The sequence below is a fragment of the Alnus glutinosa genome, chromosome 12 (assembly GCF_958979055.1).
Source record: "Alnus glutinosa chromosome 12, dhAlnGlut1.1, whole genome shotgun sequence".
Taxonomy (NCBI): domain Eukaryota; kingdom Viridiplantae; phylum Streptophyta; class Magnoliopsida; order Fagales; family Betulaceae; genus Alnus; species Alnus glutinosa.
This window is the reverse complement of record NC_084897.1, coordinates 18073922-18137452: the sequence shown is the minus strand read 5'-3', so window position 1 is coordinate 18137452 and position 63531 is coordinate 18073922. Positions and strand designations below refer to the sequence as shown.

The following is a 63531-nucleotide window of genomic DNA, read 5'->3' as shown; positions in this document are numbered from 1 at the left end:
GGGCCTAATTTTTTAAATTGGTAAAATTAAATACTTTCAATAACAATTGGTCTTATTTTTCAACATTTGCATTTTGCCAACAGGCCCAACACCACCACAAGTCATTGGCCCATTCAAATCAAATAAATCAATTATAAAGAATAATATTTGTTTATTCTCTTTTTTACATATTTATTATTTACAATCTTTAATCGAATTTTCATACATTTAAATATTTAATTTTTTAAATGAGATAATTAAATCTCTATCACAATAGCAAATTTGATGTTAATTTCAATTGATTGTAGCCTGTAGGATACCAATAACAATAAAAAAAAAATTAAAAATTAAAAAAAATCAGTAGGTTCCAGCATTGCTGCCATGTGCAAAATAGTGTATGAAAATAAAAAAATTTCAATTGATTGTAGCCTGTAGGATACCAATAACAATAAAAAAATATAAAAAAAATAAAAAAAATCAGTAGGTTCCAGCATTGCTGCCATGTGCAAAATAGTGTTCCTTGATGTATCCATATCATTTGGCAAAATGATATCATGTGCAAAATATCATGTGCAAAATATTTGTGGATAATTGCTATGTAAAAAATCCTTGAGACCATGCTGTGAAGCCTGTGATTGCTGGCAGTACTGCAGTAGGCCAGTACTCAGTAGCAACTACCAATTAGCAAATAACAAATAATAAAAGAAAAATGTAAAAAATAATAAAAGAAACTACACGGCTACACCTAAATGAAACATAACCACAAGTCCACAACTGAATCTGTGAATCAAACACACCAACCAGTCAGTCCAGTCACAAGCCTAAACACCAAGTCACCAACAAACAAACTGCAACCTATAAAAAGGAGCCAAAAACTACACCTAAATGAAACATAACCACAAGTCCACAACTGAATCTGTGAATCAAACACACCAACCAGTCAGTCTCCTTAGGCCACAAACAAGTTACAAGCCTAAACACCAAGTCACCAACAAACAAACTACAACCTATAAAAAGGAGCCAAAAACAAAGCCAAACAGGCCAAAAACCAACACACAACCAAGAGCCCAAGTCTCTGCAGAAAAACAAAGCACTAGAACACTCAACACCTACTGCAAACAGCAACTCAAATACTCAACAACTTAAAAACAGCAACACAAAACACATTACATCAAGGCTATTGAAATGCCCTTTAGCCAAGACTTCCCATTTTATATCGGCCAGAATTGATTCTTTCGTACGTGGGACGACCTTCAATTTGCTTCCTTCAAGGCTTCAAATTTTCAATGATAAAATCAAAAAACACAAGTTATAAATTGATCAATAAAAAAGAGTAAAAGACCACAAACAAGTAAATGAGCATATGTCAAGTAAGGAAAATTAGAAAATAATAAGATTATTAAGATGAATTGATGAAAAACCCTACCACTTACTTTCAAGTTTCAACGCAATAAAGTACTTCCCTCAAGCCTTAATCATTGTCAATTGTCAAATGTGATGGAGTCAGACATAATTTCTAAACAATGAAATTTTAAAAGAATTAGTAAAAAATCAATTGAATCAAATAATTGGAACAATGAACAAATATGATTAACATTACCTAAGTCAAGCTTGTAGCTATCTTCATCTTCAAGAGTAGTTTGATGTAACTCATCATGCTCACTGACCCAAGAAGATCTCAACCAATTTTGAGTGCATATAAGAGCCTCCACTGTTTTCGGAGCTAAAGAACTCCGAAAAGGATCAATGACGTGACCTCCAGTGCTAAATGCTGACTCAGAAGCAACAGTGGTAATCGGAATTGCCAAGACATCTCGTGCTACCTCAGATAGAACCGGAAACTTTCCTGAATTTATCTTCCACCACATCAAAGCATCAAAAGTATCACAAGGTGGCTCAACATCTTCTGCAAAATATCGTTCTATCTCTGTTTGACACAACAACAAATTTTTGGACGCCCGAAATGAATGGAAGTCTTTTAAAGCATCTTTCCTATTTCTACCCGCATGGGCCGCACGGGCTGCATCCAGTGGCATTGAGGCTGAACTTCCACAACTCTGCTCTTCATTTGACAACCCGTCTCTACTTCCTCCTACTCCAACATTTTTATCATAGTGATCATACAACTGCTCCAAAGCATTCTTCAATTTGGTGGTAATCTTCTTTGCTTTTTCTTCACCTACATTACTCGTGAACCAAAATTCTAAAATGACCATCTTGTAACGTGGATCAAGCACAGAAGCAACAAACAACAGGGGGTTAATTTTTTCAAAGTCTCCCCAATACTTGTCATATTTTATTTTCATCTTGATCGCCATGGAGCTCAACAAATAATCATCACTATCACTATCACAATACTCCATCAAACAATTATAAACTTTTTGGAGTATGTTGAAATAAATGTTAGAAGTCGAGTATAATGAACCCGATATCTCAACTGTCACCTCATAAAACACTTGCAGAAATTTAGAAAAGTTTCTAATATTTTTCCAATCATCTTCAAGCGGAGGCCCCAACCCCTTTCTCCCTCCACCATCCTCACACAAGTAGTTTGCAAAATTCAAATCTTCATCTAACATTAGTTCAAATGCCATTTCATATTTCTCCGCCACATCCAACATCATATAAGTAGAATTCCATCGAGTGGGAACATCAAGAGTCAATGAAGCATGATACCCACTTGTTTTCCTTTCCGCACAAGACTTAAAGATGGCCAATCTTTGAGGGGACCCCTTTATATATTTCACCATATTCCGAACCCTTACGATTGAATCATCTACATCCTTCAATCCCTCATGCACAATTAGATTGATAATATGTGCACAACACCTTACATGAATAAATTGATTGCGACAAATAACATCTTTATTGGCCATAGTTCGCTTTTTGAAACAATCAACTGCAGTCTCATTAGCACTTGCATTGTCAAGTGATATTGTCAATATCCCTCTAATACCCCATTCCTCCAAGCATTGCTCCAATTCCCTTGCAATCGTTAGCCCCTTGTGATCTGACACTTGGCGAAATGCCAATATTCTTTTCTGATATTTCCAACTAGGATCAATGAAGTGTCCAGTGATGCACATGTAATTCATATTTTGAACCGAAGTCCATGTGTCAGTGGTCAAACAAACCCTTTGACCAGTTTTCGAAAACTTGATCTTCATTGTGTCCTTAGTCTGCATATACAACTTGACACAGTCCTTCATCAATGTATAGCGAGAAGGAAGCTTAAATCGAGGCTCAAGAACCTTGCACAATTTCTTAAACCCCATCCTACCCACAGTTGAAAATGGCATTTCATCCACAATAATCATCTCACAAAGAGTCTCCCTAATGATTTTTTCAGAGTACTTTGTAATCATTAGATTCTTACAACTACCACCATCACCCTGATTTTGCACACACTCAAAAGTGAACTTAGATTGAGATATATCTTGATTAGCTAGTATGTTCTTGTACTGTTGGCATGCTTTGACATGGTACAACATGTTAGAGGTGCCATTGTTCTTTCCATGACATTTATACTCAAGCCCACAATAATTACAATGTGCCACAGGTTTATCTTGAGGACAATTTGGATCCCTAGTAAAATGATTCCATACTACAGATGTTTTCCTAACATTTCTTCTTCTTTTGTTCCTAGGGAGTGGTGGTCGTCCACCACCACCAGCACTTCTAATATCTTGGGCATCCGTCCCCAACTCATCAGAATCATCATCAACATCAATGCTTTCTTCAATATCTATTGAATTATCAACAAGAGGAGATGGATAACAAGAAGCAGCTACTGATGATGTAGGTGCAGGTGTAGGTGCTGGTGCATCCATCTAGATTATGAAATTAATATGGTAAATTTCCAAGAAGTTTGTAAATAATTTATAAATGGTATATTAGGTACCCCTAACAAATCTCTTTTTTATGAATTTGATGTAAAAAGTTTTGTATCCCTAATCATTAGTAAACTAATATTTTTTTTCATAATGAAAGGCAAAGCAATTAAGCAACCCCCCCCCCCCCCCCCCCCCCCCCCCCGAAAAAAAAATTAACACAAATATGATCAAACCTAGAGCAATCTAAAGTGATGGATGGATGGTCTTCATGTGACATGTGTTATGATTGCACATTAAAGGTATGATAATCATTAATCAAGACCAGATTTTAAGGTACAAACTGGTTACTACAGAGAAAAATTCCAAAAACTTGCATGTCAAATTGTCAATACAAACAACAATCCAAATTATGAATTATCCAATATGTGCTATTGTTCTGAACAGCAGCACAGTCCACAGACCACAGGTCCACAGCCCTTAAAACCAAAGCCCTTAAACAGTTAAACCCAAAATCAACAAAGAACACTCAACACAATTACACAAGTATTCAATTACACAAAACACATACACATAAGAGTTCAGAAATAATATACCTGAGGCTGAGGTTGGATCGTTGGCCTTCTAGCTTCTTCTTCAGTTGTTCTGCTTCAGTGCTTCTTGTTAAAGTATGAATGGCTGTTTCAAAAAAAAAATTAAAAAATGGTTCATTAATCATTAATCAAAAAACTTTATAAAACCAAACACCAAAGAATCACACCTAAAGGTACAAGCTAATCACAGGGCAAAAGGATCAAACAACCCATAATCCCTACCACAATCTAACAAACTACACAACAGACAAAGAACACGCCCAAAACCATCAGAGTTGTTTAAGGAGTTGTTTTCTCTGTTTTTACCTAAACCATTCGGTTATTGATATTTAGCAATTAGTATGAAGCCATGAAGGCCTGAGACAGTGAGACTAAATGAGTAAATGCAATTATGCAATTGGCTAAGACACTAGACAGTAAGTTAGTACTTAGTAACTACTAACTAAGACTAAAAGAGAGAGAGAGAGAGAGAGAGAGAGAGAGAGAGAGAGAGAGAGAGAGAGAGAGAGAGAGAGAGAGAGAGCTACCGGACAGGCGGACAGAAGGGGACAGACGGACAATTTCCGACCGAGTGGGAGCCTGGGAGGGGACGGCAGCGGTCCACGGCAAACGTCGAGTCTTCCGGTTCCGGAGTCCGAACTTCCAGGCCTTAGGGTTTGGTTAGCTGAGGTCTGAGGATTGAGGAGAGGGCCCAGAGGGGTAGGACCGTAGGGGAGGCCGGGAGGCAACAGCAGGCCTCCGCTGCGTCGGCCGTCGGTGGAGTCGGCCGGTTAGGGTTCGGAAAGAGGAGGGGAATCAGAGGATGGGTTACGGCCTTACGGGTAGGTCCGTAGGTGGGGAGGCCGGAGGCGGTTGGGGTGGCCGGGTGGGGTGGGCAGTGCCGCAATGGGCTGGTCCGGCTAGAACTGGAGGCCTGGAGCCTGGACTCCGGTCTCTGGAGGCTGGAATTTTGCGGGTTGCGGCAATTGCCGTGACGCCGTCTGCCGATTGCCGATTTGCCGTTTGCAGTTTCTGCCGATTTGCACTTTGAAGGCTTTGCACTTTCTGCCGATTTGCACTTTGCCGAATAACCTAGGTCTTGAAGGCTTCACGTTGAAGGCTTGAAGCGAATAGGTGGAACCGCGGAAATGTGGAATAGCGATGAATATATAGTCTCAGAAAACGGCGTCGTTTCAAGTGTGATAAAACGACGCCGTTTTGATTTTTTAATAATAATAAAAAAAAAGATCTACTAAAACGACGTCGTTTCGTTTCAACGGTTCGGTTAAAACGGTCGGTTAATTTTCGGTTCGGTTCGGTTCGGTAAGTCGGTTAACAGTGCAACCGAACCGTCTACCGAACCGAACCGACTTTCGGTTAAAAAATCTCTACCGACTACCGAACCGAATTTTGTCGGTAGAGTCGGTAGGCGGTTAATGTCGGTTCGGTTGCAGTTCGGTATGCGGTCGGTAGGCGGTAGGCGGATAATTTGCCCACCCCTGAAAATATCTTTCAGTGCAATGTTTAAAAATAGGCAAATGCTACACTCACTTTTCCAACCCTCCGCCAAGTGGTATGATATTATATATTGGGTAAAAAATTTAGTTATAACTCTCCATCATTCACCACTTTTTAAAGTATTAATTCAATATATTTATTTTTTATTTCAACTCTTTTATCAAAAATTTTAAAAATATTACTGTGTTTATTTTTTTAAAAAAAAAATTTAAATTTTTTTTCAAAGATTCAGGTATAGGTATTTTTGTTTAATATTATATTTTTAGTCACGGATAGGTTTTTGTTGGCCTTGGGAGGCGAGATTTGACGGAATTACATGTCGTCAAGTGGTTCTCCTTTATGATGGTTGTGACTTGTGAGTGGGAAAATGAGGGAGGATAACAGAGAGCAACGTTACAAGAATGAACGTTAATTAAGATCCTGAAGTACGCATTATTGGCGCAAAAGAACGGTGTTATCCTAATTTTTGTTAAGTTTAACAGAAAAGATACCGTTTGGTTACAGGAGTAGGGGCATTTCGCCTTTCGCTAGTGTTTCCCCTTTCATTAAATTAGAGGTCCCACATCGATTAATTAAGCCAACGATTAATTAAGCCAAGCACCATAATCGCATCATACTTATACTTATTATCTACTGGCTTTATTATCTTTTAATTCGGCCCAAGCTTTCAATTTTTACGCTCTTAATTACTTTTGATAATAGCTTTTATATATATATATATATATATATATATATATATATATATATATAAGTTGAGTTCTTCTTTAGAATGACATAGAATAGTGACATGTGGCATGAACCCATATTTTTTAGTTACTAAACCGGTCATTTAAGTACCGGTCTTTTAAATAAAATTGTACCGGTCGATTTAATCTCTCTCCCTATTAATGATACACAAGTAGCCTCTCTCTATCGATTAATGATATAAGTATGACTCTTTGGTATTTTTATATTTTTAGTTTAAATCTAAATATGTTTCCATTTTGTTTGTGAAATTTGTGGTTGAACAATTTTTTATTTGAATGTTTATGAGATTTTTTTTTTTTTTTTTTGTTCATTTGCTTTTTCGAATGTTCATAATTATATAGGATTGAAATATAATAGGTATTACATCGATATTAAAAAAAATTCCTGCTAATTTTTTATTTTTTATTTTGATAATCAAAATCGTGGTTTTCTTCTTGCTATTTTTCTTCTTCATACTTATTTTCATTCTAAACTACGCCTATGGGAACAAAGATTTTAACATGTTTTAATTTATATGAATTAAACTAAAAATAAGGGTCTTATGTTTTAATTCATTTAAATATTTTATGGGATATTTGTTTTTCTTTTATGTAATTTTTACGATTTTCACTTATTTTTTGTAAGTGTTATTCTGCTTTTTAAAGCTAAAAAAAGCAAAAATTTTATTTGATTATTGTGCACAAAAGGAATATAAATGTTTTTAAAACACTAAAGAATTAATTAAGCATTAAATTTGATTTTTTTTTAATGTTCAAAATTATATGGATTTTATTTTTATTGAAACATATCATATATCATATATATATAAGCCAAGTTCCAACTTAGAGTTGGCCTAGAATTAGGACACGTGCTATGAATCCATACTTTTTAAACATTGAACCGGTCATTTGGGTAAAAAACTAATAATGTAAGTAAAACTAAAGCAGTCTATGTATTTTAAGTAAAATAAACGATGCATTTAATATGACTAATTAACTCTCTTATATTGAATAAAAAATGAATAGAAACCTCAATTTTTTTTTTTGTCATTAAATTCTCACTAATTTCTACCGTTCTATTTGATTATTGTGCACAAAATGAATATAAATGTTTTTAAAACACAAAAAATTAATTAAGCATTAAATTTGAAATGCTTTTTTTTTTTTTTTTTTTTTTTTAATGTTCAAAATTATATAGATTTTATTTTTATTGAAACATATCATATATCATATATATATATAAGACAAGTTCCAACTTAGAGTTGGCCTAGAATTAGGACACACGGCATTAATCCGTACTTTTTAAATATTGAACCGGTCATTTGAGTAAAAAACTGATAATTTAAGTAAAACTAAACCAGTCTATGTGTTTCAAGTAAAATAAACGGTGTATTTAATATGACTAATTAACTCTCTTATATTGAATAAAAAATGAATAGAAACGTCAATTTTTTTTTTTTTTGTCATTAAATTCTCACTAATTTCTAACTCTTTCTCTTCCTTCAAGTAAAACTGAAAAAAAAAAAAAATAAAAAAAAAAAATAAAAAAAATGTAAAATTGAACTGCTCCATGTATTTCAAGTGAAATAAATGGTGCGTTTAATATTCCTAATCAAATCTCTTTCATTGAATAGAAAATGAATAAAAACATCTAATTTTGTTATCATTAAATTCTCAAACACCGCTTCCACTCCCACTAAATGTCTGTTACAAACTAAACTTCAAAGAGTCAAATGTCAGTTTTTTTTCTTTAGGAAATGTCAAAAGTCACTACAATATCTCTCGCTTTCTCAAATAAATATATGGAAAAGTAATGGTTTGTGGTTATGCAAAACTGCAATGTTGTTTACATTACCGGAGAGTAGTGCTCAAAGCAAAGAGAACAAAGTTTTTGCTATTGTTATAACCTTTTATGTTTGTAATACTGCTATATCCTTTGTTTTTTTAGTTTGCCTTTTATGTTTGTCGAGGCTGTGTTCATTAGAATTGTAAATAATATGTTTGTATTTATTTTATATGCTTCTGTCTTTCTGATTTGATTTTCTATTCTTATTTTTGCAATGATAATTTATATTATTTTTTTATTTATGTTGAAAAAGTAGTTTCTTTTAGGCTATATATAAGTATGATGGTCAAATTAAAAAATATCTATTTGGCCGTAGTTTCTTTCATACCTATAAATTTCTTTGGAATTGGAAAACGTATATAAAAAAAAAAAATAGTTATTTTCTATTATATTAGTGGTTATCTTTTTACATTTTTTTTTTTTTACTTTATTTTCTATGATTTTGTTCTTTCTTTACATTTTTTTTGTCCCTATTTCCTAATTTATATTATTTTTTTTGTTCAAATTGCTTTTTTTTTTTTTTTTTTTTTTTTTTTTTTTTTTTCCTAAATTTTACATTGAATTCAAGGAAACCATAAAAAAAAAGTTTACATTAATTGTTGTTTTGGTACAAGGCATGACGATTTTTCAATTTACATTGTTCATTGATTTTTTTTTCCCTATATAATGCACATTGTTAACGTGCTTAATTGATAGAAAATATTGATTTTCAAGGTTTCATATGAACCGGAAAAGTATATGGAAAAGAAAACTCTATTCTATTCTATTAGTATTTTTCATTTTTCATTTTTTGTCTATATTTTATATGGTTCTCTTATTTCGTTTTCTCTTATTCTTTTTTTCCCCTATTTTTTATGTAATTAATATATTATTTTACATTCAAATTGCTTATTTTATCTTTTATAAATTTTACACTAAATTCAAGAAAATAATGATGAGAGAGAGTTTCCTATGGTTGTTTTTTGTACGGGGTATGATATTTTTTAGTATATTATGTTTATTGAGTAGTTTTTTATTACTCTGTGTAGTACAGAAAAGATAACACTATTATATTATATTAGTATTTTTCAGTTTTCATTTTTTATTTATATTTTCTATGCTTCTCTTCTTCCATTTTTTTTTTATTTTTTATTATGAAATTAAATTATAAGGAAGAATCCCGCGCATAGCACGGGTTATGAGCTTGTTATCATAATTTGTTTGCATTAATTCTTGCATTTTATAATTAGTTTTGGAATATATTAGTATTGAGCTTAGAATGATTAAAAGATAAAACCACTGAGATGCTTTGTAACTCTCCCTTTTCTGTGTTATTATCAACGGTGCACAAAACAATTTATACACAAGGCACTTGTGACTTTAAAAGACAATTCCCTACATTGTGGAATTGTTTTAATTACAAATATGATAGACTTGATTGTTATTCCTTATGTAATCTGCATAATATAAGGTTGCAGAATCTTCTCTTGCTGGTGATAATGTAGGATCTTTTCTTGTTGAGTGTCAATTGTGAGTTGGCTCCTTAGCTCTCATTACCTAGCTTGTTTATATGATATGATATGGTCTCAATAATGATATATTAATGCAATAAAGCACCTTTTTTGTAGAAATTGGTAGTGAAAGATCGGGTTATGACCTCAAGGCACAATGAAACGTAATTATGCAGGAAAATAGAAACAAAAATTCTGCAATAGTAATTTATACAAAACCCAAAGATAAACAATCACCAGCCGATTGACGTACATTAAAATTTGTTAGCAAAGGGAAAACTTTTGATTAACACATTAAAGTTAAAATTAGTCTAGAAATTAATTAGAATAGTCAAATTCAGAAAATCAATAAATGAATATGCAATATATATGCATAGTACATGTACTTACAACCTTTTATAACAATTAATTAAGACAATCTATATACAGATATATAAGCTTCTTATTCGCCTTAAAGGATTTGTTATCACGACGCTTGTTAAAAAATAAAAAAAATACATTCATAGTGAAACAAAAGAGTGTTGTGATAGTGGTAGGTCATATATATAGAAGCCATCATTGGATTGGGCCAGTAAAGCTTTCAACAAATCCAAGGGAGTCTTTGCACTTATCTATTTCCACTTTCTACACGTTCTAGGCCAGGAAACTATAGTTACGTACTTTTCAATAACTTGGCATATCATGAAGAAGCTTTGGATCTGACCCGACTGACCGTATTTGCTTCTCAGCATGATTCAGGTCTGCCTTTTGATAAGTTGCCTGTTCAGGCATATGCAGATTACTGCTGCTATGTATATATGACATATAGATCGATAAACTTCTCCTTTTCTCAAGACTAGATTCAGACCATAAGAAATAAGAAATTTGATAAAGATAGCATAATGACAATCCCAATCCACTTGCCAATCGAATTTTTACTAATATTTGAGCTACACAAGTCCTTAATTAGCTATATTTTGGCTAGCAGGATGTACGTAGAGCTCTTTTGAAATTTTTGTTCCTTTTAACTATTTTGACTAGTCCAACGTGAGTGCTCTCCCATTAGAAAAAGAAAAAGAAAAAGAAAGTCCTTTGTTCGTGAACAAATTGAAAAATTCTCCCCGGGGGATCGATCCTTCGATGGGTGAGGTTAGCTAGGGCTGTTTTACTTGCCATTAAATACGCATGCAGTGAAGGAGGCGCTTAGCAATATGTCAATATTATTGCTGTAACAACCTGGTCCCATATTATGAAGATGAATAGTTCACATAAAGTGAGTGAGTTATAAAAATATTCGTAGGTGTTAAGACTTACATTGTTTAGTTACTAGGTGAAACTAAATTTTATAAAGGATTTAAGGAAAGTTCAAAATTGACTAATCTTTTTTAAGGTGATAGTGCAGATGTGGCTAGCACTTTTTCCTGGATTGATACAATTGTAGAGATAGGGTGACTTGCAAATTGTAGTTAATTTATGCCTTCCTCAACCCCCATGTATGAATTGGCAATCGGATCCCTTCATTTCCAGAGCTTTAAACCTCATTCCAGTTTGTTCTATTCATTAAGTTTTTCGCACAATCTTATTAGATGGACGTCTCTATTGGCTTTCATGAAAGCATTCCGATTTTGTCTCTCCCCTACAGTTGCTATCCCTACTAGTGATTTAAATCCCCCTAGTTTTCTCTTTTATTATTTTTTATTACTTGTAGTTTTTTATCAAAAAAAAAAAAAAAAAAAAACCTGGTGTATGGAAGAGAAAAATGTCCTATATATATATCTGCAACTTGTTCATGAAAAGGCAGGCCTGTTAGAAAATAATTAAACACAAATTATTTTCACCTAACATGCGCAGCGGAAATAATAAGAACATAGAAGAGTTTTAGGCATACCTCCGGCCATTGTTGCTCAAGCACTTCTTCAGAACTTCTAGGAACAAAATATGAGTGTCTTCTAACCTATGCCTATTGCTTGATGGCTGTACTGATGGTGTACACAGGCACTCTATTTATAAGCTAGGTTAGGGACCCTCAAAAATGGTAAACACCGTATTTGTTTCCTTCCATCAAGGAAACAATATCGTTAATTGATTTTAAAATCAATTAACCGATTCCATATTTACGGTAATCTAAATTAATAGAAATAACCATAATACTGATTCCATATTTACGATAATCTAAATTAATAGAAATATCCATAATACCGTATATGTTTATTATTAAAATAATAAACATAGTAAACACCGTAAATGTGATATAAAGGCCACAACCAAAAAGGAATAATATATATTACATTCTCCCACTTGGACTTTATAACACATGACCATATGGTATTAGGTTCTTTAGTTTTGGCCAATCTTTTATGGAATCCTCCAACTCAGTTAAAAAGTGTTTCACACGAATCATGGCGGTAAAACCATTATAAAATTAGGTCGTCCCTTCCATGTATCACAATGTAAAACACTCCTTACATGAGTACCTTATGGATAATCAAGCTTTATGAATGAACTTCCTATAAGTCATTCGGGTCCAACTTTATTTATCCTCATGGATAAAAATAACAAATGTGCACAATAAACTTTATTACATTAACTTTATGTCTATAGATCAAAAGAGAGTACAAAGTGAATCAACAAGTCTCATATGGTCCACATGACCTTTAAACTGTTTTACCGGTAAACCTTTTGTCATGGGGTCCACAACCATTGATTCTGTACTAATATGCTCAATAGAAACTTCACGTCTCTTAATGTTATCCCTAACACTAAGATACTTGATGTCGATGTGCTTACTTCTGCTTCCACTTTTGTTATTCTTAGAGAAGAAAACTGCAGCAGAATTATCGCAAAAGATCTTAATGGGTCTTGCTATTGAATCGACAATCTTTAGTCCACCAATGAAGTTTCTCAACCACAGTGCCTGTGTAGTGGCTTCATAGCATGCAATGAACTCTGCCTCCATGGTAGATGTAGCAACTATAGTCTGCTTGCTGCTTTTCCAAGATATAGCCCCTCCAGCTAGAAGAAAGATATATCCTGAAGTAGACTTTCTGCTATCTACACATCCAGCAAAGTCTGAATCTGTATACCCAAAGACCTCCAAACTATCAGCTTGTTTGAAAGTCAAATTGTAACCCTTGGTTCCTTGCAAGTATCTCATGACCCTCTTGGCAGCTTTCCAATGCTCTAATCCCGGATTACTTTGGTACCGTCCCAGTATTCCAACCGCTAATGCAATATCAGGTCTGGTGCAGACTTGAGCATACATCAGGCTTTCCACTGCAGATGCATATGGGATACTTTTCATCTGCTGTTGTTCCAACTCATTTTTGGGACACTGGTCTTTACTGAATCTTTCTCCTTTAGAAATAGGTGCCACACTAGACTTACAGTCACTCATCTTGAATCTCTCTAAAACTTTTTCAATGTAGGCCCTCTGAGACAGTCTTAATATTTTCTGTTGTCTGTCTCTGTGAATCTCTATGCCAATGACATAAGAGGCTTCACCCAAATCCTTCATTTCAAAGCTTTGAGAGAGTAACTGTTAGTTTCATGTAGCAAACCTAAATCATTGCTTGCAAGTAAAATATCATCTACATACAGGACTAGAAATATCACTTTACTCCCACTGACCTTAAGTTATATACATTGATCAACAAGGTTCTCAGTAAATCCAAATGAGGTAATAACCTTGTGAAACTTAATATACCATTGACGGGAGGCCTGTTTTAGTCCATATATAGATTTCTTCAACTTGCAAGCTCTCTTGCTATCATCATCAAAGCCTTCGGGTTGTTTCATATAAACCTCTTCATCAAGATCCCCATTCAGAAATGCTGTTTTCACATCCATCTGGTGTAACTCTAAGTCAAAATGAGCTACTAATGCCATGATTATCCTAAATGAATCCTTCTTTGATACTGGAGAGAAGGTTTCGTGATAATCAATGCCTTCCTTTTGAGTGAAACCCTTGGCCACAAGTCTAGCCTTATATCGTTCAACATTACCAGAAGCATCCATTTTGGTTTTGTAAACCCATTTGCAGCCTATGGCTTTAGCTCCCTTTGGTAAGTCAACGAGATCCCAGACTTGGTTTTTGGCCATGGATTCCATCTCTTCCTTCATGGCATGGTACCATAGTGTGGAGTTATCCCCACTCATGGCTTGTGAAAACACACTTGGATCAACCTTAGGTCCAACATCAAAGTCAGACTCTTGGAGGTATACAACATAATCTGTAGAGATTGCTGGTCTCCTTATTCTAGAGGACTTTCTTAATTCTACTTCCTCTGTATTTCTGGCATTCTTTCTTCATGTGCCCCTCCTTCTTGCAAAAGAAACAAGCATCCTTATTGCCTTTGAGTGACATCTTGTTTCCTTTCTTGGAGTGGTGGGCAGCCTTGCCTTTCTTAGTCTTTGCTTTAGTACGAGTAACCAAGTGAACACTTTCTGGTTTCTCGTGTTTCAATTTCTCTTCCTCTTGAACACACATGGTCAAGAGTTCATTAATTGACCAGTTATCCTTATGTGTGTTGTATGAAATCTTAAAGGGACCATACTGAGGAGGCAGATAGTTGAGAACCAAATGGACCAAGAAGGATTCGGAAATCTCAACCTCATGGGACTTTAATTGAGCTGCTATATCCCTCATTTCCATGATGTGCTCACGCACACCTTTGGAACTGTCGAAGGCTTGACTTGATAGTCTCTTCATTAGAGTGCTGGCCATGGCTTTAGTTGAACTCACAAACTGTGCTTCAACGACTTTCAAAAAATCCTTAGCCTTAGAACATTCAGGGATAGAACCCCTAATGCCTTTGGCAATGTGAGATTGCATAAACATTAAGCTGAGGCGATTGGATCGCTCCCACCTTTCATGTTTAGCCATCTCTAGTGCAGTACTGGTATCCGTTAAAGTGGGTGGTTCATCCGTCCGGAGTGCCATGTCTAATTCCAAACACCGTAATGTAAAGAGCAAGTTCTCTTTCCATTCAGTAAAATTATTACCATTAAGTTTCGGAACATGAAAAGTACCATCAAATAATTCAGCAGGTATAGCTGCAAGAACCAAGGGAAAAACAAAACTACTTAAGTGCTATGAAGTGACTTTAATTTAAATCAGTCAATGCTAATTTAAATAGTAAATTTCAACCTACCTTTGGGCAAAGGTTGCATCACGCATGAAATTTACTCCTTATTAATAAGACCAATAAATTTAAATATTAATAAATAAAAATTCCCCGTACCTTTGGGCAACCGAAATAATTTTTACTTTTAATACTAAATTTATTATCTTATTCTAATAAAGTCATAAAAATAAAAACTTCCTTTTGGGGATAGGTAATTAAATTTATGAGTTAATTACAATACGATGTTAATTTTTCCATATGAAGTTCATATAATTAAACTTGATGCAATTATTATTCAAAATTGAGATGCTTTGGCTCTCTCAAATTATCATAATAATTGCGACTTCATTAACATTTAATAACTTTATAGATGCCCACAAATGACCCTAGGAATAAAACAAACCAACACGTAAATGAGGTAAAGAGCATTCTCCAAGGTGCAAGCAGATGAGCTCCCAGGAAAGTGAGGGGAGTCACACCGGACACACTTAAATCCCAAGACTTTCCTTGCCAGAACTTTCCCCGACATTGCATTCTCAGATAGCGCCATAAACCCACACTAACATATTAGGTTTTGCTAATTATCCCTTAGGTCTAGGCATCAACCAATTTATAAATATACAATTATGTATTAAATAAACAAATTATTTCAATACACAATAATTTAAACCTTAAGGTAAATAATATTGCATTAAAAAGACACAATAAACATATAGCCCAATGGTTCATCATGTAGCCTTAAGCCCCTTAGTGAACCCAAGCTCTAAACCCCATAAGGCCTTAGTCCCTCCTTTTTTTTATTTTTTATTTTTATTTTTATTGAACAGGCCCAGTTCTGGATTGGGCTGACCCGTAATGTCAGGTTGGGTTCTGGATACGGGTCAGCCCACTTGATGTGGGGTTGGGTTTTAAACCCTAACCAAATAATAACCAGATCCGACCCGACCCGTCATATTCTTTTGGGTTGAAACCCTAGCCACCACCCTTGCCGCCGCCCCTTATGCGGCGGCCAAGAGAGGCCGCCTCCCTGACGACCACGGCGACCCTTGTGGGTCGCCGTGAACTGGAGAAGCAGCGGCCAAAGGGCCGTTGCTGTCTGGGACAGCGGGAACGGTGACCCAAAGGTCGCCGTTCATTGCACAAGCAGCGGCCAAAGGGCCGTTGCTGTCTGGGACAGCGGGAACGGCGACCTCACTGCACAAGCAGCGGCCTTTCAGCCGCTGCTTAGAATGCTGAAACAGCGACCCAAGGGTCGCCGTTTACCGCAGAGGCAGCGGCCAAGGAGCCGCTGCATGGGTGCTGGAACGGCGACCCAAGGGTCGCCATTTACTGCAGAAGCAGCGGCCGAAAGTGGTACCGGAACGGCGACCCAAGGGTCGCCGTTTACGCAGAAGCAGCGGCCAAGGGGCCGCTGCTTGGGTGCTAGAACGGCAACCCAAGGATCGCCGTTCACTGCAGAAGCAGCGGCCTTTCGGCCGCTGCTTGTGGTGCCGGAATGGCGACCCAAGGGTCGCCGTTTTACTGCAGAAGCAGTGGCCTTTTGGCCACTGCTTGTGGTACCAGAACGGCGGCCCAAGGGTCGCCGCTTTTTCTGTAGGGGCACTCGAACGGCAAACCAGAGGGGTTTCTAGCTTGGTTTCCAGGCAGGGGCAAAACAGTCATTTTTTAATGATGAACAGTAAATTACAGATTAAAACCATGCGTTTCATCACAGTATATAGACAAAAGCAATACTCAATATTGCAATTTAGAACCAAAATATTGCAATAATGTGTAAACAAAAATGATGAACAGTAACAAATAAAATAAACTTGATTCAATATTGATAACAAAAAAATACTTGATTCAATATTGATAACGCATAAAATTATATGCTAAGCAAAATAGCACAGAGGCTGGCTCTGATACCACATGTTAGAAAATAATTAAACACATTATTTTCACCTAACATGCGCAGCGGAAATAATAAGAACATAGAAGAGGCATACCTCCGGCCATTGTTGCTCAAGCACTTCTTCAGAACTTCTAGGAACAAAATATGAGTGTCTTCTAACCTATGCCTATTGCTTGATGGCTGTACTAATGGTGTACACAGGCACTCTATTTATAGGCTAGGTTAGGGACCCTCAAAAATGGTAAACACCGTATTTGTTTCCTTCCATCAAAGAAACAATATCGTTAATTGATTTTAAAATCAATTAACCGATTCCATATTTACGGTAATCTAAATTAATAGAAATAACCATAATACCGATTCCATATTTACGGTAATCTAAATTAATAGAAATATCCATAATACCGTATATGTTTATTATTAAAATAATAAACATAGTAAACACCGTAAATGTGATATAAAGGCCACAACCAAAAAGGAATAATATATATTACAAGGCCTACTCAACCCCAAAGTCCCAAGAAAAGCAAGATAATGGCCCAACCATTAGCATCATTAATTGCATTGCAAGATGATCTCGATCGATCATGATTCCACTTTATGAAGGATTGAATACCGCCAAGGACATCTTGGGTGTACTTGAGAATTGAACATGTCGATAAAATGGAGCTCTCACTTTCAGATCAATTTTTAAGTATAACTATTATGCTAACCAGTCTTCTGGATTCTTGGAATTTTGTGGTCTTCTTTAAACTATATATAGGTCAGGGGAAAGAACTTGGCCATATATGAACCTTTTACCTGAACTTTTGGCCACTCAGGAAGAAAGAAATGATAGAAAAATGAAGAATAAAGATGGTGGAAGAATTGCATTAAAAAAAAAAAGAAAAAGAAAAAAAAGAATCTATTAATAAAAAGTAAAAGAAAGCAGAAATAAAATGTTCCTTAAGAAATTATTTTTTCTCATCAGAAAGGTATGCAAAGGATTACAACAAAGATTTTTTCTCCAGGATACAATGGAGCCCAGAATCCTCTGTTTGTTTATTTGCATTTTGCACAAACGAAAAATGAATCAGAATACTTTGAGATTTTCTATTATAACAAGAGACAAAGACTCGAAATTTAAATATAGAAAGTATCAGGAAAAAGAACTGAAGATTAAAGAAAGATTGTTATCTTTTTAATAACTAGACATCAATTACTTTTATATTGTGTTGAATAACAGTTATTTATTAATTGCTAATCCAACCGTCCATAATTGCTAAAGTAACAGTCATAAACTACTATTTTAACAGACATTTAATTGTGACCATCAGATCAAATAACTATCAATGATTATTTAATTATAATCATTAGATCGTTATTATTTAATCTCAACCATTAGATCATTGGTGAATTGACTTTACAGTTTACTTTAGTGATGTTCTTGTAAATCCAACCATTGGATCTACCAAAGAAGCATCCTATTGTCTAAATCAAACTACCGGATCGAATGATCATGACCATCCAAAATTGAATGGTCATGATTAGATCACTCCGAGCTAAGTGCCAAGTGCCCCATCAAGGCGCCAATAGCGCCCTACAGCCCACTGTCACACACAGGCTAGGCGCGCATGTGCGTCCGATGCTTTGCACCGTACTAGAGTATACACATAAGTGCATACACTCAAGCATTACTTTAAATGCTTAAAGTGTGTTGAGCCTTATAAATGCCAACTATATTTTCTCTTTTTCTCATATGAGATTATCTTTCTTTAATGCTCTTTAATGCATTTCTTTTAAAACATTCCCAAAACACAAAAATAAATATATATACATACTAATTTTGAAAATGCTTTAATAGAATCTCTAATAAAGAATAAAGAAAAATGATTCGGATTTTTAAAAAATTTGTCAACAAGGGAGCATGCTACACGTGGATAATTGAAAATGTCACTTTAAAATAAGGGATAACTTCACAAAAAATGTATAAAATTATACGCCATTTTGAAATAATGGTACTAAACTAGCAAACGTCTCAAACTACGGTATTCGCATTTCCAAACGTCTCACTTAAGAGTACTCCGTTAGAATTTGCTGTTAAATCCTAACAGAGTATCCAAAATACCCATTTTTTTTAGGAAAAAGAAAATGCTAGGATTTAGGTGTTAGTCAGAATTTAAAGAATTTGTAAAAATATCCATGCCTGAATCTTTGAAAATTTTTATAATTTTTTTTTTAAAAAAAAAAAAAAAAACACGGATATTTTGAGAATTTTGATAGGATTTAACAACAAATCCTAACGAAATACCCTTAAGTGAAACGTTTGAAAATGTGAATACCTAAATTTAAGACATTTGTTAATTTAATACTCCTATCTTAAAACGACTTATAATTTCGTACCCTTTAATTTGTGGAATTTCTTTCTTTAAAACAAAGAGTCGCAAATGATGGTGATGGGACATCATGAGACAAGGGTCACTGATCACACGCGTGTATGGACCCATTGGCTCAGTTTTATGTTTTCATTTTCCATTTCCTCACCTACTTCAATGCCAATCGTGTGCTCTCTTCCTTTATTTTACCCATATATATATATATATATATATATATATATATATATATTTTTATGATGATTTGTACCGATGCTGATAAAAGTAAACACAAAACGGAATTTTCATTACAGCTTCATGAGAAAACTGATGGCAAGCTTTGTACAGAATCTCCATTCAATTTGTAATTTTGTATAAAACTAGTTGTTGAATGAATTAACATATATATAACAGTTTGCCATCCAGATGTTTTTGATACAGTCATGCAAGTCCATGAACATACAAATTACTCTCCTTTTCTCTTTTCCATCTTTCTTTTCTCTTGTAAAAAGTGAACCGCATGGAGTGAAAATGACACCAACTTGCTAATATGTCAATTTCTAATCCCTTTCTCTCTTACTCTCCAATGACTTTCCCTTCAATAATCATTCAGTAAGTTTGAAAAAGGGCTCAATTCACTTTTGAATAAAAAAACAAGCTCATCTATACATACATTAATCTAAGCAAAACAATTATATTTTATCTTAAATCCAGAAGCTTCCAACACACCTTTATTGGACAACCAACCAAATCTATTTCAACTTGCACTAAAATTTTCTCTAAATACATCATAAAAATATTACCCATCCATACCTTTTAAATGACCCCACAATCCATTATCCAGAAAAGAAAGGAAAGAGTCCCTACCACCAATATTTTGGTCATCAACCACTAACCCCACCACTGGAACCAGAAAAGGAGGACATCAATTCTGCTTTGGAAAAATCTTTCCTGAACTTGACCGTGGCAAAGACATCAAGTGCCTCAAGCTTTTTCTTCTAGGCATGACAACCACTCCTAGTTTGACAAAACTTGGAAAAAGAATGAACAGTTGTACTGACCTGATTGTTTCTCCAACAAGCAATTAGAAACTAGACTATAAAACAGCCATTGTCATGAGTAAGAGCTATACTATTACAGGATTATGGGACCCAGAGGAGTGCTGGGAGTCGACGATGGAGACGTGCAATCGCATACTATTGTTCGGGCCTATGAAGGGGTGTTTGATTCGGGCTTAACTAGTGTTGGTGCATCTGGTTGTTGTGTCCGAAAAATGGCAGAAGCAAGCGATATGGGCATGATGCAGAGGGCCTTGGACTGAAGGAATTGCATGGCAGCTCCCATGTCTTCTTCCATCAGCTTAGCTACTTGCTGTTCTGTGCCATCGTTTGACCACTTCTCCCATGCTTGTTGATTTGTTGCACCTTCGATGCCCTCACCCTTCATTACACATTATCGTAAGTAAATAAATAGAAACAACAACTATAACAATTTTACAGACAGAAGAAGGCACACAAATGATTGAACCATTCGTAGATTTGAACAGAATGGGATGTCAACATACAGCAAAGTTTGGCAAGCATACTAAAATGAAAATACTGAATTAAAAAATCACCAAACTGAAACATTGAAATGATAATTATATATGATAATGATATATGTCTATGGACATTTTTCAGTATGTGTATGTGTTGCATTCTGGGTAAAAACCTGACTATAATCTTCATGCAAAGTACTTAACGCATGTGGTAGGTATGAACAAGCATAAACAAAAATAATACATAAATGAAGAATTATCAAATCAGAAAACCAAGATTTTGAAGTTAGCTACCTCAACTGATGATAGGGGTACATCCGCTACAAGCTGAGCCACTGCACCCGCTCCACCCAGTCTACTCATGCTCAAAACCTGTTTCAATAAGTCAATAAAATCAAATATGTCTTAAAGGCAATTATTAGCAAAGGAAGAAAAATAAAAGTAATTAACCACATAAATGAAGAGAGTGGTAACAGTAGCACAGTTCACATCCTCTCCTATTCAAATATGACTTCATTGCAGACAGAAAAAATCTGACACCAGACAAAGTCGCTTGAGGTTTGACATTGTAACTGCTTTATAAAAAGAAAGTTTTAAATTCTTCAGTGATGTCTGCGATATTCAACATGGTAGGGACCTACTTATTAATTTGAGAAAAGATAAGGGAAGATTTTAATATGCAACAGGTAGGAAGTTGGTACAAATTTTGAAAAAAATGACGAGTTCAATAAATGCTCAAACCATTCGTTCAAACAGGAATAGTGAAAGGACACTCTGGGAATGAGGCTATCAATTTCAGGATCCTTGCAATAATTGAAGTTCAACTTATCTCAGAAAATACTTAACGAATAATTAGGGATTACAATGAATCATCTCTAGATGGTAATTCCTTTTTGATTCTGAATATCAATACCTTGACTTGGAGCCTTAGAAACTTCACATAATCCACAATTTCGTCAAGCATGGCTGCCCTATCCGTCTGCACAGCATATTTTAAAGTATCATTATGTGCAACTTGAATCTCAAAACAAGACATATTTCAAATATAATTAAGAAAATAAATAAATGAATGCCTATAATATATTAAAGTTCAACAGTCCAATCTACTAATGAAAATGTCTTCCAGGGAATCATCACTAATTTCAAACTGTTAATCACATGTTCCTAGCAAACAAGGTTCCACGGCCAACAGTTTATTAGAAGTTAATTACCAGTATGCAGATTTGGCAAAACTATGCCCACCTTTAACTTTACTAAACCAGAAAAAGACAAGGAACCACAGCCTGGAAATTTTATAATAAATTAAATTTCAAAAATCGAATTATTAGCCATAAAATAATGTCTTAACCCTTTAGTTTCAATCTGTAGACCAAACACAACAGTTCAACCAGATAGTCAGAAGCACTTTGGAAGGTCCGCACAGAACTCTCAAGAGAAATGCTAAATGTACTAATTTTTTTTACTAAGAGATGGATATTAAGATGATGTGGAGCTTATTCATTCAAGATGATTGAAACAATTAAGAAAAATAAATGCTATGAGTACCAATGAATAAGCTCCCCATCATCTTAGTATCCATCTCTTAGTAAAAAATTTGGTACCCCTAGCATTTCTCAACTCTTAAAGTCAAGCAGATCAACTCTTCTATAAGGAAGAAGCTCATCTTACCATTTGACTGCAGCACTCTAAACATGCATAGGTAGACATTATGTCAATATATTGTCAGTGTCAAAATTTGCACGAAGAAGTTTTAAAACATAAAATCATGATGGAGAAGTATATCATTTTTTTTTCCTATAGAAGTAGTGGTTAAGACATTGACCTGGATGCATTTCATAGAACCTGCATAGAAGATTGTTTCCAGAGCGTGTTAGGCCTAAGCATTAGATTATTTCCAGATCCATCAAACTTTGGATAGCGTGTCCAACTTCAGTAAAGAATACTGACCTACAGACCTAGGACTCGAATGTCCAGAAGAAGCCAACATTGGGTTCGCATTACAATCACAAGTACCAAAAGACAAATAAATATGAAGTGAGCAATCATTACCTGCTAGACTTGCTACACCTTGGCATGTGGCTGTTACTCATCCCTCTCTTTTCCTTTCTTTTTGTTATCATTAATTGTTTTACTTCATTAAGTTCTTTATCACTAGGAATAAATAATATAATATTTCTTTGAAGTCAAGTACACAGAACAAGCACTAATTGCAGATAACATTATATTTAAAAAAAAAATATGAAAAGGGAGTCCATAAATAGCTGCAATAAGAAGGCACAAACCTTGTTGGCGCTGGGAACCAACTCCTGCAAAGCCTTCATTCTTTCTGCAATTCTTTCCCGACGTAACTGCATTCAGAAATATCACTATTATTAATAATGAACTATTGAGAGTGGATAGATTGATAAAATCATCAATATTATTAATAGTAATATCACTATTAATACTGTGGACTAACATAAAAATGAATATTGCTAAGGGATAGGCAAGGAATCAGCCTTCATTATGCAAGTATCACTTACTTCCAACGTTTGTAAATGAACCTTTTACTTGCATTTCATGTTTTGGTTCTATTTATAAATCTTTTTTTATATACATACAAGTAATCCAGATATCATTAAAAGTGTAAGGCACCCCTAGACACACAAGGAATATATTTATAAATCTAATCTTAATATTTAATATCTAATAGTAAAGAAGGGAACCGTGGGACACCACCATTCTAAAGTAGTTTAGCAGTTTTCAATCAGTGAAAGCACTCAGTCAAACCCATTCTTTTGCTAACAGTGAAACCACTTTATCAGTCCTAAAAAGTTCCATAACTGAACAACCCCCACCTCCTTTTTTAACTCTAAATTCTATTTGGGGATAACAATTCACATTATCTTACATGTTGAATGGGCACCATCACAGGTACCTCCAGTTCATTGCAACTTGTTGCACTATTTAAAAGGATTATTAATGTAACTGAAACCCAACATTGCATAATTTAAGTTTTTCTTAGGAACAGCTATCAAGTTTACCCGCTCGGCAATACTGTGGGGATCTGTGGCTTGCCCTCGTCTTGCGCGCACTCTTGGGCGGATGGCAGGTGGATGTGGAGCAGCAACAACTGGCCCAGGTGCTGGATGGCTATGAAACTGTTATATCAAGAATGATGTCAATAATAAATAATGGTAAACATGGAAAGGAAAGTGTGATGAAAATCCAATCAATATAAATTAGGAATATGAGATTTTTTTTTTTTTGATATTTAAATAGGAGAGTCACAACAATAGAAAGTAGTACTACAATACACTCAAGGATCTAACTGTTGACAAATGAATAAATGTTTTTTGCTTAAGAAGTTAGAAACTTTTTCAGCATATCATGTTAATTTTTGGGGAAGCAACTAATCAACTATTTAAAACACAAGTTGAACCCACAAATTGGGGAAAGCATATCATCCAGTTGCGTAGTGATGACCAAACCAGATATTTAACAATTCAAATTCAGCTCCAACATTTCAGATAAGAACATGCTCAGTCACTTTCTTAATAGCAGCTCCAGAACCCCAAAAAAGAAAAAGAAAATTTAAAAGTATATCATTATTTAATCCATAAGAAAATTTATAGTTATTTGCCTGGAAAGGAGATTTATCTATTCATATCCTAAAAGAAACCAAAAAAAAAAAAAAATGTAGGCTCAAAAAGAAAGTCAGCTGTCTTAAAATTTTATACAAATTCAACTAAACTTTGAGATTAATAGAAATTGGACCAATTATTTTTATTTAAAATAAAAAATAAAACCGGCAGAAAAGAGAGCAAATTGATAAACAACAGATGGCTGAATCAGTCATGGCAGACATACTCAGAAGTCAAACATTGGACCTGGTCAATTCCTAGTACTCAAAAAAAATGCCAAGACTCTCCAACCCCAAGAGAGGGACAGAGGCACGTGTGCGCACGCGCATTCACATTCTGGAAGGAAGCGCGTGGAAAGACTTTATTGTATCAAAGCTTTCAACTTTTTTTAACAAAAAAAAAAAACCAAGACAGATTCTAAAACAGCCAGAGAGTCCCGTACGTGTGTAAATATCCCCGCGCGTGCAAGATCATTCTCAGTACAGTAGCACATCCTCCTCACGCTCCCTGAAGCGCGTGCAATACACACCCTGACAAGATCCAGAACGCATCTCGTTGTCGTTCCAAGTCGAATAAGTAGCGACAAACAGAGTGGCGTCGGTACGACATCTTTTCCAACTCCATCGTGACAAAAGCACCGCCCATCAATTGTTAGCGACATTTTTTAGAATTCAACTTAATTTCTCATATTTTTATTTCTTGTCAAAATGGTTCTTCAATCATTTTTACATGAAATTAGCCGACTAGTTAGAGTTAAAAGGTAAGACCCGTTTAATTAAATAAATCGAATTAAGATTAACATATATAATCTTATATCCATCATCGACACTATCAGAAAAGATTAGTAATTTTTGACACAGCCTGACACGAACCCAACGCGCAATGAGTGAGTTAGAATTAAAAGGTCTAACCCGTTTAATTAAACGGGTTGGATTAGAGTCAACCTATATCGTTATCAACACCGACCTCGTGGAGGCGAGGAAGAACACAAGATAGATGCCAAAATGATGCAACCGATCATGATTATTAACTGTTAAAGAATTAGTATGGGCTTGAAAGAATTGTGGGGATTGGGTAATTTATAATATTTACCTGGTGTAGTTGTGGTGCTGTTGGCCGTACTGCCTGGGCTTGCAATGGTCCAAAGGCTGAAAACAAACTCATATGCCCCGAGTCTCTCTCCTGCCACAACCAAATTGTACAAAACATATTCAAATTCATATTTGCAAAGCCTCCCAAAAAAAAGTCGATATTTTTTTTCCTGGTACAGATCGAGAAGGTGTAAAATCAGTAGGGAAAAGAATGGGAACAAATTTTCAACTACACACCTAAAAGAAAAAGACAAAAGGAGAGGAGCTGAGACATGAAAAGAATCTTTCATATATTCCCAAGAAAGTTCAACAAAAAAATTTGGTGATGTCAAATTCCCAGCTGGAGCGTAGCTTAAACCAGAAAGTTTAGGAATCTTTCACGTAAATGAAAAATCATTTCCCAGGAAAGGATTTCAAACTACTGAGCAAAAGAAAAAGGCAACAATAGCTGTATTTTCCATCACCAGCAATGGTTCTCTAAGGACCAATTGTGGCAAAAGAGAAAATTGTACTAAAAGTTCCATGAATCCCATTTCATCACTCTATTTGCACGGCAACATTTGTACTCAGACAAGTCCAAAAATGACAACCCAAAAGCCGATTCTAACGAAACCCACGAGACAAATCGAGTCCATCACACACTCTCATTTAGAGAGAGAGAAAGGGGGCTCAAACATGACAATCCTATCCTCAAACAAATTAATAAATGGCATGCCAATCCCATCAAAACCCAACCAGCCCAGTTTGTGAGAGAGTGGGATGATGAGATCCATGCCATGAATTTCACCATTGATCAAAGAGAATTTAATTTCAAGTGTTTATTTTCTGACGTGCCAGTCAAAATCATTGATCAAAGAGAAATAATTTTCACTCATGCTGATAACATGTATATAGTCCATTTTGACACACCCCACTAAAGAGTGTAGAGAGAGAGAGAGAGAGAGAGAGAGAGAGAGAGAGAGAGAGAGAGAAAGAGAGAGAGAGAGAGAGACTGGCTGAGGCTCTGAGAAGAACATGAAAGTTTCACTCTAAACATACAAAAGATGGCATGCCAATCCTCTGCTAAAATCAAGACAGTCTCCAATCCAATTGAAAGTCCCAACTCGAGAGAGAAAGAAGGAGAAGGAATGGGGAGGGGGGGGAGAACAGGACATGACCCTTTTACAAATGCAAAATGACATGCAAAGGCTACCAAAGCCAAGCTAGCCCAATCCACACATCCACAGAGAGAGAAAGGGAGGCTTACATTGATTCCAGAAATGGCAGAAGAAGAAGACCCATTATTGGTATTGTTGTGACAATTATTATTACCATCAACCACCTCTTCTCTAAACCTCTCCTGCCTCAAAAAACCCTGCCGCTGCTGCTCCAAGTCCAACCCCAAAGGCGGTGCCATACCCATCCCCAATCCCATCCCTCTTAAACCATCGCCAGAGCCAAGCTGCAACACCATGGGCGCCATTGAACCCACCTCTCCCCCTCCATACCCAGCTGCTGCTGCTGCTGCCGCTGCCTCACTGCTTGTGTATGCCGGCTGCACGGCCAAGATCTGCTCGAAGAAATCGTCCCCTAGCCCCTCCGGCGGATTGCCCGCCATGTTATCACCCACAAAAGAAAAACACTTAAAACGATTCTATATAACAATACTATAGCGTAAGTAGAAAATTCTCTCTTTTCCACAAACAAGAGTCCTCGTTTTTTAGGGAGAGAGGCTGTGCTGATGTTTACAGCTAGTACTGTGTGTTCGTGTTCTTTCTCTCTTTCTCTCTCTCTCTGTTTTTTAGGGAAGTTTGAAAAGTGGTGATCAGAGTGAGGTTATTTGTGGAGGTCGAGAAAGGCGGTGGTGTTTGGGAAATGGGTGGCAGATCCGGAGCCCGATAACCCGCAAAGCGGATTGAGGGTTCCAAGAACGAGAGAGAGAGAGAGAGAGAGAGGTCTTCCGAAAACGCTCGCTCTTTTAGCTGGGTGTTTTTTTGGCTTTTGGGTCTGACTTGTGAGTGGTATCTCTGTCTGTCTGAGAGAGAGAGAGACGGAGACGAATGGAAAAGTCGGGGGATTTTTTCCTTTTCTTTAATGTGCGCGGGATGGAGGGGACAATAGTCCGACGCGCCTTCTAAAGGGCGTGTCTGAATGGTTTTTTTTTAATTAGTTTTAATGTGTGCGATAGAAGGGACAATAATCCAATGCGTCTTCAAAAGGGCGTGATGGATCTTTTTTCGTTATTGCAAAAATTTCTTCAGACTTTCTTTTTTTTTTTTTTTGGAATATTTTTTGTTGAATTATTTTAAAGAAAAAATATTAAATTTTGATTGCTAGAGCATGTATCAAATTGGTCTTTTCCATCCAATTCTGCATAAATACCATCCATTTTTCTTAAAAAGTCATTATAAAATTACTACTCTGCCTCTAAATAAAAAATGAGAAAAAAAAAAAAAAAAAAAATCACCCCAAAACTTTCATTCGTGTGGCACTTAACCATCCAACTTTAAAATGTAACACTTGACTTCTTCGAATTACAACTCCGTTACAAATCACATCCTCTGCTAACATTTTGCATTAAAATGGATAAAAAAGAATTCCACACGACTATGTTTTACTTCTACTTTCAAAGATGCCCCGATGGACTATGGAGAAGACAAAGGCGGTGGTACCATCAAAGAAAACCAATCTTTGCAAACTTGAAATCGGAGATTTGGTCAATTTTATTTCATTATTGTTATATATTTATCGGTGTATTGGTAATGATTTTATTTTTGTTGATATTAGATATAATCCACGCCATCAACAAAATTTGAGCGGGAGTTCCCAAATCCCTATTAAGGAAAGGCGGGAACAGCAAGCCGGAACTTTCATCATGTACGCATCCCATTTCACTTACTTAGACTCTATCGATTTAGGGCATCAAAGGTGATTTTATCGGGCCTTTGGTAAACCTCTCTAACCTTCTTCTGCCATCCTTTTAGCCTTCTCTTCTAGCGCTCGGCATGCAATCACTATACAAACTTAAGTGAATAAATTATTACATGATGTGCAATATTTAGAAAATTTCTTATTTATATTTGTGTGTAATTAAGATAGAATGAGCACCAACAAGAAGATGACACAATTCTATTGTAACACCCCACTCAAACACATGGTAAATCTGTTACCGGTTCAAGCTCGTGATAAATAATATGGTCTTTAAACTGCATGTGTGCATGCTACTTAAACTATGCGAATATATATATGGCACGTATTTTTATACCCTATTTTCATACACGAATAGTTGATAACCTAGGGTTTTGTAAAAACTCCCAAACAAGTTTTAAGATGTTTAAATGCCCGGTTTAGATACGTGGTAAAAAATAGGTTTTCAAAACACTAGCCTTTAGGATTTTCGCCTTAACGATCGGTTATTACTTTAAAACAATCAAATGGTAAAACTTTCTACACAACAATTGACGATTATTGCTTTAAAACAATCAAACGGTATAGATCTATACATAACAATCTATCATTGCTTTTAACGATCAAACGATAACAGTCTACATGCAATGGAATTTGGCCACTTGCACAAGCACCTACCGTTAAAGGTTTAGGATTAAAGCTTTGATTTTCATAAAAGTTTACATACTTGTTGTCTTCTCTTAATGTTGGGTAAGAGCCAAGTCTTTTAAGTAGGTAAGCTTGACCCTTGCACGAAAGATGTGAACTTTAATGACTAGTTGTCATTTTAAATCTAAAGTAGTGTTAAAACACCTACCTTTCAACACCTTAGAGCATTTCCTTAGTTGTTTAAAAAGAGAAATGTGACTATGGGAAGAAAGTTAAGACCTTTGGACTCTTTAAATTGTATTTGCAATTTCGATTGTTTTTAAACGTTTTATGTATGGTGTATGGTACTCTTTAGGAGTGTTGTGATCTCTTGGGATCATGGGTAAGTGATAGATCATGTGTTTGGTATGATGAATTAAGAAAAAACACATTCTGGGGTATAACGATCCCCAAGAAACTATCAATCATTTTGGACAGAAACGGCAAGATTAGGGTTTTGCTTAGTATCTTGACTAATACTAAAGTATGGTTTGCAAAAAAGAGATGTTTGACCTTTTTGGTGTATCCGAGGTTGGATTTGAGCGTTCAAGGTAAGTAATCGCCAAATGAAACATTAAAGATGTTTTGTCATTAAGCATGAATATTTTATCTATAAACTGTGTATTTTGATACGCATTTGATACATTATATCGTGAGTCTAACGCTTTACAACAAATGGTTTACTACTGCATTAATAATTATTGTTTACCATAAACTAAACTATATACGTTTCTTAATTGGTTATTTATAAATTATTGTGTGTCATGCTACCAAGGGAAAAAGAGATGTAGAATCTTGGGTACGTACACATTAATATATGGACTTAACCCTATGGCTCAGACTTGTAGATTCAAGGTTGCCTTTGATCCATTTGCCAGAGTGACAAGTACAACCATCCACAAATGATGGTCACACCCTACGGCATCACTAATGGTGTTGATCACTCAAGGTCAGATCCGATCAAACCACTAGAGGTGGTTAGCCATTGTACCTCACCAAAGCACCAGTGTAATATCAAAGGTCCTTTTGAGGACGCGCAAATCTCACCTTAAGAGTTATGGGCTGTGAAATAATTTATGCACATGTATTGCACACTTCATCAGCATGATTATCTGTCTTAAATTGCAATGTGTTGCCCCCGAGATTATACCTTAATTGCTTATTAAATGTACTATTTTTCTGTAATTGCATAATAACAAAGACAACGATCACCAGGATAATTTATTCAAATTTCATACTATTTTTAAAATACCTATTATTTATATTTATTTCCAATTAAACGAGGCTCATTGTATGAGTTAGGTTTCATTGGCAATATACTTAGTAATGGACTTACGCTGTTATTTTTCTACTTGTAAAACATTTTTGGTTTACAGCTTAGCAATGTTGCCCAAAGAGAACGGATTATGACTGTTTGTAAGGCTTGAGACACTAAGCAAAGGCTTGTAGAAGCAGATTTATGTATAGTTGTACTTAATTGAGATGTTATTGTATGTTTATAATTGTTTTGTACTTTGAGGTTCTAGTATGTATTGATGATAGAAAACGATACCGAGGTATTCAATCTTTCAGCTCATATTAATATTTCACTTTTTGCTGCATTTTATTATGATATTCATCGTTATAGGTGGCACTTCCAATTAATTATATTGGGAGCGCTATTAGTAACACTTCGAATTAATTACCATAGTTAATTAATTTTGGGACGTTACACTTATTGATAAGGATCAATGTCAATTACCTGCCTAAATTGCTAGTACTTTGGGTAGGTAACATGAATGACTTCGTATGGAACCCATATCCACCTGCCCAACAAATAAATTTTGAGTTGTCATGTTACTCATTCAGACAAGTAGGTTTCATATAAAGTCTTTCACATTACTTACCCAAAATTACTAGCAACCCTGACATATAATTATTGTGACTTCGACAAGAATTGAAAACTACTGAATAATAAACAAATGGCCATCATAAATTTTTTTTATTATTATTTTTTATAATAAATTAAGCATACACATGATGTCACAAACTCATAAATGACAATTTTATAAAATGATTAAAGTTCAAAAATATTGATGGTCTTAATGACTCCTCCACTAGATTTTGGGATGGGCCCACCAGAGTATTAAGAAAAGACACTCTTAAAGCGCGTGCATGGTGTTCTATCAATTCAAGCAATATAACATGTTAAAAAAACAAATAAAAAAAGAAAAATAAAATAAAATAAAAGATTGATTTTATTTTTTTTTCTTTTTTTATAATAACATTTAATAAAATACAATTGTCATATAACTAAAACTTAATAAAATGACAGTAAAAATTAACTTTTAAATTAATAATTATAAAAAAAAAAATAAAAAAATTAAAGACTAATTTTTTATTGTCACGTCATTTTAATTACATAACACTTGTATAGTAATTATTATTATTATTATTTTTTTTATCCTCTTCCAACTCCCTTATACCAAAATTAGAAAAATAGGTTATTTCAAAAAAAAAAAGAAAAAAAAAAAAAGGAATGGTGCGCAAGAGGGCCCATAATTCCCAATAGAACCCGTCCCAGTTCACTCCACTAGAATGCTCAACCCAATAGGCCATCCGAATCTTGTGGTTATGAACTTATTATTGAACTTTACATCCACTAATAAATATTTAGGGATCATTGCACAATGGGACCTTGGAGTTGGCCTAAATTATAAATTCTTTCTTGTGGTTTAAAAAGTTTATGGAGAGTCCTTATAGTAAACTATAATTACAAATCAATTCCTCAACACGTTTTCCATCCGCAAAATTAACAGATTCTGTTAGTCAACTACGTCATACTCAATAGAAAGTCAATACATGTCATTACAATAAAAAAAAAAAAATATAAAATGTAATAAAAATATAAATAAATAAAACAAAAATATTTGTCTTTTTTAAAGAAGAAGAAGAAAAATAATACTGAAGGGGTGACTACCGGTTGGGCCAGCCACCACTTTGGTAAGGGTGAAAATGTGGTTACGGTTAGCGGTTATTGGGCAAAACCGCTAACCGCATGGGCGGTTACCAAAAATAACCAACCGCCTAGGCGGTTGGCGGTTATAAACAGGCAACCGGTAACCGTTTGGCAAATGAAATACACAAAAATCAACTACAAAACAGGGGTTGCCGGCCATGGCTTTAATTTCTGAAATTAGAAAAAAAAAAAAAAAAAAAAAAAAAAAAAAAAAAAAAATAAAAGAAAACAAAAAAAAAAACAAAACCAAAAAAAAAAAAAAAAAAAAAAAATAGGGGTCACCAGCCAATCAGCCATGGTCTAGAATACACACACAAATCAAATACTACACAGAAATCAAACGCAATACATGGACTCGTACCACAAGCGCAGTCCCAATTTTCCAGCAAACAATGAACTCGACCGGCCTCCCTGCCCCGCCGGGCGTCCCCAAGGCCAGAAATTCGTCGTACAGCTCCGTTGCAACCGTATGAGACACAGAAGCATCGGGTCCCGTCACCAGAATCGTGTTCTTCTCTAGGTGGACTGACGCTATGGAAGCAATGATCAATCTCTACCGTAGGCATGGAGGGGAGAGAGAGAGAGAGAGAGAGAGAGAGAGAGAGAGAGAGAGAGAGAGAGAGAGAGAGAGAGAGAGAGAGGGGGCAACGAGAGGTAGAGGACGGAGATGAGAGATTTGAGAGGATCGAGAGGTGGTGGCATGCAGGAGAGGGAGACGAGAGAGAGAATGCAGATGAGAAGAAATGAGATGTTAGGGTTTTTTTTTGTTCTGTGTAGATTAAATGTAAACGTCCAAAACGGCGCCGTTTTGGTTATAAAAAATAATAAAAATATATATATATAAAAAATAAAATATATATATATATATAAAGGCGGTTAGCGGTTATAACCGCTAACCGCCTTTATAGGGCGGTTACCGGTTACCGGTTTTTAAGCGGTTTTAACGGTTATGGACGGTTAGCGGTTAGCGGACAGTTATTTTCATCCCTACACTTTGGGTTGGCCACCCCCAAGAGCATATTTTCTTCTTCTTCTATTTATTTATATTTTTATTGTATTTTATATATATATAATTTTTTTTTATTGTAATAGACATGTGTTGGCTTTCTATTAAGTGTAATATGGTTAACTAACGAAATCTGTTAATTTGGGGGGATGAAAAATGTGTTCAGTGACTAATTTATAATTATAGTTTACTACAAGGACCTTCCATAAACTTTTTAAATCATAGGGAGTGATTTGTAATTTAGGCCAACAACAGGGACCAATAATGCAATTATTCCAAATTCTTATTACTAATTAGGCTTAAAGCAAATGTTTTAAAGCGTTCATTATCTTAGAGAAAACACCTCAAAATTTAAACAAAAATAATATTTCTACTCTGTTTTTTAATATTTTCACATCTATCCCTCTCACATAATGGACGTCACTTATGTAATAATTATTTGATGAAATGGTGGGGGAAGAAATATATATATATGGTAAAATAAAATAATGTCATCTACACTAAATTATGTCACTTTCTTCTTTTGGTTTTTTCCTTTAGCCTATTCTGAGAGTGGCCATTAACAGCATATTATTCCTTTTTTTCTTTTTATTTATTTATTTTTTCTCCGATACAAACAGGGGAGGAGGAAGGGGTCAAGACGGGTCTTTCCCACATGAACAACATATTATTCAGTTTATGTAAATTTATACCAAGAACATTCATTAGGTTGGCTCAAGCCAAATACAGCCTAAACTTTTGTTTAAAGATATATCAACAACATAAACCCTTTTTTTTTTCCTTAATTTTTGCCCTTTGGGAATCAGAAGACTTTTTGTTTCCTTGTTGTATAATTCTTTTGACATATAATGGATATATACAAGAGGAATTGTGAGTGATATGGAAGCAATACATCCCCCCTTATGATCTGTTTAAAACACTCTCAATATGTATTATTTGAAAAGTAGTGAAAAAAATGACTGTGTAAAACGTTTTGTTAAATATTGGCACAAATAATCCCATTTCACAAAGCAAAATAACCAATCAAGTACACAAGTACATCACATTTAGCCCCTACAATCAGATAAGGCCTTGTTTGGTAGGGCAACCAAACGGTGCTTCAACTTTTTTACCCATTTTGTAAAGCTGCCCAGGCTTTCTAGATTTGAGAAACAGCTCAAGTGTTGCTTCTCAAAACATTGCAGCTTTACACCACTATACTTCAAATTACTTAACAAAACAAAGAAGATGGAAAAATTGGTCAATTTCACCAAACGTATGGTTCTTGATAACCTTGTTTTGACTCTTAGCCAATCATGATCTGAATCACGAAGAAGGCAATTTCTTACATAACTAATCTACATTATATATGAAAAAGTTATTAAAACCTGTCATTGCAACTGCTGAACAATGACACAATGTACTAATTGTGGCATGTCTACAATATCATACATTCTCCTTTGAGCTTGAAACTTCGACAACTTGTTTCTCCTCTTCACTGAAGGCTGTAGGTTTCTCCACTGGGGCATCCGATATGGAATCGGGTTCTTTTTTAAGCTCCAACTCAAACTCCTTTGCTGCCTGAAAGATTGACGGACAAATCAAATGCATGCATAAGTAACAAGGAAATATTCAAAAAAGCCATGGATGTTCAAATCATTTACAGATTCCACTAATCTTTTGCGCATATAATAAGTAGCAAAATGGCTTTCACAAAGAAATCACTGTTGTGCCACATAATCCATCAGCCAACAATCTGTTAGCAACTTCATCTATTTAAATCAAAACTTGGGATTTGATGGGAAAAAGCTTCAACTTGCAAGATGATTCCTTAAGTTTCATGTTTGCTTGTGGAACTCCCATCCTATTCTACCCTTCTTTAACAACATATAACAGCACCCCCCCCTCTCCCTCACACCGCAAGGGGGGGTGGGGGCATAGAAAAAGAACCCCCAAAGTACAAAGAGGATGAACCGACATAAAGGCTTTTCAGCAACCCACCACTACATAGGGAAGAGATAAATGCAGATATGATTCTAACCCGAAATAAAATTCTTTAGAATGGTAGAAAATGCAAGTTCTGCTAGCATGCTGTTGCCCCAGTCATCCCCACACACACACATATAACTATACGTCAGAGAAATCTTAGTGATACTTTTTCCTTTTTAATAATAATTACCACTGAAGTTTGATGCAAAATTACCTATATGTTCGAAGAGGAAGAAACTTGCAAATAGCAAGTATGGAAAGTATGTTATTTTTATGCCTACCTTCAACAGCTCTTGCTTACTAAATACAAATGTATAAACTGGCAAAAGGGATTTGGGTGGTAGGCCCCTCTCTTATGACTGTAATTTGATCCTTACCTTGGAGGTAGTTTCAATGATTCTATATGGTTAGCTAATGTGGATCTAAGAGGAAATAGTATAGTAGCAAATATAGGCCTTTAAATGGGGACAGACTATGAATGATTTATATTATAGCAGGTTGGAACACCATGATTCAGGCGGTTGGACAAAAAGATCTAGCGTCTAGATGTACTAGGCAGGATGAACATTAGTTTGTAAAGTTGAAGACCAAAAAACTGAATTGAACTTTTCCGTTGGTGCAATAGCTCATAAACTGTGGGATGCAGTTGGCCTTGAAGAGGTTCTTTCTTGCTAAAATCACAGCCTATGTTTACTTAGACCCTTCACTTCAACTTGCCATACCCATGTCAACATAACATGACATTGGTAAGGGTATGGCTACCAGACACTCCAATGATGGAAAATCCTTGGAGAACATAAGAATCTGGCACCTTATGCAAACTAGCATCAGAAACACTGTAACACCCAGCGTAACAAAAATGTTAAAATAAAATGGAAATTAGGAATAAACTAATAGAATAGTAAAGTAAATTTCTAAGTTAAACAGACGCAATATTTCTAAGTTGAAGGTTTAAACAGACACAATATCCTCAACTTCTATATATATATAGCAATTTCCGTTGCAATATTTAATAAGTAATAGTAGCGCCACGTGGATATTACAAAATAATGTGAATATCCTGCAGGGTGTTACAAACACTCACTTGACTAGTTGAGTCCATACAACATAGGGCACAGCTGAATCAAGATACAGACTGCTAATGCAAAGTGGGTAATAGCTATGCTAACTCGTTTTCAAAGATTCAGCAGGCATCAGATAGTACAGGAATCATCTAACTCCAGTCCTTCCTTAGGTTTGAAGTCCTCTAAAAGCCATGTTAGCCTCCTCATCCTACTGAGAGTCAGGAAAGGGACGGTGCCTAGCCAGGTGGATCTTCTGTTGTGGGCAGCTGTTCTTCGTAGAAACCTTATTATTACCATTTATAAACTAAAACTAAATCAAAACAGTTTCTACTAACGAATAAGCTCACATTACTGAGATACAAACAGCTGGATGGTTTGACAGCATTTTCTCACGGTTGGTCTTTGCATTAGCATCTAATCTTCAAGCCTAGAATGAAACTACTCCAAATCACAACAGAATAGCACCGCAATTCATAGAGTTCATGCACCAAAATAAAAATATAATCACACAAATGATTTCAAACCCTACCGTCAATGTTATTGTTGGGGATAAATTCCACTCAACCCGATCCAAAGAGGAGATAGACATTTAGCAACTACTTTAGAGAAATCAATTTGATCAGTAGTCCTATTCCTGGTGGAATTGAGATACGACTCATGGTCCAATCAGATAAGAAGAATGATCACATTAGAAGTCTAAAAAGATATCAAATTAGAAGTCTAATAAAGGATCAGAGTCCAATTAGAACTCAGACACCAGTTCTAGATCAACAAGGAGAATGAATCCTAATTCAGGTTTGACTCCACCTCTTTGCCTATAAATAAGCTCATACCCCAGGTATAAACTAAGACTCAATTTTTATGCATAGAGCATTATTTTCTTACAGAAGCTAATTTAGGCATCGGAGAGGACCCCCGGGAGGGTCCCTTAGTTTTTGTTGTTTTGTAGAATCATTAAGAAGCGTGAAGAACATCAGAAAAACGTGCAGATTCACACCATACCGGAAACTGTACCAACAGCTTGGCGCTGTTTGTGGAAAACGATCATTCGTTCCTCATAAAAGAAAAAGAAGATCCAGCATGCTGATGAACACACGTTCCGGAAGCCAGACCAACCGACAGCCTAGAGCCCCACTAGAATCGGTTATTCAGAATAATCCACAGCCTCCACCGCCCAGTGGAGACCAGGATCGCATAGCAGCGTTAGAAGCTCAGATTGAAGCCTTAAATGCAGAATTGTTGCGCAGGAAGCCGGGACAACCCAATCCCGAGATGAACAGAGATGAGCATGAGGAAGAAGATCGCAACATCAACACTAATCCTCGGAGGGAGGATGACCGCCAAGGATATCTTAGCAGAGTTATTGCCGACTTGGATAGTAGGCGCACATACATGGAGATGGAAATGAAAGACAAAAGCATATCCATAGTTGTGGGTAAGCTCCTAAGGGGTACTGACTCACCCTTCACCAAACGAGTAGTAGACTATCGACTACCCGAAAAGTTTAAGGTACCCCAAATTCTAAGTTATGCTGGAGACGGAGATCCTATAAATCACCTAGAGAATTTTCGAGCTCATCTAGACCTTCATGGGACACCCGATGAAGTAGCGTGTCGGGCCTTCCCCCTTACTCTTTCGGGGAATGCCCGGGACTGGTTCAGGAAGCTGCCCCCGAATTCTGTTGATCAGTTCAAGGAGTTGTCCAAAATATTCCTAACGGAATTTCTAGCTTTCCGGACAAAGAAGAAGCCTTCAGGATATTTGCTATCGTTGCACCAGCAAAGCAACGAGAGTCTTAAGGAGTTTATGGCCCGGTTCAACCGAGAGAAGGCTATAGTCGAAGATCCGACTAAAGATATGATCTTTGCTGCCATTTATCAGGGAATTTCACCTGAGGAGCCTTTGATGAAGAAGTTGGTCCGGAAGCAACCGAGTACCTTGCAGGGCCTGATGGATAAGGTAGAAGAATTCATCAATTAGGAAGAGACGCTGAAGTCCATGGCCAGTTCTAGACTACCCCGAAAGACAGCTCTAGAAAAGAAAAGGAAATAATTCAGAAAAGCTGATAGGGAAGAGCAAAGGCAGGTAAAGAAGTTCAAAGATTACAACTTTACACCTCTCAATGCCGAGATATCAAAAGTCCTGATGGAAATCAAAAGAGATCCGGTGTTTTGGGAACCACAAAAGATACCAGATAATCCTCCTTACAGGAATGCAGGCAAGTATTGTGATTTTCATAAACAAGCAGGTCATTACGCCGAGGGGTGCGTAACCCTAAGGTTGTTAATAGAAGAATTCATAATGAATGACAAACTAGTTCGGTTCTTGGGAGAGCAACGAAATCAGCCAGGAAATAACGGGCCTTGGAATCATCGAGACTATTAGCCCTGAGATCAGTAGCCACGGGATCACTATCTCCGAGACCGTCCTCAGCTAGACGAGAGGCATCAGGAGAATGATCCTCGAGATGACATAGAAAGAAGAGAAGACCGAGGAAGCAAAAGCCCACGGCGTAGAGAGCCGAGGCAACAACAGAATCTGCCCGTGATCATGTAGAAAGGACTCTCGAGAATTTCAGGCTAGACTTTTATTTTTAGCATTTATGTTTGCAAAGAACTAGACTTTTATTTTTAACTCAGATTAGTTATAATAAAAGACATAAAATTCTCGAGATTTTGGGAATAAGTATTTTCAGAATAAAAGAATAGAGCTGACTCAAGCATCAGAGTGTTCCCGGTCCCGTTGATGTCGCTTCTTTTGCAGGTAAAAGCCTCTCGGATCAGTCCTAGCCGAGAGCAAGAAGCAAAGCCTCTCGGATCAGTCCTAGCCGAGAGCAAGAAAAAAACCTCTCGGATCAATCCTAGCCAAGAGCAAGAAAGAAGCCTCTCGGATCAGTCCTAGCCAAGAGCAAGAAAGAAGCCTCTCAGATCAGTCTTAGTCGAGAGCAAGAAGAAAACCTCTCAGATCAGTTCTAGCTGAGAGCAAGAAGAAAACTTCTCAGATCAGTCCTAGCCGAGAGCAAGAAAGAAGCCTCTCGGATCAGTCTTAGCCGAGAGCAAGAAGAAAACCTTTTGGATCGGTCATAGCCAAGAGCAAGAAGAAAACCTCTCGGAATAGTCCTAGCCGAGAGCAAGAAGAAAACTCTCGGATCAGTCCTAGCCGAGAGCAAGAAGAAACCTCTCGGATCAGTCATAGCCGAGAGCAACAAGAAAGCATCTCGGATCAATCCTTGCTAAGAGAAAGAAAGAAAGAGAGCCAGGGGGTCGGATTCAACCCTTGGGTTTTGCAAGTTTTTAGGAGTTAGCCATTCCAAAAGACAGGGAGAAAACCCTAAGGAAAAACAAAAAAGTAATGGGGGGTAAGATTTAACCGTCAGGTTTTGTAGGTTAGCAGGTTTTCAGAATGAGACAAAGTTCGGGTTTCCTTAGACATAGAATTCTCATTATTCAAGCAAGCTTCGAATAAGGGAATTGGGGTAACTGTTGGGAATAAATTCCACTCAACCCAATCCAAGGAGGAGATAGACATTTAGCAACTATTTCAGAGAAATCAGTTTGATCAGTAATCCTATCCCTAGTGGAATTGGGATAGGATTCATGGTCCAATCAGATAAGAAAAATGATCAGATCAGAAGTCTAAGAAAATATCAAATTACAAATCTAATAAAGGACAAAAAGAACAAAAGGCACCAAAAATTCCCGTTCTAGCTTTCCCTTGCTTTTCCCGATAAATTATGTCAAGTGGTAAAATGAATATCACAAATTTACCAAATTCTTGAGCGTAACACAACAATTTGACTCAGCCAAACTAAAATCTTCATTTCCTTTCCATTTTCCGTAAACCCAAAGCTTTTTTCAGCATTACGAGAAAGAAAAGACGAAACTGAACTTACAAACCTGTTGAAAGCTCTTGAGGGTCTTGCCAATACTCTTTCCCACTTCAGGCAACTTCTTGGGCCCAAAAACCAGAGCTACAACCCCCGCAATAACAGCAACCTCGGGCACGCCAAGACCAAACAAAGCGTTGCAGGTGAGACCCTTCTTGGCTGGCTCAGTTCTGGTCCTGGTTCTGGTCACAACCAGAGTGTTACTTTTGGGCTTGGTTTTCTTCAAGGAAGCGGTGGTGGCAATGCTGGAGAGAAAGGAGGAGTTGGAGGAAGAGAAAGGGAGAGAAGGTAAGGGTATTCTTGAATTGGAAGAGAAAGAGAGAGTTACAGATGAGATCTCCATGGCTTTTTGGTTAAAGAGGGTTTGGGAGAGCTTTTGGATGGTCGGGGAAGGTGGATGATAAGGATGCCGTGGTGGGTGAGGCTTTGAATGGTTGACCAAGATACCTTGTGTTTGGACCGTTCTAACTTCTACGACATTGCGAGTTTTCCCTATAAAAAGAATCCACTAACTTTTTTTTTTTTTTTTTTTTTTTTTTTTTTTTTTTTTTGACATGTCTCGTTATTTCACTAATGAAATAAACTCATTATTCCATTAGTGGAATAATGAAAAATGCTTAAATTATAACAAGTGCACAACACCAAGACACATTAGAGGAAACTCACATGTGTAGGCCTCACCCCAATATACCTTGATGTTGTGCATTTGCAGTATACTTGTAGTGCATGTATCATCTCCCCTCCTTTATTTTTTGCTTTAAGTGGTTCATTCTGTATCGCAGATAATACTTTAATTTTAACGAAAGATGAAGATGATACTTTTATTCAAAAACTAACGATAGTCCACATTAGTGTTACTAAACACTTTTAAAAAGTCGACACATGTTCAAGATGTCACATAAGTTTGTCCTCTTATTTGCGGGTATGACATGTACTTGTCACATCAGTGTTATATCATATATATTAAAAAACTTTAAAAAATTGAAAAGAAAAACAAAACAAAACAATAGGAAGGGTGGCTGAGCCGCCACCTTAACCAGTCTGGGGGTGGCCGAACTACCCCATAGCCCTTTGAGATGGTTTGGTCACCCTCACAAGGCCAAAGAGAAATAATAATAATAAAAAATAAAAATAAAAATTTATGAGTTTTGGCCATTGGGGGTGGTCGAACCACCCCATGGCCCATGGGGGTGGTTCAATCACCCCCAGATCGGCTAAGGGGGTGGCTCAACCACCCCTACTTTTTTTTTTTTTAAAATAAAAAATAAAAAAAATTAAAGCTTTTAAAAAAAATATATATGACATGGATATGGCATGTACATGTTATACCCGCAGTTGAAAGGGCAAATTTATGTGGCATCTTGGACAAGTGTCAACTTTTTAATGATGTTTAGTGGCACTGACGTGGATTACCGTTAGTTTTTGAACGGATGTACCATTTCTGTCTTTCTCCAAAACTACAGTATCATTTGCAATACGAAATCGATGAGCAAAAAATAAAGGAGTTAAACCACATGAGACAAAAACGTATTTAACCCTTTAATTTAAATTAAAAAGAATAAAAATAGTGCCTTTTTTTTTTTTTTTTTTTTTATAACAAGAGTAACGCTATTTATTTAGTAGATTGTTATACGACTGTTATATTAAACATATCAATTTGTGTTCAAGTGTTGGATTCGAGTCTTATCGAGGCATGAATATAAAACTATATAGGTTAATTATAACTCAACCTATTTAATTAAACGGATCATACTTCTCATTCCTAATTCGCTAGTTTTGTCTTTGATTTGTGTTGAATTCGTTAATCGTATAAAAAAAAGTTTAACCATAAATGTCGCATGTCGGGTTCAGAGCGTCGAGACATAAGTACAAAAATATATAAATTAATCTTAACTCAACCCATTTTTATTAAACATGTCAAATATCTTATTTTCAATACACTAATTTTGTATTGCATTCGTATCATATTCCCGAATTGTATAAAATATTGTCGACTCTATAACTAATTATAGATAATGATATAGCCCCTTATTCAAACAATCTTTTCTTATATTTTGGGTTTCTCTTACCTCGCTTCAATCCAAGTCCAAGTCCAAGATCCACCCACATGCCCTTTTCCCCAAGACTCACTTGTCTCTCCCTCTTAAACCTCAACAAACCCAAAACCACCCACCACCTCAAACAAATTCATGCCCAGTTGATCACCAACAGCCTCACATCACCCTCTCTTTTGGCCAAACTCATCGACCAATACTGCGCCGTTTCATCCTTCCCACATGCCCATTTAGTGCTCAAACACTTCGGCAACCCAAACCTGTTACTCTTAAACACTTTAATCCGCTGTACTCGGCCTAAACACTCAATTCTTGTTTTTGCCAATTGGGTTTCAAAGGAAGAAACTTTATCATTCGATGATTTTACGTATATTTTCGTCATTGGGGCTTGCGCTAGAGCTCCTTCACTATCAACATTGTGGGAAGGGAGACAAATACATGGACGGGTTTTGAAACGCGGTGTTGTGTCAAATATTTTGGTGCAAACAACAACGATACATTTTTATGCGAGTAATAAGGATGTTTATTCCGCACGAAGAGTGTTTGATGAAATGGCGGTGAGAAGTAATGTTACTTGGAATGCGATGATTACTGGGTATTGTTCGCAAAGAGAAAGGACTAAGGAATGTGCTCGCGATGCATTGTCGTTGTTTCGGGACATGTTGGCCGATGTTTGCGGACTGAAACCGACTGATACCACAATGGTTTGCATTCTTTCCGCGGCTTCTCAAATGGGTGTGCTGGAAACTGGGGCTTGTGTTCATGGGTATATAGAGAAGACGGTTTGTGTTCCTGAAAATGACGTGTTTATTGGCACTGGTTTGGTTGATATGTATTCAAAATGTGGGTGCCTTGAGAGTGCTTTATCTGTTTTTAGGCGAATGAAAGACCGCAATGTATTGACTTGGACAGCAATGGCAACTGGACTAGCTATCCATGGGAGAGGAAAGGAAGCATTGGAGCTTTTGGATGCAATGGGGGCTTATGGTGTTAAGCCCAATGCAGTGACTTTTACTAGCCTGTTATCAGCCTGTTGCCATGTGGGGCTTGTTGAAGAAGGTCTTCATTTGTTTGATAAGATGAAGAGTAATTTTTGTGTCATGCCTGGAATGCAACACTATGGATGCATGGTTGATCTTCTTGGTCGTGCTGGACACTTGAAAGAGGCATATGAATTTGTAATGGGGATGCCGATTGAACCCGATGCCATATTGTGGAGGAGTTTGCTAAGTGCTTGCAAAGTTCATGGGGATGTTGCAATGGGTGAGAAGGTGGGGAAGCTTCTCCTCCAGCGACAGCCGGAGAAGAGTGCTGTGGATGTGATTGTTAGGAGTGAAGACTACGTAGCTTTGTCGAATGTTTATGCCTCAGCAGAAAGGTGGGAGCATGTGGAGATTGTGAGAGAGGACATGAAGATTAAGAAGATAGAGAACAAGCCTGGTTGTAGTTCAGTCCAAACCATGAACAATTGTCTATTGGATGCGTTGTAGCCTTGTAGGTATCAAGTGGACGATGAGAAGATGGAATTAATTGGCGAAAAGAATTCATCAGTTAGTTGCCTATATGAAAGGTTCAATAAGAAGAAATTATGGAAATGAGAATCTAAATGCCAAAAGGCAGAAGGGTACCACATACAAGAAAGACCCGAATGATGAATTGTCAGTGTAACCATATGGCATCATGTAAGGGAAGTGTATAACATATGTCAATGATTCCATACAATATTTGCAACTAATTTGTGCCTGATGGCTTTATGATTAGAATAAGCAGAAATGTTCTTAGCTCTAAAGATATCAAAAAAAGTCATCTTGAAGATCATCAATAGGCACTTAGTGCCCTATTGTGTCAAAATGATGTTGAACATAAAAGTTCATACACGTAGGAAACCCCAACAAGAAATGGGGATGAAGTTTTGGCCAACTTGACAAGATAAGCTGTTACATCGAGCGTCACATTGATCAGTAGAGTTAATAAATAGAGGTTCAATTAACAGTACTGTAGTTAACATAAAGAATAGGCTTTTTTTACACAGTAAAACCAAAAATAGTACTGCATTGTGATCATTCTTCAAATCATCCTTTGCTGCTACTGCTCCCCGTTGGACTGCGGCCCACAAGCACTTACACCCCCACGGATCCGCTTCTGAAGATGCTCCAAGCTAGCCACTCGCTGCAAAGAAGCTGTTCTTCCCATCTTGTTTCCTGCTGCTGATTTCTGCTGCACATTTTCAACAGGAGAAATGTCTGCCAAGCCATTGTTAACTCTCAGATCATGAGTAGACACATTATTGATGGCATTGGGTGGATAAAAGTGATGGTTTGAGTCATCTTGCACCGGCACGGCAGCATCTGTTGATGTGTCAGAAGGGCTTCCATCAAATGATGGCATTGCTGCTGAGGATATTTCAGACATGGCATGGAACATGGGGTTCAATCCAGTAATTCTTTTGACTGTCTCTTCTGCCATCTTAACCTGGAAAAAAATCACATGGATAGAAATAATTTCTAAATCAGGTTTCCTTCTTCTCCTTTAGAAAAATTTCTTTGTTTAACTAAGAACCTTTAATAATCGAGTTTCAATCCCTATACATTGTAGGTTTTGATGCATGCCCATCGGGCAAGACGCTCAGCTTTAAGAACAATCGAAATAAATAACTCACCTTTGCTCTAAATGTTTCGACATCCGCTTTTAAAACTCTATTGTCAACAGCTGCTTCATTGTACTTTTGGCTTATGTCAGTAAGGCGCTTTAACAGAGAAGAATTTTCAACTCTTAGTTGAGCAACCTATTAAAGGACATTGAGTTAGAAAATCTATCCAAGATTTATAATGGGAAAGAAACAATAAATAGCAAAAACAATGGATCAAAAAGAAAAAAAGGCCACACCTGCGTCTCAAGCTCAGTCAAATGGGCCTGCTTTCTTCTTCTTGAGCGTCTAGCCGACTCTCTATTGGAAAGCATCCTACAACATATCATATGAATTAATTAATGAAAATGAATTCAACATGCATATAGAACCATGAAATTGATCCCTCAATGAAAAACATAAAGAGGATAAAAAGTGTACACACTTTAACAGTACAGCAGTATGGCTTTTCTATCGGACATGAGAACACATGGTCCATATTGCAGGAAACTGCATTTTGTGGGAACAAGTAATATCGCCCATTGAAGATGAATTTATGTCAACTTGACCGTACACCAACTACATATATTATACCACCGGGTACCCAGTGGATACAACAAACCCCAACTTCTGCAAATAACATACCTATAACATTATTAATACAACAGCAGAGAACATGCTTACCTCCTTACACGTTTCACATCAGCAGGGTCCGTACTCTGACTCAGTTCATTTTCTCCTTCAACTTCCTCATCATCTGACAGTTCTCTTGATGATCCACTTGTTGTTGACCTCACTGGGACCCCAGATCTCTTTTGAATTGCAGGTAAGGATGAACTCCCAAGTGGTCCATTAGAGTCCTTCTCTCGTGATCTGGATGAATCATACCCAGCTCCTACATAGGTAATAAAATTAGATACACGATAAAAATGTAAACTAAAAATTAAAAACCTAAGAAGATAACTGTATTTCTCATCATCCACACATAATTCCACTGAGCCAGTGAAGGACTATGAAAAAGGGAAAAGAAGGTACCTATGCAAGAAAAAGATCATGAACGAACACAGGTCATATTATTACCATCACCAACCATACATAAATAAAGGGCACTCTATTTGGCTCTCCACTCTATTTTCTATAGTCACCAGTACATATCTATTCTTTACTCTAGACCACTAACAGCTGGGAACATGGCACCTGCAGCTGGGAACAGCTGGGAACAACGGCCTCATGAAAGATCAAATCTGATATGACTAGAAAACATCCTCCAACCCCTCCTAATATTCTTCCAAAGCCCCACCTCGTACGGACTAGGGGGATCAACAGAACACCACACACCCCAAGCACTGCCAATTTTTTTTTGATAAGTAATAAACCAATCTCAATAAAAGTGTAAAGCGCCCCTTAGTACATTGGGAGTATACAAAATGAAACGCCTTTAGAGAAACGAGTAAGAAAATCGAGAAAGCTAAGAGACAAGGGAGACACATAAGTTGTAGTCCAAAGATACAGAGTGTGATAGAAGGAGGATAAAAGTTCCTTAGGGGTCTTCTCCACGTCCTCAAAGCTCCGACTATTTCTTTCCCTCCATAAGCACCAAAAGAGGCAAGTGGACACCATTTTTCACACCGTAGCACTCCTCAACTAGCCCGAAGATCACCAACAAGCAAGCAGATTGATAACTTATCGTGGCATAACCCAAGACAACCCAAAGCAACTAAAAAGAGAGTACCACAAGGTAGAAGCCACATCGCAATGGAGAATGAGATGGCCCACGGACTCCCCCGCCTTCTTGCACATGCAACATTTGTTTATCACGATAACATGGTGCTTCCTGAGATTGTCCAAGGTGAGGATCTTATCAAGAGCCGTCGACTACGAAAAGAAGGCCGCCCTTTGAGGGGGCTTGGATCCGCCACACACACTTGCAAGGAAAGCAAGCACCTATAGTACGAGTCAAGGAGTGAAAAAAAGTCTCGACCTTGAAAAGGCCTTTTTTGGAAGGGACCCACCAAAGCTTGTCTTCACCACCTCTTCTGACTATACCTGAATGCAACATCTGGAAGAAAGAAGCAAAAACATTCACCTCCCAATCATGCGCTTCTCTAGTGAAGCTCACGTTCCACTAGTTGGAACCTCACAAGAACTCTAGGTTATTTGCAACAAAGGCATCATTCGCAGCAGCTAAACCAAACAAGGCTGGAAAAGTTGCCTTGAGAGTCATATTCTAGACCCACAGATCGTGTCAAAAGCTAATCCCGGTTCCATCTCCCACTTCGAATTTGGTGTAGCCTAAAAAAGTCTCCCAACCTTTTCTAACATTCTTCCATAATCCCACCCCAAAAGCTCCTGTAGGAACGTGGGAGCACTATCCGCCCCATAAACAACCAAATTTGGAATCCACTACTGTTCTCCGTCAATCATCTCTCTCAATACCAAAGCGCCACATCCATTTACCTAGAAGAGTGCGGTTGAACATTCTTAAGTTACGGATATCCAACCCTCCCTCAGAGATCGGGGAGCAAACCTTAGCCCAGCTAACAATGTGATATTTAAATTCATCACCAATCCCTCCCCATAGAAAGTCTCGTTGGAGCTTCTCAATGCGATTAGCCACACTAGGAGGGATGGGGAAGAGGGACAAAAAGTACGTATGTAGGTTGAAAAGTGTGCTCTTAATAAGGGTGACCCTGCTGCCTTTGGAAAGATACATCCGTTTGGAATCCACTACTGTTCTCCGTCAATCATCTCTCTCAATACCAAAGCGCCACATCCATTTACCTAGAAGAGTGCGGTTGAACATTCTTAAGTTACGGATATCCAACCCTCCCTCAGAGATTGGGGAGCAAACCTTAGCCCAGCTAACAATGTGATATTTAAATTCATCACCAATCCCTCCCCATAGAAAGTCTTGTTGGAGCTTCTCAATGCGATTAGCCACACTAGGAGGGATGGGGAAGAGGGACAAAAAGTACGTATGTAAGTTGGAAAGTGTGCTCTTAATAAGGGTGACCCTGCTGCCTTTGGAAAGATACATCCGTTTCCAACTGGCCAACCGACACTCCATCTTTCCCACAGTGACATCCCAAATAGACTTTGCCTTGTAAGAAGCCCCTAGCGGGAAGCCAAGGTACTTCAAGGGCAGAAAGGAGGTCCCACAACCTAGAATGCTAGTCAACTCACCCATGTTGTCCACATTACCCACAGGAACCAAAACAGACTTACCCAGATTAACCTTTAAACCAGAAACAGCTTCAAAAAATAAGAGTAGAACTCAGAGATGACTAAGTTTGGCCCCACAAAAAACCAAAGTATCATTCGCGAACAACAAGTGAGAGATGTTTACGGCTGGAGGCCTAGAACCCACAGAGAAGCCTGAGAGAAAACCTCTATCAACAGTAGCAGTGATCATTTTGCCCAAAGCCTCCATAACTTTAACGAAGAAAAAAGGAGATAGTGGGTCACCCTACCTCAACCCACAAGAACTACTGAAAAAGCTAGCTGGGGAGCCATTTACCAAAACGGAGAAGCAAACCGAAGATATGCAATGCACTATCCAAGAGCACTATTTCTCTCTAAAACCACACCTCCTCACCATGTACAAAAGGAAATTCCAGTTGACATGGTCAAAAGCCTTTACAATATCTAGCTTGCAAAGTAACTAGATTCGCCCTTTGCCACGTCACCCTTTTTTAGAGAGCTCTGGGTTTCCTTGCGCGGGAGAATTGCTTTTCATCTCGTTCGGCGAGTGGGTGCCGGAATTGCTGCCGGAGCTCTGCGGATTCGCTGGTCAGGTGATCTCTTACATTCTTCTTGTTGTTGAGATTCCTATGGATTGGTCTAGAATTCTTGTTTAAGGGTTGCGGTTGGGTATGGCAAAAAAAGGGAGAGGAAGTCGTGGTCGTGGTTTGGGTAGAGGTAATCCGAAGGGGATTATTGGTAATTCGGTCTTAGTTGATCCTCCTGTAGAAGAATCTCCTATTGATTGTGATGTTTTTGCTGATGCTAATCATGATCGTAATGATACGGAGTTAAGTGTTGAGGCAGAATTTTGTCATGTCTTGGACTTGCTGCCGTAGGATAATGAGGTTGATCGGAATAAGGATGTGGAGGGTCATCCTTTGGCCGAGACTCTTAATGTTGAGATTGATCAAGCTGCTGTTGATTGCTCTGTGGAAGGGCATCAAGAGATTGAGGTTGATCGTCTTAGCTTAGATTCTCTAGAAGGATCTCAAGCTTTTGTTGAGGATTTGGAGAATCAAGTTGCTTCTGATGATCAGAATACCACTATCTGGAGCAATCTATTCAAATCTGAACGCTCTTCAGAGAAGATGCAATATTTTGCTCCTCAAAAATCTGGTGGGAAAACTATTGTTTGTCCTCCGGATGATGTTGTTGCAGAAGGAATTAATAAGTGGAAAGCTAGTCTTGTTGGTCAGTTTTTAGATAAACCACTTCCTTTCTTTCTTGTTAAGAAGTCGGTTGCCATTATGTGGAAAGATTTTGGTGAGGTTGAGGTTTTTCTCTTGAGAATGGTATGTTTATCTTCCGTTTTCTTGATGAAAGTGTTTGTGATGAAGTGCTTGAATCCAAATTATGGCATATTGCAAACAAACCTCTGATTTTGAGGAACTGGAAGCCGGGTATGCAGGTTTTGAAGCTTACTCTTACTTCAATTCCAGTGTGGGTGAACTTCTTGCATTTAACTCTGGAATTCTGGTCCCCTTCTTGCTTATGCTACGTGGCTAGTGGGGTTGGCAAGCCCATATATGCGGATAAGGTGACTGAGGACCAAAAGAGATTGGGTTTTGCTCGGGTTCTGGTTGAAATTGATATGAATTCAGATTGCCCGAAAGAAATCGAGATTCAAAGGAGTAATGGTGAGGTAGTTACTGTGGGAGTTGTGTATCCTTGGCTACCACCGAAGTGCTCGGTTTGCAAGGGCTTTGGCCATGCTGCTTTTGCTTGCTCCAAGAAGGAAAAGCAGGTGTGGATTCCTAAGGGCCAAGCTAAGGGTGTTCAACAGAAGAAGTTTGAGGTTGGCCAGAATTCTAAGGCGTTTGATAAAGTTATTAGCAAGCCTAAGGGTTTTGTGAAGAAAAAGGTTTTTGCTGTTGGTCAGAAACCTAAAGCTGGAGTTGGTGGAGTTAGATTATCTAATTCTTTTTCAGCTCTAAGATCCAGTGATAAGGGTGTTGATGAGGAGGTGGAGAACCAGATTAGACCTCCCTCTACTTTTTTGGACATTTTTGAGAATGCCTTGGCTTCCAATGATAAGGGTAAAGCCAAGGTAGGTGAATTTGGGGGGTCTAGCCCCGAGAGAGGTTTTTCTCCCCATCCCTTGCTATGAAGGTTCTCTCTTGGAACATTAGAGGCCTCAATAAGGCCTTTAAACAAAGGGAGATAAGAAAGGTGATTCGGCTTTGGAAAATTTCTATTTTGTGCTTGGTAGAAACTAAAGTCAGGCAGGAAAATATGGACAGAGTTATTTCTAATACTTTGCCTGGGTGGGAGGTTCTCCATAACAATGGTGCTCACTGTTATGGGAGAATTTGAATTTGTTGGGACCCGGGAATAGCTGACATTCATTCTTTGGATGTGCATGAACAAGTTCTAACTTGTAATGTTTGTCCTAAATCTGGTAAGGATCCTTGGATCCTTTCTACAGGCTATGGTGCTAATCATGGGGTTGATAGGAAGAGATTGTTGCAACAACTGATCTTCATTAAGGAGTCTTTTTGCTCTATTCCCTGGTTACTTGTTGGGGATTTTAATGTGATTCGGTTGCATCACGAGCGTAGTAGTACTGGCATGCTCAACTGTTATGAACTTGATTTTGGAGCTTGCATTCAATCTATTGAAGTGGTGGATTTGCCCTTTACTGGCTGTCTGTATACATGGTCTAATAAGCAAGCTGGCGATTCTTTTGTTGCAAAAAAACTGGACCGGGTTATGGCTTCTATGGACTGGTTGCAGAGGTTTGGCAACACATCTGTGGAATTTCTTGATGCAGGTGTTTCGGATCACTCTCCAGCAGTTATTGTTGTTGAGCCTTTTATTAGTTTTGGTCCCAAAACTTTTAAGTTCTTCAACTTTTGGGCTGAACATAAGCTTTTCCTGGAATGGGTTGTTGAAGGTTGGAGTCTTCATTTTGAGGGTTATGCTATGTTCAAACTGTATGCTAAACTGAAAGCAGTCAAAAAGATCCTCAAGAAGAAGAATTTGGAAATTTTCGGTGGTTTGGGGCAAAAGGTCCTGCAGGCTAGGGATGCTCTGACTCAAGCCCAATCTATATACTTGGCTTCTCATGGGGATAATTCTCTTCACAGGAAAGTTAAAGAGTGTATGCATCTCTACATCTCTCTTTCCTTGGCTGAGGAAAATTTTCTGCGGCAGAAATCTAGAGTAAATTGGTTGAATCTGGGTGATGGAAATAACTCTTATTTTCATAAATCTATCAAGACTCTCCAGACTCTCTCGTCCCGCTCTTTTCAAAAAACCCTTAGCCTACTCTGCTTCGCTTGAGGGAGGGAAGATGGATCCCATCCTCCCTCCCTCCTCCTCTTCTAGTTCCTCTCCGGTCTAGGTTCTCTTAGCTTTTCTTCTTCGCTTGGGTCTTTTAGTTTTGGGGTTTTCTTTTGTTGGGGGTAGTTCTCAGTGGTTGGGTTTTCCGGCGCGCTCGTGACCTCAGCGGCTTGTTCCGGTCCTTGCCGATGTCGCCGTCTCTATGGTTGCCGCCGCGCCGTTGTGGGGGGCTGTTTTTGTTCATGCGCTTCTTGGGTTGTAGATCTACGGGTTTTGGGGCCTCCTCGCCGTCCACGTGCCTCTCCGGAGGACTCTCCGTCGTGGTCCGACTCTTCTCCGCCGTCGGCACTGCTGCGGGTGGCCACCACGCGCCGTTCCGGCGCGAGTGGCCGTGGGTGTTTCTGTTTTTTGGGTGCTAGATCTGCGGCGTATGGGACCTCTCCTGCACACACGCGCCTCACCGATGGCTTTTCAGGCAATTTCCGCTTCTTCCGGTGGTCCTTCCGGCTGGTTTCACGCCGATCCGGTTGCGCGTGTCTACACGCGCCGGTGGCGCACCGGTGCGCGTGGCGCCACTGTTTTTTATTTTTTATTTTTTCTCCTCCTGTAACTCTGGATTTTCTTTGTATTTTGGGTTTGCTTTCTTGTATTTGGGGTATTGTTGTGCGGGTTTTGGGGGTTTTCTTGGTTTTGGGGGGTTTTTTTTAATGAGGGGGGTTACTTTGTATCTTGGGTTTTATTGTATCATGGGGGGTTCTTTTGTATCTTGGGTGTTTGATGGGAGATTTCTTTTGAATCTTGGGTTTTATTGTTTTATGGGGAATTACTTTGTATCTTGGGTGTTGAATGGAGAGTTCTATTGGGTTTTATTTTATTATAGGGGTTACTTTGTATCTTGGGTGTTTGTTGGGAGGTTTCTATTGTATCTTGGGTTTCATGTGGGTTTTGGGTGTTGTGGGTATGTAGTTTCTTATGGGTTTTTCATGTGGGCTAGCTGGATTGCTTATGTGTATACTTCCTGTGTACTTAGGAGCGCCTTACACTTTTAATGAAATTTTCTTACTTATAAAAAAAAAAAAAAAATCTATCAAGATTAGAAACTCTTCTAACTTGATTAAGGGGCTTAAGGATGAGAATGGGGATATGGTGGTTGATATACAGAGTATCAAAGACATTGTGGTAGGCTTTTATAAAAATCTGTTAGGTTCTTCAAATCATGTCTTTTCTTCTGTAAAGGCTAGCCGGGTTTCTCAGCTGGTTAAGAGGAAATTCTCTCCTCTTCTTGTGTGGCTGGGATGAGTGCTGAGGTAACAAGGGAGGAAATTCATAGAACTATTTTTTCTATGAGTAAGGGAAAGGCCCCTGGCCAGGATGGGTTCTCAGTTGAATTTTTTCTCAAAGCTTGGCCGGTTATAGGGGAGGATATTAATCTGGCTATTCTGGAATTTTTCACTACTGGAAAATTGCTTAGAGAGACCAATTCTACTATCCTCACTCTTGTGCCTAAGAAGTGTAATCCGGAGACTATGAGTGATTACCGGCATATTTCTTGTTGTAACCTTGTTTACAAGTTTATAGCCAAAATTCTTGCTAATCGGTTGTTGCCGGGTCTTGATGATATTATCAGCCCTTCTCAAGGTGCCTTCATTCCCAATCGTAGTATTGCTGAAAACATCTTGCTGGCTCAGGAGTTGGTTTTTGATTATCATAAAAACCAAGGCCAACCTCGATGCACCTTGAAAGTTGACCTCGTGAAGGCCTACGACTCTGTTAGTTGGGGTTTTATTCTTCATTGTCTTCATTGTTTTGGAGCCCTGGCTAAGTTTGTTCTTTGGGTGAAGGAGTGTATTACTAGCCCAAGCTACTCCATTTCTCTTAATGGCTTTTTAGTGGGGTATTTTCAGGGAAAGAAGGGCTTGAGGCAAGGAGATCCCATGTCTCCTTATTTATTTGTAATTGCCATGGAAATTCTTTCCCTTCTTTTGGAAGATGCTGTCAATGGTAATAAAGGGTTCCTGTTCCACCCGAAGTGCTTGACTTTGAAGCTTACTCATCTCTGTTTTGCAGATGATCTTCTCATCTTCTCTGCTGGTAAGTTGAGATCTATTCAGGTTATCCAAAAGGTCCTAGAGGATTTTGAGGTGCTTTTGGGTCTCAAAGCAAATCCAGCAAAAAGTTGTGTCTTTTGTGTTGGATTGCATATTGATAAGAAGAGTGAGATTCTGGATTTTTTGAGGATGAATGAGGGTAATCTGCCGGTCAGATATTTAGGTGTTCCTTTGATTTCTAAACGGCTTACTGCTGTGGATTGTGAATGTCTTATAAGCCGAGTGACGGCTAGGATGGATTCTTGGTTGGTTAAGCACCTTTCCTTTGCTGGAAGACTGCAACTCATCTCTTCCATTTTGTTTAGCCTTCAAGTTCTCTGGTCCAGAATTTTTATTCTTCCTATGAAGATTATTAGATTGTTGGAGTAGAAATTCAATCGTTTTTTATGGAATGGAAATGATGAAAAGGCTAGGGCTAAAGTGGCTTGGGAGAAAGTTTGTGTGCCTAAGAAGGAGGGTGGTCTTGAGCTTAAAAGTTTGCCTATTTGGAATCAGGTTTCTATGCTAAACCATGTTTGGAATCTCTTTTCTCGTGCTAGTTCTCTTTGGGTTGCTTGGATCCAACATAACCGGTTAAAAGGACAGAGCTTTTGGGAGGTTCCCATCCCTCAACATTGTCCTTGGAGTTGGAGGAAAATCTTGAATCTTAGGAGTCTTGCCAAACAGTTCCTTAAGTTCAAGATTGGCGATGGAAGTAGCATTTTCCTTTGGTATGATTAATGGCATCCATCAAGCAGATTGATTGATACTTTTGGTTATAGAATTGTGTATGATGCTGGTCCTTTTATTGGCCCTATGCTGTCTTCTATTATCAAGAGTAGGGATTGGTTCTGGCCTCATGCTAGATCGGAGGCTATTGCTGATATTCAAAGTCGGTTGCCTGAAATTGATTTTGGTAAGGTTGATCAACCGGTCTGAGACACTAAGAGTGGTGTTTTTTCCAGTGCTGAAACTTGGGAGAGGCTTAGGGTTAAGAAACCGGAGGTTTTTTGGCATGAAATTGTCTGGTTTTCTGCTGCTATTCCTAGACATGCTTTTATTCTTTGGCTTGCTTTCCATGATGCTTTGTCTACTAAGGAAAAACTCTGCGGTTAGGGCTATAGTGGGGACAGTCTATGCCTCTTCTGCCGTGCTAGCCAAGAGTCCCTTGACCACTTATTCTTTGAGTGTAGCTTTAGTAGAAGAATTTGGAGATCTCTTATGGCTGAGTGTAGGATGATTGATGTCCCAATTTCTTGGGATTCGATTGTTCAATGGAGTTTAGGGTGCATGAAAGGTAAGCAGCTGCAAGCCACGGCAAGGAGACTTTGTTTTGCTGCTGCAGTGTATAATTTGTGGATGAATCGGAATGCCCTTCTTCATGGCCGGGCTCCTAAGACCGAAGATGGGATCCTCTCTAAGATACGTTGAGAGGTTAAAGTGAAATTAGTAGCTAGATTTTCCTTGTAGGCTGTTTGGATTGAGCTGATTATTTGTACTGGTTGCTTGTCTTTGGTTTTTGTTTGTGTTTCTGCCTCTTTTTTTGGGGGGGGGGGGCTTTGTTTTGGGAGCTGTTGGGGTTTGGATGTTATCCCTGCTGGGATTTTGATTCCAGTTTTGACTGGAGTGTTGTAGAGATTTGTTTGGTTTTATAAAGGGTTTTATTCATCCAAAAAAAAAAAAGTAACCTAGGATCGCCGGACTTGAGACGATTGTCCAAACATTCATTAGCTATAAGGACTGAATCCAGGATCTGCCTACCTTTAACAAAAGCGTTTTGAGGCTTAAGATAATCTTTTCCATAATAGAACTCATTCTATTAGTAAGAACTTTAGCGATGATCTTATAAACCTCACTGATAAGACTAATAAGCCAAAAGTCAGAGATATCGATTGAATCCACAGCTCTCCACCATGCATCTCTCTCACGCACATAACGCCACAACCATTTCCCTAAAAGAGCACGATTGAACATCTTCAAGTTTTGAACCTCTAACCCTCCCTCAAAAATTGAAAAGTAAATCTTGGACCAACTAATCATGTTATAATTGAACTTTTCACCTATCCCACCCCATAAGAAATCTCAATAAAGCTTCTTATGCGATTTGCCACACCAGCAGGAATGGAGAAAAGAGATAAGAAGTACGTAGGTAAATTGGAAATAGTGCTCATTATCAGGGTGACCCTTCCATCCTTAAACAAATACATCATTTTCCAATTAGCCAATCGATGCTCAATCTTTTCAACTACACCATCCCAAGCAGACTTGGCTTTATAAGAGTCCCCCAGCAAAAGACCAAGATACTTCAAAAGCAAAGAGGAAACCCCACAACTTAAGATGCCAGCCTGCCCATCCACATTACCCATATGAATTCTGACTTAGCTAGGTTAACCTTATTTGCAATGACATTCTTATTGGTTTCGAGAGGATCTGTGTTAAGGGGATCAACACTTTGAAGTATCTTTCCCATATAAGTTCTTCAATTTGTTGTACTCCTTCATATTAAGATGGGGTGATGAAGACAAGCTTTGTTAGGTACCCCTAAGAGAGGGTTGTTCAATGTTAGATCATACTACAATGTCCTTGTTCCTAACGATAGTACTCCTTTCCCTTGGAAGAGTATTTGGCGGAATAAGTTTCCCTTGAAAGTTGTATTCTTTGCTTAGTTGGACGCTTTAAGGAAGATCCTTACTATGGACAATCTAAGGAAGTGGTATGTCATTGTTGTTGATTGGTGTTGCATGTGTAAGAAGAGTGGGGAATCAATGGATCACCTTTTACTCCATTGTGAGATTACTAGCGCTCTATGGAATTCTTTATTCAGCTGTGTGGGGGTAGCTAGGGTTATGCCTAGTCGAGTGGTAGACATTTTCACTTGCTAAAGAGGGCAATTTGGTAGGCTTCAATTGCTGCAGTGTGGAAAATGGTACCGTCCTACCTAATGTGGTGTCTTTAGAGAAAAAGAAATTATTAGAGGTTTTAAAGTCCGTGAGGGAACAGTGGTGGAATTGAAGGATTATTTCTTCAAGACACCTTATCACTGGGCAAATTTGATTTTAATATTTCATTCATGTTTTTCTTGATCTTTTTTCTTCTACTAGTTAGGCGTATCTCTTGTATACTCCTACGTACTTGGGTTGCACCTTTACACTATTTTAATAAATTTGCGATTACTTATCAAAAAAAAGTTTTGACCTTCCAAGGAAAGAATAGCCTCATCTCCAAATGACTTTCTCCGTTTCACTTTTTATCTGCAATCTTAGCGATACAAGGTGGAAAGATCTACACTTTTAAGGCTACTTTCATCTGAAGAGCCTTCATATTTCCTGTCGCTTGAAGGCTCTTCGTCAAGCTTACATTTCTGGGGCACATTAGTTAGCCAACAGTCCTTGTCAAGTCAGGCTGTCCCATTAAATTTTTTTGACTATTTTTATTTTCAAAAGTGTGGTCACTTGAACAGGGTTACCTGACTTTCATTTATTCTACTGAGGAGTGCAGGCTGTTTTTATCCATTGCTATATTTTTGTCATAGTTTATAGTTGCAGCTTAGTGGACCCATCGTGAATATTAAAACATTTTCCTTATTATTCTCTATTCTAGAAAGAAAAAGGAATCATCTTATACACAGGTACAAACATACAAAGAGTTAAGCGATGCAAACCTTTAGAAGGGGCTTGGGATCCCAATTGTGAAGTACAGGAAGTCTGCAATCCATTGTCAGCTAAAGCAGCAGATTCTTGAGGCTTTACTACAGACCCCTGTTCACATGAATAAAACACACTTAGTTAACTAGTATTTATCTGATAAAATATATTGGCTTCAGATCTGCTTCAAGCAAAGTTATAAATCATATTCAATACAAGTATGAAAGCAAATAGACATTCTTATTCCCAAACCCCAGTTGCTATTAAATGTTTAAGTAGATAATCTAAAAGGAGTAAACCCAAAACAGATGCAAGGCGTATGAAGTTAAGATCCATAACTTTTCGATTAAATATATGAATCAGAAGACTTAATTAAATAATATGGCTTGGAGTTGTGGCTTATTTATACACTCTAACATGTGACTTGTTAGATTTCTTGCTACCCTCTTTTGCTTTAGAACAGTTTTATTATCCACTTTTAGTTTACAAAATGAGAAGTAGGCAAAACCATGCCTAAGTACCTCAAGCCTGATGTGACCAAAGAAAAAGAAAAAAATTAAGGGGATTGGGGATTTGTTTACTTCATCAACCCTTCACTTACTCAGCCTTAAAAATCAAAGAAAAAATTAAAGGGAAAGAAGAGAAGTTAGGTTCGGCTTAAAGAAGGACAGCAGGGAAAGTTCTCTAACCTGGGAAGTTTTTGATAATCCATACCATTCATTAGTCAAGCTATTTACTCAATCGCATACATTTTTGGAACACCTCTAACAAAGAAATATTGGATGCTATCATATAGCTTCGTATTGGCTAAGTTCACGAGTTGGAGAGATAAGCGGACTCGCATCCGCCACAAGGTAAACTGCCGTAGCTCAACATATGTACTCTTTACCGACTTGTGCATTCATAGCCCAGCCGAGCAGAGCACACCAAACCAACTACATACTTGATTGGGAGCTGATTTTTTGTTTATCACATAAAAGAATGACCATATTTGATATAGATATAAATCACCATGGACCCCACTAAAACAGGCCACTACATGGCATATAATCAAACAGCTAGTGCACAGCTGCAAGACCACCACAGGACATACATTCAGACACTCCACCAAGAACCACCTCCAAGGAGCCTCACATTAAAAGGGTTATCACCCCCAGAAAACAGGAATTGTCCTCTTTCACCCAAAACTCTCTCCATTCCTTTTTTATTTTTTGGTTAGTAATTGGCTCCAAGGGGATGGAAAATGAGAGATTCGAACTAGTAACCTCCGGTCCTTGGGGGCAGGCTTTTTTCTGGTGACCTTCTCCTCGTTTTGTGGGTGACCTGTCGTATATTAGGAGCTGATTTTGAGTTTTATCTCATAAAAGAATGACCATATTCAAACTTCCACTTCCTTTTCTTTCCTTTCCTTCCACTTTCCAGAACCCTTGCAAACTATAAATAATTCCAAACATCTAAAAAAGGGAACCCTCTAAGACTTTGAAGACTCCTCGCCTTTTGTCTGGTCTACTCCTAACAGAGTAAGGTTTTCACATCTCAGGCTTAGTTGGGCTCTAACCGACTAGGCTTCGTTTGCCTCTAAGAACATTACCTTTTATAGCAAAAATTCACATTCCCTGATATCACATATGCCCCCACAAGCAAGCCTTGCATTTAAACAAGTAATTTTGATCCCAGGACTCATTCTATAGTCAAATGACAGGAAAAAATTTGTCCAAGTCATGATTTTCAATTTTGGGTCTTTTTTCTTATTTGTATTTTCTTTGTCACTTGATGCATAAACGAAAGATTCAAACTCACCAAAGACCACAAAAACATTGAAATCGGTTTCATCAGAAGTTATTTTAAGATTAGAAAAATATATAATAATCTGTTTGGATGCCGAGAAATGCTAGAAAAGAAAACAAATCAATACTCTGAATCCCATATTTCTCAATATATGGGAAGCAGGCACACACTAAAACAAAAAACACCACCCAATCAATAAACCAACTATTTAGCTCAGTTCCGCTGAAACCAAAACAACATAAGAAACACAAGCAGAACAACTTAACACCAGATCCAAACTTTTTCTTTCCCACAACTTTCTGGGTAACGAAACAAAACCCAGAAATTAGAAAAAGTAAAATGATTGTTAACAATAACAAAAGAAATTTACCCGAGTTAAAGCCACAGCAGCACAAGCAAGATTGAGCTTGCTTTTAAGGAAGGCCTGGTACTCCTTGGAGTCGATCGGGATGTTCGGAGGAGGCGTATTAAACGACGCCGTGGCAGTGGTATTAGCATTAGTATTAGCATTAGCCTTAGCCTCAGCCTCAGCCTCAACCTTGTTGTTCTTGTTATTATCATTATTATTAGTAGTAACAGCATTCTGGGTGCGACCGTTATCGCTATCGTGGTCGTCCTTGATCTCGACGACGACGTCGCTTTTGGCGGAGGAAGTGTCGGACGTGGCGTTGGAAGATACCTCCAGCTGCAGGAAGCGCTGGAAGGCCCACTCGGATGGGCTCCGGTTCATTCTGGACGACTCGTCCAATTGTCCGGTTCCCGATGGGAGTGGGGGTGACCAGAATTGGTCGGAGATTTCATCCACTGAGAACACCCTATCCATTATCCCGCTCTGTTTCTCCAATCTCTCTCTCTCTCTCTCTCTGTGTCTGTGTCTTTGTTGTTGCACTTTTCTCCAGCCAGTACGAATTTCAGGATGATTTTATCCGGATTGCTGACGTGGCTTTGGATATGGTGGGGTCTACAAGTCTATTGGTCGAAGGAAAAAGCATGTTGGGAATCGTTTATTATTTATCGTTGATGTTGTTGTTGTTATAGTTCTTTTGAGGTTGCAAGATTTGTATGACAATTAAGGCATACCCTTATTTGCTATGACGTCTAAGTTTGGTCAATGCCTTTGAGCTTCTTGTTTTAGGGATAGAGATTTTCATTAATTTTCAAACAGTAAAATTTATCTTTATCTGTATTGTGATATGATCATATTATTTAGTATTTGTGTTAGTATCTAATAACGAATAATTTCGGATAAGGATTTTAATTTCAATTATTCTGAGTAGAGTTAGAGTCCTAGTTTAGAGTTAAGAAAGTCTGTCTTAATCCTAATCAATCAGTTAGATAGTTTAAGAGTCATATTTTGATTACTAGTTATCTTTGTAACCGATCAATATTGCTCCTCTATTTAAAGGAATTATCAATGAAGAAGATGCATAATGAATATTGTTTGGTATAATACAATTCATTATGTTTAGGATATTAGGTTCTCTTGAAGTAGCTATTGGAAGTCACGGCTCCTTCAAACGAGCCTATCTATCATTTTTCTTGTGTTTCGTATTAGTTGGTATACATCAATATTGCAAATCCCATGTGCATGGCACCTAGTGATAGTTGATAGGGGTGTACAAGAGGGCGGTTATTAATTGCTTATGGCCATACAGTTAGCAGTTTAAAGGGTAAGCATAAGCGGTTAATAATCGCCTACCCTTATATTATTATATATAAAATAGTAATAACAATAATATGCAAAACGACATCGTTTTGATGCGTTTAATATATAGTTTTCATTTTGAGTTTAATGAAATTTATCTTTATTTATAAAAATAATTATAATATTTTTGAACTTTGTTACATTTTGAAGCCTTCTAATTATTTTAAAAAAAAAAAAAAAAAAATTGCTCAAAACCATCTAAAATAAGCCCTAAAAAGAAACTAAAGAAATGTCCAAAATACCGTAATAGGCTCAAAAGGCTAATTTCTAAAAAGTTAGAAATAAGAATTGTTAACCGCAACTGTTTGTATACCCCTAATAGTTGAAGTTCGGCATATTACTCCTATTTTATTTTATTTTTAGTAAAGAAAATTAGTGGAGGAGACACGTAATAAAATTTTGAGTTTCAAACTCATCTTAAAAAGTCAAAAGGGGTAATCCTGTTTTACACTTGCTTTCTCTACGTTTGTAAACCTCACCAATAAAGATGGAAACGTGAACCTGTTGATCAAGATATAAATGCTAATTGTTATTAAATCTTATTGTCTGTCTTAAGTAACGTGCTTTAGTGATTTTTTTTTATTTTTTATTTTTTATTTTTTATTTTTTTTAAAAAAAAAGGAGTGTGTGATACTAAAAGAACATGTGATATTATTGTGATTGATAAAGGTCAAGATAATGAAAAACATAATTTAATATGTGAAATTTTAAAAAACCAAGATATTGTAAAAAGCATTTAACACGTGATTATTTTATTTTATTTTTAATAAAAAGAAAAGAAAATAAAAAGATGTTGGTTTGCCAATCCTATACGCAATGAAGGATGTTACTATGCCCCGTTTAGTAATTCCCCTCCCCTCCTTTCTCCTTCCCTTATGAAAGAATTTTTTTTTTTGAGTGTGAGTAAAAAGTGATTGATGTGATATAAAGTAGAAATAATTTATATGAAAAAGTAAAAAAAATTTGTTTTGTAGTTGATTTTTTTATTTAAATAATAATAAAAAATTGTTGATATGATATAAAAAGTAAAAAAGATTAAGAATGTTTTGAGTTGATGTTTTTTGGGAAAAGTAAAAATAAGGGGAAGGGGGAGGGGAGGGGGTTATTAAACGGGCACATCTTTATAAATCAAATAGTCAAACTCAACGCAAAGATATTTTGAAGATTTTACTAATGGCATTCTCTGTTATTCTTCAATTTATGATATAACTAAATAATAGTTACATGTACTGTTGGTACAGTTTCCGGTACGGTGACGTATTGCCTTGTGATTCGTTGCCTTCCTTAATCTTCGCTCTCCTCGTAATCTGCAAAATAATAAACAGTTCATCGGACTATGGGGGTGCCGACCGAACCCTCACTCCGATGCCTAAGTCAGTTCAAACTAATTTTCTGGAGAATATTTGTAATCTCAAAAGCTCAGAGAATCTGCTTGTTTTTTTAATACCTGACGCAGTAGTCTTATTTATAGACTCACAGTTCACAGTTATAAAACTGCTAGAGTGCTTAATTGGTAAAATCTTTTGAAGTTGTATTTGATATTTAAGGTGGAATTTCACTTGTATCAAAACAGGGATTAAAAAAAAAAAAGAGTATTAGAACTCTTCACGTCCATTTACCCTATTAATTTTATATCGATTAACGTGACGTATTTTAACTGATTAACATAAAAAGTCACTTATGGGACTACAAGGAGGGCCTTTTCCGAATCAAGATCCTCTCAAATTATTTGTTCGAATTTAAAAAAATTCAATCAAGTGATTGTGACAGATCACTTATAAAAGCAGGACTGTTCAACTACTTAGCTCGAATTCTCTCTCAAAATTTAAATAAATAATTTGAGGGAATCCAAATTGGCTTTTTTTTCCTAACCCTAAAGGTCCAAGTACAGATTGGAAACACGTTTCCAACGTTGCCCAATTGGATGATTGGTCATCCTGCTGGATAGGAAGAGACGACCTTTTACTAAACTTGTGGCTCCCTCCTATTGGACGGCTTCCCGGTGGACGCGGCGGGTCATCGTGAGTGGATAAATACTAAAATTCGGCCCACACATTAGGGGAATCAATCAGTGGGGACCAACATATTTCTGCTTTGAAGCCACGAAAGCTGCATTTGTTCGTATCTACCTATGCCAATTAATGATGTCAATTATACGATGCGTTTGGTTTGGTCTAGTCTGGTCTGGTCTGGTCTACTTTTTTCCCATCAAAGACATTAAAAGAGCACCACAAACCTTAAATAAAAGCCTTCATGTCTTTACACTTGATGAAGAAGATCCCTATGTGAATGAATGAATGAATCAAATGGTCTAAGATCCATATCATCCTCCCTTCCAGGATCCATCAGGAGAAGTTTTGAAATGTGTGTAAGATTATCTTCTTAGTTAAGGGGTAATATTTAGTTTAGTCTATAAAAGTAGCGGTTGGGACCATGGAATCATTTCTAATTATTGTTAATTTTTAAGTAAAGTAAACTATAAGTGCTTTGCATTCAAGCTTATCTGGTTAATTAACCCAACATTATCTACTTCCAAATTGGCCACCCAAATCTTACGCTCTCCCTACACTTAGCCCGTCTGACTTTCACTAAAATTCGAATAGCCCATAGAGAGAATGTTGTGGAGCCCACCTATCCCAAAGTGCAAAACCCTAAAATTCATAGCAAGTTAGAGGGACTTGCTATTGTAGGTCCAATAAATCCAACTTTCAGTAGTAGACTCAAAATTCTCAAACGAAATTCGAAGCCCAAATTAAAAATCCAAATGCAAACTTAACAAAGAGTGTATGTGTTATCTTTTTCTTGTAAGTAATAAATTTCTTTAAATAATGTTCAATAAGGGGTAAAAAATTTGTTACGTATAATAAAAGAGTAATGCTACATATTATATTTTTATACAACAAACATCTTACAATACTGATGTTGCAGTTCTAACTAACTCTTGAATTAATCGTTGTTTAAAATTAAAAAATAAACAAAAATTAAAGGATTGGTTGAGGCTGCCACATCAACAATGTGAGATGATTGTTAGATAAAAATATAATATCTA

General features: G+C 37.2%; 4 protein-coding genes across 4 annotated transcripts; 1 reads left to right on the top strand and 3 right to left on the bottom strand.

The window, feature by feature from the left end:
* Positions 1-20037: 20037 nt before the first annotated feature.
* On the bottom strand, positions 20038-27591 carry LOC133851569 (transcription factor UNE12-like). The gene is made up of 7 exons (XM_062288035.1): positions 26805-27591; positions 25560-25649; positions 23868-23984; positions 23127-23192; positions 21758-21823; positions 21139-21216; positions 20038-20747 (listed from the first exon to the last, which is right to left on the bottom strand). The coding sequence occupies exons 1-7, from the start codon at positions 27153-27155 to the stop codon at positions 20517-20519; spliced, it is 999 nt and encodes a 332-aa protein (XP_062144019.1). The 5' UTR covers positions 27156-27591; the 3' UTR covers positions 20038-20516.
* Positions 27592-34298: 6707 nt separating this feature from the next.
* Positions 34299-40513, bottom strand: LOC133851660 (sec-independent protein translocase protein TATA, chloroplastic). Its single transcript, XM_062288180.1, has 2 exons — positions 40064-40513; positions 34299-34695 (listed from the first exon to the last, which is right to left on the bottom strand). Exons 1-2 carry the CDS (start codon positions 40394-40396, stop codon positions 34561-34563), a joined length of 468 nt encoding a protein of 155 aa, XP_062144164.1. The 5' UTR covers positions 40397-40513; the 3' UTR covers positions 34299-34560.
* Positions 40514-42132: 1619 nt separating this feature from the next.
* On the top strand, positions 42133-43903 carry LOC133851658 (pentatricopeptide repeat-containing protein At3g18970). The gene has a single exon (XM_062288178.1). It carries the CDS (start codon positions 42161-42163, stop codon positions 43595-43597), a length of 1437 nt encoding a protein of 478 aa, XP_062144162.1. The 5' UTR covers positions 42133-42160; the 3' UTR covers positions 43598-43903.
* Positions 43904-43915: 12 nt separating this feature from the next.
* Positions 43916-59676, bottom strand: LOC133851659 (light-inducible protein CPRF2). Its single transcript, XM_062288179.1, has 6 exons — positions 59148-59676; positions 57007-57103; positions 45418-45628; positions 44994-45069; positions 44767-44892; positions 43916-44579 (listed from the first exon to the last, which is right to left on the bottom strand). Exons 1-6 carry the CDS (start codon positions 59598-59600, stop codon positions 44193-44195), a joined length of 1350 nt encoding a protein of 449 aa, XP_062144163.1. The 5' UTR covers positions 59601-59676; the 3' UTR covers positions 43916-44192.
* Positions 59677-63531: the final 3855 nt, after the last annotated feature.

Coding starts and splice junctions, on each gene's coding strand:
- LOC133851569 (XM_062288035.1), bottom strand. CDS start 27,155: ATGGCGGGCAATCCGCCGGAGGGGCTAGGGGACGATTTCTTCGAGCAG. Junction 25,650..26,804: donor CTGCCATTTCTGGAATCAAT/GTAAGCCTCCCT, acceptor TGGTTGTGGCAG/GAGAGAGACTCGGGGCATAT. Junction 20,748..21,138: donor TACCCCTATCATCAGTTGAG/GTAGCTAACTTC, acceptor TGTGTAATGAAG/GGTGAGGGCATCGAAGGTGC.
- LOC133851659 (XM_062288179.1), bottom strand. CDS start 59,600: ATGGATAGGGTGTTCTCAGTGGATGAAATCTCCGACCAATTCTGGTCA. Junction 44,893..44,993: donor TGACTGAGCTTGAGACGCAG/GTGTGGCCTTTT, acceptor GTCCTTTAATAG/GTTGCTCAACTAAGAGTTGA. Junction 44,580..44,766: donor TCGAAACATTTAGAGCAAAG/GTGAGTTATTTA, acceptor ATTTTTTTCCAG/GTTAAGATGGCAGAAGAGAC.
- LOC133851658 (XM_062288178.1), top strand. CDS start 42,161: ATGCCCTTTTCCCCAAGACTCACTTGTCTCTCCCTCTTAAACCTCAAC.
- LOC133851660 (XM_062288180.1), bottom strand. CDS start 40,396: ATGGAGATCTCATCTGTAACTCTCTCTTTCTCTTCCAATTCAAGAATA. Junction 34,696..40,063: donor CCCTCAAGAGCTTTCAACAG/GTTTGTAAGTTC, acceptor TCAATCTTTCAG/GCAGCAAAGGAGTTTGAGTT.